General features: G+C 36.8%; 1 protein-coding gene across 1 annotated transcript; it reads left to right on the forward strand.

Moving 5' to 3' along the window:
* Positions 1 to 6,627: 6,627 nt before the first annotated feature.
* LOC131435195 (tyrosine-protein kinase-like otk) lies at positions 6,628 to 54,952 on the forward strand (the record flags this gene model as incomplete). Its single annotated transcript, XM_058602832.1, has 10 exons — positions 6,628 to 6,766; positions 29,166 to 29,414; positions 42,786 to 42,984; positions 43,046 to 43,187; positions 43,252 to 43,417; positions 43,536 to 43,601; positions 43,814 to 44,061; positions 44,134 to 44,295; positions 51,645 to 51,712; positions 51,776 to 54,952. Coding segments are annotated over 10 exons (1,665 nt in total), but the record flags the coding sequence as incomplete, so codon positions are not given.
* Between the last annotated feature and the right edge of the window lie 17,137 nt (positions 54,953 to 72,089).

A 72,089-nucleotide genomic window follows, 5' to 3' on the forward strand; every position in this document is an offset into this window, starting at 1 on the left:
CTGTGAAATGCCATAATCGTATAGTGAATGAAAACTATAAAAGAAATTATTTAACGGATCTTTCTCATTCGAGAGGAATGCCATCCGTTGTGAACCATCAAGAAGATCTAACAATTCGTGTCATTTCAAAGCTAGCAAATTAATCCCAAAGAACTGACTGTGACATTGATTTCCATTGAAAAATAAATATCGCACTAAATAAAACCAACAAGTGATTTTTTTTTATTTGTTTGTGCGCAGTTTGCCATACTCGCGAGGCAATTTTTTCAACGTTACTCTACGATCCATACAAATCATCATTGATAAACATGACTCGAATTAATGAAAAGGATTGAAAACTATAGGAATAAAAATTTAGATTTTAAAATATTATATGGCTATACGCCACTTTCATATGTTACTCCTCCTAATATCAACGGTATACGCCACATTCAAATTTTACTCCTGAAAAATTGACGTTTCTTGACAGGTGATAAATGGAGTGAAGTTAGCTCAATCACCGGTGATGGTGATAGTCAAAGTGATCACCTTCGGTGATTTCAAACATTCTGGTGATCACCTTCGGTGATTTCAAACATTCTGGTGATCACCTCTTTATCACCAGGAGGTGATAGTCACTTATCACCTTACATAATTCCACCCCAGGTTTTGAAAGTTCGTGTCCATCGTCATTCAAAAACTACTGAACCATTTTTTTCAAATTTTGCACACACTTTCTACATATAAAAAAAACAGACCCCAACGTTTTCCTTTTCGTTGTTTGTTACTTTGCGGAGGTTTTACAGCTACAAAATGGCAGATTTTTTTCGTGACAAATCGTACTTTTGAATTTAAACAACCACCAAAATTTAAAAAATTAAAAAAAAATCAAACAGAAACGTTGGGGTCTAGAAAAACTTCTGCTCTAACTATGCTGCTTTGATTTGTTCACTTTTGATTAATCTGCGCTAAGATACAGTGGACACCGCAAATCATGATTTTTAAGAAGCGTCCTCAAAAATGCCTCTTCACTAACTTATTTCTCAATATTTTTCCACGGAAAAATTACAAAATGTTGTTCGAATGATGCTTTTTATGACCTTTTTTGGTCAATTTTGAAGCACCTTCGCGTAAAGTTAATGTCGGATTCTTCAAAAACAGGTCACAATTCATTTTTCCGACAATACACCGACAGAACCGCGATTTGGAAAGTCGTCGACATTTTTCACCTCTTTGAAACGATTCACCCACTTACCCACAAACTGTTTCGATATTTGCATGTATTTCGCTGCGGCAGCTTGGGTCATTTTGGGAATCGTACGCGGTTTCTAAACAATTGTCCACTTACTGCCCTCTGTGGTCAAAAAATAATCACACCATTCCACTTTACCGATCGCGAGTAATCGTGACCACGCGCTTAACAGATTATAAATGATCTGCATTCAAATATAATATAAAATACGATGTACGGTCACTTCGCCGACGGTCATTAGGCATACGATCATCAGGCGTACGGTCAATAGTCATAAAGATCATTTGGCATAAAGGTTATTGTGGCATAAAACATAAAAATAATTCAGACGAATTACAATTATTCATTTAACTAATATTTTCCGAACATTCATATGAATTAACATGAATTTGCGTATGAGTCGTGCTCTTCTAGTAAAAACCAAGAGCATTGAACCAGAATCAGTAAGCCAATGTAATGAAAAAACTACAAGGATCAGCCCCATGTGGTTGTTCGAGCCATTGATGTGGAACAAGGCAACCAAAATTTCTAATGATCTACAATCAAACAGTTCAATCAATCGTCACACTTTTGAATCCGCTATTGCACGAGAGTCTGCCTAGATTTATCTTGATTAGGAACCAGCACCGAACATTGTTTGTTTTATAGCCGACGAAATTACACCAATATCCCAAATGTATGCAATTATATCTTTGTACATACTGGCGATACGGATTTTGATATTAAAGTTTCTCTTTGTCAAGCTTGTGTTCAAGTTTTGTATGCCAGCAGTGATTTTTATAGTGTTAGATTTCCTTACCATTTTGCGATTTCGGTTGAAGCGATAAGCTATTTCTACCGCGTTTGACATAAAGTCGTTTGGCATAATACCGTTTGTCATAACGCCGTTTGGCATAATGGTTATTTGTTATAATGGTTATTTGGCATAATGGTCATTTGGTATAACATATGAACACTGAGATCGTGAGATCGTTATGTGTAGAAACGTATTGACAATGATTTATTATATTTCTTTTCATTAACAATTTCCTTATTAATAATCAATTGATCTATTGCTTTTTGCCTTTCTCATATAGAAAGGCTATGCAATCACTGTGAAAATCAACTTTTCAACCGAGGCCCGGAGGGCCGAATGTCATATACCATTCGACTCAGCTCGACGAACTGAGCAAATGTCTGTGTGTGTGTGTGTGTGTGTGTGTGTGTATGTAACAAAAATATGCACTCACTTTTCTCAGAGATGGCTAAACGGATTTTCACAAACAAAGATTCAAATTCAAATTCCCATAGCCTGCTATTGAATTTCATTTGAATGTGACTTCCGGTTCCACAGTTATATGGTAATATGTGAAAATTTGAGAAATAGTTTACACTCAATTATCTCTGGAACAACTCAACCGATTTTCGCAAACTAATATTCAAATGAAAGGTCTTATAATATCCTAAAAATTTGTTGAACATTTTATGTGGATCCGACTTCCGGTTCCGGAGCTAAAGCGTGATAAGTGGAAAATTTCCAATTTTATTAGTATTTTTCCACGAACGATGGCTAAAAACAGGTACAAATCCCATAAAACAGCCTGATAAATTCTTCAAGTTTGCAGAGCTTGTTAGTTTGTGGGCATGAAAACTTAATTCGGCACTACTGGTCCCCTCTTTTCCTGTTCCGAGAGCACCGACAGTGGAGAATAAAAACTCCTAAAACTAAATACTGTCCGATTTCTCTGCGATGCTTGAACCGATTTTCACAAATCTTGATTTGAATTAAAGTTCATACTGTCTTTTAAGCTACTGTGAAATTTCATCCGGATTCGACTTCCGATTCCGCAGGTACAGGGCGATGAGTGTCAAAGTTTTCAAATCGCCATATAGAGTAACAATATGTAAAACACGTTGTGTAGTGATATCAATAATAATAATAATAATAATAATAATAATAATAATAATAATAATAATAATAATAATAATAATAATAATAATAATAATAATAATAATAATAATAATAATAATAATAATAATAATAATAATAATAATAATAATAATAATAATAATAAAAATAATAATAATAATAATAATAATAATAATAATAATAATAATAATAATAATAATAATAATAATAATAATAACAATAATAATAATAATAATAATAATAATAATAATAATAATAAAAATAATAATAATAATAATAATAATAATAATAATAATAATAATAATAATAATAATAATAATAATAATAATAATAATAATAATAATAATAATAATAATAATAATAATAATAATAATAATAATAATAATAATAATAATAATAATAATAATAATAATAATAATAATAATAATAATAATAATAATAATAATAATAATAATAATAATAATAATAATAATAATAATTATAATAATAATAATAATAATAATAATAATAATAATAATAATAATAATAATAATAATAATAATAATAATAATAATAATAATAATAATAATAATAATAATAATAATAATAATAATAATTATAATAATTATAATAATAATAATAATAATAATAATAATAATAATAATAATAATAATAATAATAATAATAATAATAATAATAATAATAATAATAATAATAATAATAATAATAATAATAATAATAATAATAATAATAATAATAATAATAATAATAATAATAATAATAATAATAATAATAATAATAATAATAATAATAATAATAATAATAATAATAATAATAATAATAATAATAATAATAATAATAATAATAATAATAATAATAATAATAATAATAATAATAATAATAATAATAATAATAATAATAATAATAATGATAATAATAATAATAATAATAATAATAATAATAATAATAATAATAATAACAATAATAATAATCCTACTACATGTTTTATGTTGCTGATTCATGCTGTTTAGCTTGACTTACATATGCAGAAGTAACAGAAACGCAGGTTCGTTCCGTTTGTTAGATTTCGTTTATTTGGTTTAATCGAAATAGAGAATGAGATAGTAAGTATAGGTTTAACTACGTTCAAAACTGTTCCAATTTGTAGGTCATATTTGTTGGAAGCAAACGAACCAAATTCGGCTATTCCGTTCTTCTGAATCCGGTTTCGGAAGAATTGGAAATAGTGATTAAATACTGCAAAGAGGATCTCACTCACTTTTCTTGGAGATGGCCAAATCGATTTTCACAAACTTATAGGTTCAAAAGAAAAGTCTTACAGTTTCATACGGAATTCCTCAATTTGTTGTGGATACTACTTTCGGTTCCGGAACTACAGGGTAAACAGGATTCATATAGTTTGTGAGATTAGGTCCGAACAAATGTAAAACAAATGATGTAATGAGTAATATGAGAAAGGCATCATTACACCACTAGGTGTATTAAAATAGTTTTTTTACAATTATTAGGAATTGTTCTATTTCTTGTTGAACGCAAAGTAGGCGAAGTTCATAACCGTTCAGGTATTGTTTAGCCACGACGTATGTAGATATAGTTTAGACTGCGAGGATGCCTAATTGGTTCCGAGTGCCTTACAATTGCATAAAAAGTCAAGATCTTGTGTCATCAAGAAATTTGTTTGAAAAAAGAATCGACTCTGGGACTTAGAAAGACTTTGAGATTTCGATTGTAGGGTGCCGGAGAAACCGAGACCTGCATTCTAGTTGGCAATATCGGATCTAAAACCTTTAAATGAAATATTGGACAAAATGACATCTGCTTCGTTAGATTTAGAATTCAGAATAGTCAAAACTTAATCGAATGCTGCAATCAATTTAAAGTGAAGGTTAATCGCTGATGTACGACTAATTATCTAAGCAATCCATACTGACTGAATATTAGCTCAATCAGTTCCATTAGTTTTTTCAAAATCTCTCGCTCAGAAAATCTGTTGGTTTTAAGTCTGATACAGCAATAAACGACCTGCGACGGCAAGGGTAGGGCAGCGATGCCAATTATAATTTGATTGAAGTTCGAAAATGAGCACGCCTTTAAGGGACGCCATTTGGTGAGAGAAGAATATTCTGAACAAGGCACGCGATTGTACTCAGGCCGTACAACGTCAACGAATCTGTTACGCACTTTGAATAGGGACTTTGTTCGCGCATTAACTGCTTTATTTGGATGAAAACGATAATGACATAATTTGTGTGAGATTCATGCGGTATTGTGATGGACACTGACTGATTGATCGAATTGAGCGATTTAGTTACGCACTGTAGAGCAATGGGGCATTGATTTGAATCGAATGGTATCAGCATTTTTTGTTATTGTATAATGAAGGTTACGCACATTATCTTGCTCAATTTGTCAAAATATTTACTGTGACAATGATAATCCTAAAGAATAAATGTAGAAAATATATGTTTTATGCGTAAATAGTGGAAAGAGCATTTTTGACATCTTTCTCTATTTTTCTGAGAAATGAAAAGTTTTTTTTCTAAATAGGTGTAGTTTATTCTTATGATAAAATACATATGCATATCGATAATGAATTATTCGATAACATACTGAAATTTGTGAACCTTACCGTTTAGGGCACAGTTGATCCAGAATGCTTGATTCTGTTGGCCTCAAATACATATGGCCTGCCAAATCAAGTTAATCGAGGCTAATTTCAATAGCTTTGTTTGAATTGGGCATCCACAGTAAATTTGTAAATTGTAAATTTATCTGTTAATATAACTTATTCAGGTAAAATTGAGAAAATTGTTCTTACCAGTGAATCATTACTGTTCCGGCAAATGATTAAGATATGCTTCATCGCATCCATCGGTGGCACCAATTGATGGTACCAACTCGAAAATGGTGGCACCCAATTTTGGCAAGTTCCGTACCGAAATGTTATATTATAAGACTGAGACAGCCGTTTCCCAGTTTTCCACGATTATCACCCCATTCGAAATCAAGTATAACCTAAAAAGAAAAAAATTACTACAAGATCTAGCAAAAAAAAAATTTTTGTTGTGAAACGGCCGCGTTAAGCTTAAATTCGACTTGCGCGAGAAAACTATATTCCAGGTTTTCCATTGTATGTTCTAGTTCTCTGGTATGTTGCTGATCAATATTGATGATTTTGGTATTGTAACTCTAGATGTTCTTTGATTCTTTGTTCTTCCCAACAATTTTCCTTTAAATTCTTAGATATGTTCTCAATTTTCTTGTAAATATTGCAATTTATTTCATACCCAATATATTTGTGCAATGGAAAAATTGTTTAAAGATTCGTTTGAATAAAATGTTCATTATTCACAACGTGTCACAACGAATTCGAGTGTGACGATGGTCAATGCGTTCCGAAGCATCTTGTCTGTAACAGACATCCAGATTGTCGAGATCAGTCAGATGAACGAAACTGTGAATAGTATTATTCAGTTGCTGTTGACACTATTGTGATATTTCATCTTATTATGTAGGTGACTGCTCCAGGGATGAATTTAGGTGCAGCTCTGGCGAATGCATTCCGGAGTTCCGACGATGTGACCTACGAGTAGATTGCGCTGATGGATCCGATGAACATAGTTGTAGTAAGAACAATTAACATTGTGAAACATTTTTTGAAGAATAGGAACTCTTTTTCGAACGATGTTTGAAAAATACAATTTTTTTAACATTATTCACTATATTCGGTTTATTGTTCACACCATTCTTTCTCACTTTACATCTTCGTTTTTTTTTATTGATTTCATATGTCGTTTCAATTCATTATCATGTTTTCGAAATCATTTTTGTATCAAATACTGCATTTCAATGGTCTAGAGCAAAAATGTAGAGAAAATGAATGGACCTGCACCGATAGAAAATGTATCAACATACGACAACGATGTGACCGACATTATGATTGTACTGATGAAAGCGACGAAAAAAACTGCCGTAAGTGTCTGCTGTTCGGTTCGCTCCGGTTTTATTTTCTACGCATTCATTAGTTCCTACAACGAATATTCGGTTCAGTATAGTAGAATAGGTTTTTGGAATGACGTGACGACTACTATAATCAGTAATGTTTATTATCGCGTTCTTAAATCATTTCCTATTATTAGTACAAATATTATTTTAATACAAAAATAATTTTAATCTGATTTCTTATTGGTCCGCCTTCGGCTCATCAGTGCAGTTCAAATTGAAATAGAAATTAAAACGCTAAGTAGACGCAAAGTTTACGCTGTATATGTAACACTTTAAGCATATTGCACCGAAGAGCATTATTCTTTCTTCCGTCTTAGGCATAATCGAGTGAATAATTTGGGTGTATCAAAACTAGTCGTGTAATCTTTTTCAGTCATACTTTTGAACGATAATAACGCAGTAACTTGTTGATGGATTTATATAATTTAACAACCAATCGATTCGGAAACATTTAACTTAAACATGCATGGTAACATCATTTCAATATTTCAATTGCATATTTTCACGAACCAATCACAGCCATACCATCATGATGTCATCCGTTTGATTTTTGTCGCTCGTCCGACGGTTTAGATCGTTGCTTACATGTCGAGTTTCATTTGAGTAGCAGTTCTGCTTCGGTTGAGGAGGTTTCGAGTCATGCACAAAAAACATCATTCTACGTAGTATGAACTTTCGCACAAAGAGGAATCTATAAATATATGCTGTATATCATTTCTTTGCTTAGTAGGTGCTAGGAATGTCGAAATCTTCGAATTACTCGATTATTCAATACCGGAGTATAATTTTCAAACGATTCAATTGAATGTTATTCGATTAACTGGGTCATTATTCGATTACTCAAATAGTTATAGAATTTTCCAATCATTTTTAAAGAATTTTGCGAAGTATTCAATAGGCTTAATAATCGAATATTGTGCACATACATACACACATACATACACACATACACACACCGACCTTTTCCGATCTCGTCAAGCTGATTCGAATGGTGTATAACACTATGGGTCTTCGGGGCACCGTTCGAAATTCGGATTTTCCAGTAAGTCTAATACCTTGCTATAAAGAAAGGCAACAACTAAATGTCATCATACTTTCGAAAGACCTGACCTTGCGATAATCTAAAATACAAAAAAATTGAAAATGCTCACCCAGACAAACTCAGGGTCTTGTTAACCAGTGCAAAACAGGCTAATGAGATTGTTCAATGTGAGCTTTTCACGAGGATATATCGCGTGTACGTATTATTTCGCGAAATGGAGATAAACGGCGTGATAACCGATTCGAGTCTGACTATCGAGGACGCTCTTGTGTATGGAGTAAACGGTTTTTAGAGTCCCCTGCTCAAGGATGTCAAGATACTGGATTGTGAGCAATTAAGTCCAGTATCGATCGCTGGGGATGGGACTAGGTCATATACTCCATCAGACTCGTATCGAGTGACTTTCGATGGTTTAGCTTTGTCTAACTACGCCATCTTTGACCGAGTTCGTTTACCCATTCGCTTTTTTTCTGCCGCGAATCATGCACTGCACCAGCTGTTAACAATTGGGACATATAGTTTCCCATTGTTGCAATAAATTCCGTTGTAATAAGTATGGAGACATTGAAAAGTTTCTCTACTTTAAGGAGAAGTCGCATGATCTCTTTGCCTACCCGCGTACAAATTACACATGAATGAAATGACGCATTTCCTCAAGCAACATTCCAAGCGCTCTTTCGCGAAAATATTGAAGAGTGCTACGCAACCAGAAAATCCATGCGTTTTCTTGTCAACTGACGAGAGCGATGCTTATGACTCCATCGAAGCACCATCTTCGGCAGTTCCTCATAGCTTCAGAAAGAGAAGAAATAAATCCTCACATAGGCTTCTTGGTAAGGGTTCGTAAATGTCTTCAGGTGGGACCCTTCAAGTTACAGCAACATGAAGAAGAGCGAAATATTGCTGATCTCAGAAAATTAAATTCTAAGCATTAATTTCCATCACTTCGTGGGACACAGAAAACCCAAATATCCCTTGAAAAGATCAATCAGAGAATTTACCAAATACTGGATTTGTTAAAATCTCTGATCATGAAGACTGGGTCATGTCTACCTGCAATATATTTGACCATCTTAAAAGCCTGCTAATGGCTTTCATTCCTACAGTTAAAACATTTGTGAAGCAGCTGACTGTAAAATGGCCCCTTCTTTCAGCGATTGTATCCTTCGATGGCTAAGTTATCTAAGGTCACTGATACGATTACTGTTCTAAAGAGCAATTGTAGAAGTATGATACCGAAAATAGATCCTTTCAAATTTCTAGTAAATAATCCGAAATGTGACGCATTCGCATTGTGCAAAACTTCTGAAATATCTTTAAACTTCCACAATTTTAACATTATTCGCCTAGCTCGAGATGATCTCTACGGAAGAGTATTGTTGCAGTACCAAATGAACGTACGGAATGTTACGCTGCACTATAAATTATTTCATTCGACTATTTCAGAAATCCCCTCACTCACAAGTGCGAAAGCCACTTGCACTATCACAAATGCGCAATGTAGGTAGATTATACTTTAGCAACTTATCAGATTATCCGTTATCGCCAGTTCAGCTTAGACCTCCAAGCTTTCAGGACGGTTAGAATATATAGTGCATGTTGTTATAAACCTTGGTCGTAATATGAGTTAAGCATTGTGAATTTATGAAATCAAAATTTCCTGAATCGGAACCTGCATGAGATTCCAATTGGTCGCAACAGGTACTTTTGAAGATCCAAAAGTGCTGCAATTCTTTTTATCGAAATAACCTCCCCTCGATACCAGCTATTGAATCTGTCGCATGTCATGTTACAATCAAAGAATTGCTTCCATCTCTCTCAAGAGCCTTGGTTGGGCATCGGCAGCTTTGTGATATCATAGAGCTCCTTCCGATGGTTTAGGAGACTTTAACTAACACGGTACCATACAAATTTGTCAAGAAGTGCTCGGTGTGGCAGGCGATCTGTAGGTGCGTAATATGCAAAAAAAAACTGTACATAACAACCGGCATCATCAACGGCCGAGAATACAAAATAAACCAGAAGCGCCTGATGCTCTTACACTGGTCCCACGCAGGTGTCACTTTGTTTTGATCAGATCTGGTGTTCTCTGAGAGTTGAAAAATATTGGATTCAGAAATTAATTGACGGTGATAATTTTGACTGCTTTTTGTTCTAGCACAGGTCTGTAAATTCTTCAATCGTATCTGACCGTCGCACAGGGGCTGAAATCCGGGTAGATATTAGCTTACTTATACATCAAACCAGGGCCGCCGAGAGAAAAAACTCGGGCCCGAGGGGATTTCAATACGGGCCCTCTTCGTTCAGTGAGCAAAACAAACGGCTTCACTTCTGAAAAAGTCCACGCCAGGGAAGACCCATTCCCTTCTCGACGGCCCTGCATTAAACAACATATTCCTAAAATTTCAAGGTAATCGGACGATTTTTTACATCTTTTGCCATAAACCTTCAATCACTAGACTTACTTTAAGTGCCTGTAACTTTTCTAACTTTTCACCAATTTGAGTAAAACTGGTTTCATTCTCATTTGGCAATATTATTTCACAAAATGAGATTCTCCAAAATACATGGCCAGTTGCATAAGAAAAAAATGCAACATGCTCATTGTACACAATAGATAGTCATTCTACTGTACTTCTCGACTATTGAGGCCTTGTTTTACTCTGAACTGCCAGGAAGAAAAAAATAGGTTCAAATACACAATTTTAATGGTGACGCATGGTGCTTATTCAATCAAATGCTTTCCACAGATAAAGTCACTGAATTCTATAGAAAAGTGAATAATAGATATAAAAGCGACTGGTTTTTAAGGGATAGAAGCAGCGATTTTTGTGAAAATGATTGTTGGTATTGCAGTACATTGAAGTATTCTTTATTGAATCACAAACTTTCATCATTCACGTTGAATTCAAACTTTCATCATTCACGCAATAAGTTCTGTACTTTAATTGGAAAACTGATTTTCGGCGTCGATTTGTTGTGTCTGGAACTAGATATATCAGGATCGGATGCCACTAAGAAGCAACGGAATAACGCATCACTGACTGACACATAGATGGCGCTACAATTGTCTAATCCATATGACATTTATGAAGTTCCAACTTTCAAAAGACGATGTGTGAAATTTCATGAGCCATTTAAGTGAAACTACATTAGTTATTTTCAAAACAATCGATTCAAAGAAATTTCCTGTGTTAATTTATCCATGAGTTTTGATAAAACGGAGGGATGGGTAATGTCATAGACATAACAGTACAACGTGATTACGAACGAAACTGACTTGCTTTTTCGCAATTTGGGGTACATGCATTTGGGGCTTAGAATTGCATGAAAGGTCGAGATTTAGTGTCTTCTCGAAAATTTTTTTTTGAAAAAATAGGCTTTTTGTGACTTAGAAAAAATAGTCCCAGAAAGTTGATTTTTAATTTTTTTTAAATGACACTAAATCTCGACGTTTCATGCAGTTTTGAGACTTTTGGCATCAAAAAAATTTTTCGATTTAAAAATTTCATGTACTCCCCCCTATGGTGCTTTTTCAAGATCGAAAATTTTCAAACCTTTACCGCCGGGCAGCACCCCTTACGTATGTCCGATTTAGCTCAAATTTTACATGAGGACTTTTTTCAAGGTGTTTAAACTTTTGAGCACTGAACCTTTACGAAAATAGAGGTGATTCCAAAATTTTGGCACAGAAGTCACAGCCATTTGATCTTCGAACTTGATCAATGGTCTAACAATAGCTTTGAAACGGGCCTAGCCTTGTTAAAATCGGTCAAACCATCTCCGAGAAACATGCGTGGTAAAAAAACACATTTTGTCGGTTACGTCACTTATTCCAATTATTTCAATGGCCCGACAGTAGCTTTCAAACGAGCCTAAGTTTGTTAAAATCGGTTCAGCCATCTCTGAGAAAATTGAGCGGTAAAAAAACAGACATTCTCCGATCTCGTCGAACTGAGTCGAATGGTATATAACACTATGGGTCTTCGAGGCTCCGTTCGAATGTCGGGTTTTCTAGCAATTCTAATACCTTTCTATAGAGAAAGGCAAAAAGTCGGGGGAAGGTGTTTGAAAGGGGTAGTCCCCTGGGCCCGAACTTTTTTAGGTTCTCCGAAAGTATCGAAAAATGGTTTTTGAAACCATTCAAAAGCCATGATGGAAATTTTCAGTCAATGCTTGATCTTCGAAATTCTTCAAAATATTAGAATTATTGAGAAAACATATACACATCAATACAGTGACACTTCAAACTGACATGTTATGACATTGATCTATTTTTTTTTATTTAAAAGATATGTTTATTCAGGCCTATTTGCGTACAAGTTTTACGTGGCCGATTGAGCCGATTTTTCAAATAATTTTTTTTTAGTTGGATCTCGTTGTCACCCTTTTTCTAGGGGGAGAGGAGCTTCTATTTCCCTCCTGCGAGGATTGAGGGGCACTTCGTTCGTGGTTCGTCTCGTCATCTATTGCCGCATCGATGGTATTGTTGTCGATTTCCGTCTTCTTTTCGTTGCTAGTTGCTGTAGATGTACCTTGTTGTACATTGGTTGCAATTGCTGGTTGGTTGGAGGGTTAACTGCAGCTGGTGTACTTTGTTCTATAGGGGATGATGATGAATTCGTTGAAGGGGATGCTTCATTGTTGTTGGTGGCTGTCACAGGTGTACTGGGGTTGCTTGGGGTTGATGTGAAGGAAGCACCGTTGTCATTTGGTGTAGTTGTCTCCTTGTCCAGTTTATCACATGGCTTACCGTAGTGAACAGCTTTTTGGCAATATTGACATGTGGCCATCTGATTGTCATAGGTAAGAAGTGATTTGCACGGGATTCTTGTATCCTGACCGAATGTCACATAAGAAGGTATAGGCTTCGTCAAGCGCATGCGTAACAAACGTACGCCATTTAGAATACCGGGGAAAAATTCTTCCACTTTTCTTTTTCGATAGAGAGAACCTCTCCGTATTGGGACATAGTTTTGCGAATGTAAGGATCGATGACGCTTAAGGGAAGATCATGCACACGCACTTCCATAGTACTATCTTCCATATATACTGGAATGTTGTATTTATTGTTCTCGTGCTCCACATAATGCACATTATTATTGTCTTTTGCGAATTAAATTGCATCCAACTCTTTAACATTATTTGTCTTATTGCATTGCACACGTTTAATGTCAAGATGCATTAAGCAAACCTTCAAGTTCTCGTATCGAAGGTCGAATTTTGCACTGCCTGAAGTCAACAACAATTGTATTCTTTCGTGTCGGCGGTAGCTTTTGTTCGTTTGGTTCACTCATTTCGAGGTCGTTCTATTGTTCACTACACAATACTGTACTTGGTTTCTTCTGTCCCGAACGTAAGCGGATTTGTTTTATCGACTGACTTGGATGAGATGTGAAAGCGAACTGGCATTGATCTATATCATAAAGCTACACACTTTAGTCCTATGTTCGAAGCATTAGATAACAACATGTCCACACTTAAGATTAAAATGTGCTGAGATATGATGGAGCTATTTGACGACACTTGTAACATTTATGTGTTAAACTTTCGAAGCACACTTGAAGCGTTCTTGATATTCAGAAGTGAGTCCAGAACTTGAAATGTATTTAGAAAAACACATTTATAAAATTGAACATTAAAAAAGTGTCGATTTTTAGCATTGTAGTTACGGCATCTCTCTTGCATGCTAAGAACTCTATGGATCAACTCTGAAATAAAGTAACTGACGTTTACGTATATTATTCGAAAATTTATAATATAGTCATCATACTCTGAGCAACTATCGTCTAGTTGTGCAAAAGGAATCATACCTATCCTCATCTTATTTTGTCGCTGTTTAAGAAAAATCATCAGTGGCAATTCACCGCAACAAAGTTCGAAACCACTCTGCACAACATTCCAGAACGAAATCCCACCGAACGTCTCAATGACATCGAACGGAACACACGTGATATCTACTTCAATTGACATTTTTATTAGACCACCACACATCGCTAGATCTGGCAAGTTCGAGCTGGATTAGCTCAAGCTAAAATCATCCACTCGACCAATTCCTGACTCACGAACACGGACACTTGATCGGTGCATTACACAGACGTTGAATAAATATTAAACCACGAATGTTGAATCGGTAAAGCAATTCATGTATTTAGCTCGTAATCAACTTGGGAAAATGTGGACTTATACACTTACCCGAAAACCGATTGCTTATACCTCCTTTTCGCCGGTGAAGTTATGCCACCCGGCTCTTTCAGCTTTTTTAATGACTGACATATGACTGACTAGCGGGTCGAGTCAACTGTACAAAATGTCAAATTAACATACTTTACAGCTTGTAATTTGCATCATAACAGCGATTGGTTACGGTTGGGCGTGGTGTTCTTCGAACATTTTTTACAATAGCCCAACCAATTTTTTTTCCTACTTACCTTTTCATATTTGACAAAAGTTACGACCAAGTTCCAGTTAGGTATCCAATAAAAACAAGAATGGATTTCAAGACAAAAGAAAAACGAAAGTGTCACCTCAAATATGATCGGCAATCCTTTGCTGCACCTTGTGCACGATCAACAAACAAACAGAAAAAACTGCGAGGTGCCACCGACTAGCTGTTCATGTTCGTCGTGACTAGATAGGAGTTCCGTATGACCAAAGCAGGACGGCGCATTGCTAGAAGTCGGATCGTTAGAAGAATGATTTATTCCTCCTCATCTACCGTTTGGCCAGGCGTTCATCGCCACTTACTGCAGTGTCACATATTCATAATAACAAGACAGGCTTCCCGTCGATGCGGAGCGAGGGACCGAAAGAATTTTGATGAAGTTGTTTTCGGAAGCACGGGACATTTTCTTCATCCGTGCTCCAGAAATTGACAGACAAACCTACAGATACGGAACTTGATTGAGTGGGGCAATTTATCACCGTACCGAAACGGAAACGGCTTTTGTTTTCGGCTGCTCATAAACAATTCGATGCGAACATCGACAGGTGTCCTTGCTATTGCCGGTATTTGAAAGATAAATATATAAGTTCGTTGTAAATCTGATTGGCGAACAAAGAAACCGGTAAGCGATAAAACGATTTTGCATCAATGTGAGACATATGAGATTCTTTAATTTCATCCACCAAGCGTTTGATAAGAGTTGGATTCAATTTACATTTCACGCAATCTGAAAAATTTTGTGTTTAGCTAGATTACTCCGAGAGCGTTGATAATTCCCGCTGGTGACCAGGAGCTAATTGCAATTAAATCGGAAACAATTCGGTAACTGAGATTCAACCGATTGAACCGATTAAGAGATGTATTTGTCAGGTGGTTTAAAATTTAACTGGCAAGTTTGCGGTGTACGATTCACAGATGGGAGAGTTGGCATCACTGGGAGTACGATACGGTGCCTAAGTGTTGCTTCCAGTCTAATTTTGATGTATTTATAGAAAAGTAATTGGTCGAAACAGTTATTTTGAGTGATAGTGCAGCTGTGGCAATTGTGTGTTGATTAGTGAAAAGTGTTAAAAGTGTTATGTTTTAAATAATGAAGATTAACGAAACTAAAAAATGTTTACGTGACGGAAGCTACGAATTTATCGTGAAAATTAAACGATTCTAACCGATCGAAGCGCCATCTGCATACTGTTGTCGGTGTTATCAACTTTGTATCGAATGTGTGAAAATTTTCAATTCAATCGTGTTATTCAAGCTGGAAGTCAAAAATTGGTCTGGTCTATCCGCGAGTGTTTATTGTCGTTTTTCAGTAGTGGTGTGTCCTCTTACGTTGTTTACAGCAATGCGAATAGGTGAAACAGAATACTAGTGAGATCGTTCCCTAAAGATATTTCACATTTTTCGTATTTACAATGTCTTGTTATATTTCTCCCTACTAAAAATCGGGCTAGACTAAATTCCGATTATTAGGGGAACGTTTGATCAATGGATCTAGTTTTCTTGAGGTTAAAGCTCAAGACGCGCGTAGATATTTCTTGTGACCGTCATTAACTAGAATGTATATCAATATAGTTTTAACTGCGAGGAGGATCCATTTGGTATTTAATTATTTTGATTTGGGAGTAGATATCGACATTAGTTCGTGTCACGTAAGGCGTTGTTGTTCGATTGACGGTAATCGAGCGATACCTTACCAGTATTACGGCTGTTTATTAAACAAATGATAATTAAATGCAAGGATGGCTTTTATCGTATCAAAGAACGCTCATCAGCAACTCTTCACACGATTGAATCACTGCCATCAAAAAGATACGGATATCATCGCAACAACAAAAACCCGGCATGGCTCATTTAACATAGAATAGACACCAGTGCGAGAGCGAATTTCTATCGATGACATTTCTGAGAATCAAAGGTTAGCACGCTGATGTGGGGATCCTCTCTGAAGCAACAAACGGTCGCTTATTCTTGTTTCGCGATCCGATTCTATACAGGCAGTTGATAATTGCGATAGAATCATTTTACTATTGCCGCTTATTCTAACTATGTGCATATAACCTTTGTATAAGTTGAGTCTATGAAAATGTCTGTACGTGGTTTTGAAATATTGCAACCTAGTATGAGAATCATCAAGTTGAATCATCGATTCGATTTTCTGCGGTAATTGTCAACTTGCGATTCTCTCTTGGGAAATTCCACACAGCCACGATCATTATCAGACTGTAAAAGCAATGTATTTTTGGTAACCGGCTACCCAGAGCAATAAACACATGATCATATTATTCGAAAACTTACTAACGAACAACTCCCTCCTGTGATGCATGTGGAAATGCAGAAGATTCCAAGTTGAAACAAGCATTGATCTCAAGTAGATCTGCATTCAGATGTGGCCGGTGTCGGTATTGATCAGCATGCAAGGATCATTGCAGTTTACACAATGTGAAACTACGTGCTATTGCCAAGCAAAGATGTCCATCTCCTCTGTGTGACGAAGAGCAAGCAAAATTTCTCCCTGCGCAGTGACAACTTCAACGAGAGCTCTTCTCTTTCACATATACACACAACTGTTGTATAAAGTGTGCACGCATCATGAGTGCGTTTGTTTATTTCCTTTTACCTCCTCCACTGAATCGCACCAAAGTGCTAGAGAAGCTAATAAATTCTCTGAGGTGGATGCAGATACTTTCACAGAGGTGTACACGCCGGTGAGCACTCTGGTGTATGGTTTGCGTGGGAGAAGCGTGAGACACGCAAAATCAGCAAAATAAAAGAATTTATTATTAAATTTTCGGTTTTCATTGCAAATTTTTCATAGCAAGGCCAGATCTACTCACTTTTAATTGAATTTCACAGATGTGTTCGCTCGCCATCACGCGCCAGTGGTCACTTGGGTGTATTTAGGCGAGAGTACGTGAGAGCGATTCGTGCGAAGAGAATGTTATTCTCTCGCACCAGCTTCTTTCAACACAAGCACGCACTCAAAGTCTGTCTGTCTGGACACTGAGAAGGAGTGCGCTTTCCTCTTTGTGTGGAGCGTAGCAAATGTATCCGCAGTGTTTAATTGAAACCTACGCCCTGGTGTATCACTCTAGTGAAATGCCATCTCTGTTGCCAAGTAAGTTATTTCGGAAAAACGATTTGCAAGCTTAATTGATTCCGATCAATGACGAAGTAGCAACACACGGGCGGTCTCCCAAGCAGCAATCCGCAACTAGTTCTGATACGACAAAGTCCAAACTATGTTGCAACAAGAGCACGAATATGTGTTTTATGTTATACTGGTTAAAACATGGTGACAGCAATGTTTCATCATAACATAACTAGTTACGAAATAGTTATTTAGGTTTCCAATCATAACACGTTTGTGACATATTGAATTAAATATAATTTATAAGCTATCGTTACTTAAACCAAACATATTTTTAATCACAACAATGCTTCTAGCCACTAGTTGAAAATAAGTTTATTTGACTTCAATAGTAGCAACCCATAACTAGTTTTGATACCGCTTAACCCAACTGTGTTGCAACAAGAGCACGAACATGTTTTTATGTTATACTGGTTAAATCAAGGTGACAGCAGTGTTTCTTTATAACGTAAACATTAAACTAATTATCATTTGTAAGTTATCGTTACTTGATTCTAACATATCTTTAATCACAGCTATGTTTTAAGCTACTAGTTGAAAAAAGGTTTATTTTCCGTTGCGAAACCAGTAATAATACGTTAACGTATATGTGAATCGTTACTGTGAATTGATATAGCAATAACTTAGATATTATAAGATTATAACATATAATTTCTTCATTAATTCAGATAGTTATCGGTAAGTTTTCCCAACGTTATGACAACTAAAATGCAAACAAAACAACCTTTGTTGGCTTGAATATGGCGAACACAATATGGAGTCTCAAGAAGTGTATGAAACGTAAATAAAACCAGGATATTACTTTTTGCCGAAAATAGTGAAAGGCAGAATAGTCATTTTTGTTCTATGCACTGTCATAAACACGAAGAAAATAATATAGGGATTGAACATCGATTGTGATAATATTATAGTTCTCATGATATATGAATTTAAAATGATGAGAAATCACTCTACTCGGAATAATTTAGAGCATTCCGAACATAGGGTTATTTTGTTGTTTATTTTTTATATCTTTATAAACAGATTTTGATTGAAGGCGCATAAAAAACAGTTAAGTAAAATTGAATTCCGCTCGACAGTTTTTGGATCGTTGTGAAATTTGTACCTTGTGTCAAGTTTGTGACTTAAAGTACTCTTCTGCTTTTTTATTGATGATAGAAAAGTATTCTGGATTCATTCAATGTTTATAATGTCGATGGTGACTAAGTTTCAACTAGTTTACTTGGAAACAAGTTATTTTCAAGTTATGAATAGATAAGTTATTTCAGTATGGCATTACAACGTAACGACAACATAGTTTTAGCCGACTCAACAACTAGTAGAAACTGCGCTTTTGGAGTCATGCAAGTGGTTAGATGTTAGTAACAATCACTCAAATATCTGGTTGCAAACTAGTCACAAACAAGCTAGCGTAACAAAAATTGTTACTTGGGCTCCAATGCTGAACTCTAATACTAATGCAAATAGTTTGCAGTGTACGATTTACATGCTTTCTCAGTGTACGATTTACATGCTTATATCAACAACAAAAGTGTATCCATAACCAATCATGGGCGATATAATGCGAAAAAACTGTTTTAGAGTAAAAAGGATCTTACTCTGAGAACAGTTTTTTCTCAGAGTAAAAAGAATCTTATGCATCACTATGAACGCGAGGAGAGTTTCTGGTTAGTCGTATAAAAAGTATAAAGAGTTTTTCAACTTTTTTGCTCGAATATTTTTGTAATCCCATTAAATTCTACTTTGTTACGTCAATAAGTATATTCATTATGTATCTCACAACACTTTAAATATGTATATTAAACGTCACAATAGAGATACGTATTTCGGAATATTATTTTCATCCTGTATCAGTGCATCAGTTTTGTGAGTTTTTTTTTTGATAAAGCGTACAAAATTCAAATTTCAGTACACTTCGGTTTTATTTGAAAATTCAATTCATGACAATTAGTTTTGAATATGAATTCGCAATATATGGCCATTTCGGCTCTTCTAAACGAACGGCCGCACAGTCGGTCAATTTTTTGATCACTTTCTCGCACGAATAGGACTGTATTTCACTGATAACATACCAAAGACATAACGCAATTAGCTGTGCGTTCCATGACTTAATCTATCGTTCTTGAAATAGATTATAACAACTTCGACGCGTTGTAACCCTATCCATGACGATCTTTTGAAGATTACAAAACATCAGAAGTGACTTTGAGAGTTGGATGACCAGATTGAGTGTTATACCTGTCGGAAGATGTGGCACACAAAAAAACAGCATTTATAAAGCATCGATACATTTTTTACTGCAAAGCTATGTGGGAATGAAATTAATATAATATAATGTAAATGAGTAAATGAAAAAAAATTAAAAGCACTACGCACATTAGCCTTCCGGAACGAATCACCATATTAAAAAAAACATATTGTGAGGGCCGCGGAGGAGTTGAGCTCACCATCGCTTATAAGCTATATCTACACGAAATCAGTTGAATGTGTGTGAGTGAAAGTAGTTTTTGCTGTAAAGAAATTTTCAGTTGAATAAAAACATACCATCTTGTTTCACATATTATTATTAGCCGATTAAATCTAAGCTTTTATGTTGGGTACGCTCTGCGTTTTTATTAAATAAACATATTTTCTTTTCTAAACAAAGTGTGTTATTCGAATTAAAGGGTGATTTTTTACTAGTATCTTTTTGGCAACACTGTTTTTAACAGGCATTGTCAACCTTGTTCAGTTTGGTCTATAATTTATTCATGAATGGGCGTTGGTAAATTTTGAGGAAGATCTACTTTTCAGTTCAGTTGTGATCAGCGACGAAGCTTATTTCTTGTTGATTGGATACGTCAACAGGCATAATTGTCGCATCTGGAGTGAAGACCAGCCAGAAGCATTGCAAGAGCTACCGGTGGCATTATTTGTGAAATACCGGCCGATTTGTTGGAGTGAGTGTGCTGAGATTGGACTTTGCGCATGGGCCATCGGAGGCGGACCCATGGCCAACATTTCCATGAAATAATCTTCAAACATTAAATTATATTGATTGTTCTATCGAAGATCTCATCAATTTTCTCAATTTTTTTGTGTTTCTTTTTAGAAAATCAAATCCTATACCTCTTAAAAGAATCACCCTTTATTTCGTGTATTTGACCAAAATATATACATACAAAGTTGCGTGTTCAATAGACGTTCCATTTTATAAGTAAACAACAGTTTCAGACACGACATCTACAATTTCAAAGTGGTTACACCACCCATCTGACACCGGTATGTGAGCACCAGCTATTTGAAAGTATACCGATTACGTTGAGCTCCTCGCGTTTCGAGCCCCAAACACTGCGATGTTTTGATACTCATCGCGACTCACAAATTTTGAAAATTATATTCACTTGATGTCCCAAAACACTGTCAGCTGTATTTTAGGTAAACCGACAAGTTATTGTGAGAGAGTCGACCCAAAATTCACTCAATTTTGTGCACTAAACAAGGTAAACGCGTAAAACAAATGTATTACTGTTAGTTTGTTTACGTTGCAATCAACTGATTTTGAAGTTGCGATTTTGATCTCATCAAGATGGCGTCGTGACAAGGAGGCGGGTTACAAGAAACTCAGCTAATGCGTCAAGTTGTTCCCCGACTGGGAGACACTAACAGCGCTTCTAGTGAGAAATGGGTGTATTATTTTCCATCAGCTACTGTGGTTGTGTTATACCATTTTCGTTTTTGAACCTACACGCGGGCGACTGTGACTCCGAGTAAAATGAACACGTGGTACGCGCCCTACACAACAACTCATAAAAAAAGAAAACATGAACATCGCATGGATGCGTGGTGCGACGACCCGAGATCATTTTCAGAGCGAAACTACGCGATTGGAGTCCGATTTAGAGCGACCCCAGTATAAAATGCGCAGGCAACTTTATACATACATGTTAGGAGCATTTACGCATCCATTTTTCACCAGACGGTGCATTTGGTGAACACCTCAGCATCAGCATCGGATTTGTGTTCAGAGGGAAATTTCACTTGAAACACTACCCCTGATATTTTTTAATACAATGAAAATGGCTTCTTTTGAGCAATTAAAGAACAATAACTGCCACTTTGGATACCCGATTTTAAACACAAACGCAATAACTATGAAGAGTAGAACATCACCACATATGCATTTACCTACATTATGCTTTTTATAATTTTTTTTAATAAATATTTATTGGAATATGAGTTAAAATTAAATTATAAAGATTTAAATTGGGTGTTCTGTCACAGTTGGTGACTTTTCAGCCCTATTATATACATGATTCGGTTATTATCATTAAGACATCATTTGCTTCCGCAATTCTGTGATTTTTGTGTAGGGAAAATTCTAAACCTACTTGTATTGTGTAATGAGGAAAAGGAACTTATATACTAACTTACTAACTAATACAGAGAGCGAATCGATTCAATTGAAGATTGCATCGATTTTTGTCGGAATTTGCTTATAATATTATGTGATATTACATCTAATGGTTCTATATTTGTGAGTCTGTGTAACTCATTTGTACTAAACCAGGGAGGACGCTTCAAAATCATTTTCAGAATTTTATTCTGAATCCTTTGAGGCGTTTTCTTCCTGGTGGAACAACAACTTGACCAAATTGATACTGCATAAAGCATAGCTGGTCTGAAAATTTGTTTATAAATTAACAAATTGTTCTTTAAACAGAGCTTAAAATTTCTGTTTACAAAAGTATATAAACATTTAATATACTTATTACACTGACGGTTGCAATTCGATCAAATATATTATATATCAATATGGATCACTTTAACGAATTCAATACAAATCGATAAAGACATCACAGTAACACCATCTCGTGACGGAAAAGGCTATTAGTTCAGCCAGGTTTAATAGTTTGTGTTTAGCGTGCACCCAGAAGTGAAATGTCAAAAATAATTGAGCATTATATCCACGTAGAGGTGTGAACATTTTCATAACTAAATGTAGAATTACGCTCTTTTAGACCTATCGTCTTCACTTTCAAGAGTTATGAAGTAGTATTTAACTTTGCTCATTAATGTTATGAATAGTGCTGAAAAGACGAAACCTATAGGCTGAAAAGGCAATGTTTGGCAGATCATTTCTGATATATAGAACAAAATTAAAATGAAATGAACGGTGTATTACAAGTTACTTTGATTGCGATTTTTTTTCATTGCGTTCATCACATTGAATTTAAATTAGCGGCACATTATCTTTTCTCTCAGGGAAAGTTAGAATGTTAAAGAAAATTGTCATTTTTATACATTGTCTATGAGTTAAAAGTGCATATACCAAGCGATCTGCCCCTTGCTGTGAACTGTTTTGAGAATAGTTTAAAATTTTAGTCGAAATTTGAAATTTCGATATTTATTTTTGAAATTTCGATATTTTATTTTATATATTTGGAGTACTTTGGTTCAGTGTACTGATTGAGAAAACTGTCATATGTGCATTAAAAAATTTGTAGTGTATTAGTAACCTTTTGTGCCACCGCACTTTACTGTGAATCGCAAGAGTGATCCATGTGGTGTATATATGATGTATATGATATAAAGTGTATTTGATTCGATAAAGGACAATCAATTTGATCCACATTCGTCTAAATAGTCATGCACTTGATACCGGCGGTGTCTGTGGTTTTTTAGTTGTATTTTTTTTATCATTCCTCACACTGGAGAAATGGAGAAGCATGCAATCCATGCAAGTTGACCTTTGGCCACACCGAGATTGGTCACTATTTAATTTGCATAAAATTCATTCGAATAGGGTTCCTGATGCAAAGTAAAATGTTTGCAGAGAAAAGCTAATGGTGGAGCTCGTAAGCGCACTCAGTCGCAGAAGGTCGCTCTTGCTTTCAAGGTTTCCCACAAAATCTATGCACTTGCACTCGGTATGTGCAGGATCGGATTTCCGGAATGATTTGATAAATGAAAGTCGTTCCGGAAGTTATTTTTCTTCAAAAAAAAATCAAATTTGTTCAATATTTACACGCTTTTGTCACTTCGTTCATTTGCTAACGTGGAAAATTATGTTGAGTCAAAAATAAGGTTCATCCGGCCCTGGCCACGTTCAGAAAACGTGATATTTACTAACCGTGGCGTCTGTCATTTGCGAGGATGACTAATTCAATATTCGCTAGACTGCAAGTCTACCGTTCCAGGCGAATACTGAGCTTCGGTGCGATAAACAAGATAAATTTTTGGCTGACGTGGAGAAAACTTGAAGCGTGCCAAGGTCTGCATAAAAAAAACAACAGGAACGACAACATTCGAATTGAACATGACGCGAACAATAGCATGTTGTATTATATATAAAAGAAAGTAAAGTGTGTTTTTTTAAGAGCTTGCTTGTTGAAATTTAAATAATACACATGCCAAATTATGAAATAATCAATTTATTTCATTAGGTCGATAATTTCTTGGTATTTAATATTTAAATATGATTTCGTGCATATGGCCGCAACGATTATTTTTCACAAAAGCCATTCTGGAGATCCAATATTTTACCAGGTTTTCAACCATTTGAGGGCGTATTTCAGCAATGACACGTTGAATATTGGTTTCCAAAGCATCAATCGATGCTGGTTTGTCCACATAAACCAAATATGACTTCACGTATCCCCACGAAAAGTAATCAAGTGGTGTCAAATCACACGAACGCAGAGGCCAATTCACCGGTCCATTTCATCGAAATAATTTCAATTGTTTCGGCCGTCAATAAGTCAATTGTTTCGGCCGTAGTATAACGAGTGGCACTATTCTGCTGAAACCACATTTTATCCACATCCATATCTTGAAGATTTGGCAACAAAACTTCATCGATCATGGTTCTGTATCGATTTCCATTCACGGTAACATAGGGCAATTTTGCTCGTTGACGTATCCTTTCAACCAAAAATTGTAAACAATTTTTCGCTATAAATAGTTTAAATTTCTACGATTTGGAAGCGTTTTTCTGGAGTTAACCTATTCACGATAATTTGCCAAAAAAATACTGAGTGGAGACGTCACTTTACACTGTCAAAACAACTTTCTGATAATAAAGCAATCCTTATTGAAAAAACTAACCTCCTAAGGCAACTAAATTAACTACACTGAAAGAATTTACCGGCCACAAGCTGAATGGTTTTTGCTTCATCTGATCCTCATAACGATTTTCAGATGGTTTTAATAAGTCGGCCATTCAGTTTCCCCTCTGTCAAAAACAAATTGATTTGTATGAATATCATTGAAAATTTGTTTGAAGCACATACACTTATAAATTGAATGAATCCAAAATGTAGATGATTTTCGTTTCAAAATTAATAATCACAGCAGCCATATAGGAAATACTATTCATTTTGTAGTGCGTATGATGTTCGTACATATAATCGCATACCATAAACCGAATGAATTTAATCTACACCAATCGTCGAATGATATTAAGGAGATTTTCATGTAGTTTTATGTAATACGGAGTCTTTATAATGCGGATGATATTAAGATAGATTAATATTGAATTATACACCTGGAAATGAAAATAAATTAAAATGCAAATGACCTACAATTAAAAAAAGTTTTAATTATGCTCCACTTCCATTTTTAAACATTTCTATGACAGTTGAATTTTTTTACAATTGCATTGGAGTTCAATGAGTATGAATAAGAACTGGTCAAAGTGTCAAAAAGGTATCACAGTATATGGATATTTTTTTCAAAATCGATGAACTGATATGTAAGTGCTCCTAACAAAGGTGTAAATGATCAGATTTGATAAGAAAAATTTGACGAAGAATGTCCCACACACTTTCGTCAACCAAGATGTTGGAACGGATTTTAGCGTATACTATTGTTTACAAAAATTGATAAGATTATTCGCAAGAGTGTTTTGGGCTGGAACCGCAGGATGCCTAATAAAACTATGTAATATTGTACGAATAATTAAGTTTGGGCTATTTCAATTTATTTTATTGAAATAGTAACAAAGTCATAAAAAAGTAAATTTAATGAATAGAATTGGTTGAAGCTGCAATTTGTTTTCCTATAATGGATTTAGATTTTTTAAAAAACAATTTCACTGAATAAATAAAAACAATAACATTGAAAGAAGAAAATACAAATAACACTGAAGTTAAAAATCATTTATTTAACAAAAATAAAAATACATTTGTTCAAATTTAAATTTTGTTTATTTTCGCATACTTGTTATTATAATTATAATAATTATATTTTAAACCGATCAGCACCATCACCCGATTCATCTGGAAGGCTTTGCTTCTAACCATTACGACGACAGTTTTTTCAAGTTTTGATCTGCTTTTCGAAGTTGGTCGTATTTTTGTTGTTGATAAAACGGTTCATAATAATCGAATGATTTATTACTTAAGTTTACGTTTCGTTTTCGACTCATCAGTGCGTCAGCAGATTATGTTGAACTGCTGACGCAAACCCCCGGATCAACATAATCCGCTGAGCAGACGTAAAGTTAATGCTATTTGCAAGACACTTTTTTTGTACACATGAAGTGTAACGTCTAACCTGACGTCTCGAACGAAAGAATGATTTATTGCCGAATTTATGTAAATCCACTTACACTGATTACACCAGAAATTACCGAGCGTGCTATTTTTCTTTGGAATAAATTCGCAACAGTGGTCGTATGTATGCGGATCAAAAATAGTTTATTCGGCTTCTTACCCTTGACTAAAATAACTGAAAGACAATTAGTTGAATAGTTGATAATGTCTCAAGAAACTTATCTTCCCACTCCATGGTAGTAAAAATAATATATTTAATGAGGTACTTTGCTTTAGTTTTAAGATGCCGAGTGCAAGGTTTTCACATATACCACTTAGACACCTGAGACAATGTTGCAGAGAAACCATAAGATTTATTGTTACATATTCATTGAAACTTTTCCATTGAACATAAGTTGACATTTCAATATTTTGTATAAACTATGCTGGAGTCGGTTGAGTTATCGTACTAATATTCGTTAGGGTATTCAATGGATTGTACACAAACTTTTTACAATGAAATGTGTAGGTTGTTAAGTATCGTAACAATTAAAAGCTTAATTTTTCCCCTCAACAATTTTTCGGAAAAGAATCAAGTGTACAGTTTGAATATATTCACCATTAAGCAGCAGAAACCAACATAAGAAAAATATATAGCACAGTGAAAAATATATTTTGTCATCAAAATACAATAAATTATATTTAACCGAATAGTTCCGATTGAGAATCACTTATTTACAATGGTTTATTAATATAAGAAAATGTAAGAAAACTTTAAAGTTGAAAGTATCCATTCCATATAAAACATCGTTTGCTGTGAGATACACGACATTTCCGTTTCCATTTCAATGCAAATTATATTACTGTTGAAAACCATTATAACCTTTCCAATCGATTTCACAATAAATTCATTTATGCAGCCAGAAAAGTTAAATTTAAATAAAGTAAAAACGTCCAGCGCTTCGATTTAATTTTGTTATTTATTGTCTGTAAAAGTAATGATTTTAAAATAAATTTCCACGATTATTTAAAATAATATTTTACTTTACAATAAAATTGATCGATAGTAAGAACATGATTGACTTGTACACTAAAAAAATTAGTTTCCATCTCCATAGCAATCCTGGAAAAAGACGCTTGTAAAAAGAAAAAAAAATTCAGGTTTGATCCATTCCAAGAGTATGCAGTAGCTCCATGGTAGAATGAAAACTTTCTTGTCAAATTTGGATCATTTTTCATTCTACTCATTAAGGCTGAGATTTTTTTCTTTAAATAGTGTCGTCATTCATTTCAATTCAGTTCTTTGGCTCGATTTTCTATTAAACATAAGGGTCTCCTCTTATCAATCTGATTGTTTAAGATAGTAGATACAAATAAAATATAATTGATCCGATATACGGATTCAAAAAGGTTTTGAATTTATTAAATCAGGGGTGGGGGGGGCAATATACAATCCTAGAAAAATAGAATTGGCCACAATGATTGTTTGCCTAAAGTAGAAATTGTCCTTACATTACGTGAATTCTAAGTCTACTACAGACTCTTACTTCACTGAATACTCACCAAAGTACTCTGACACCAGGTTTTCCAATATTTCCATCGAGCACCATTCTTAATCATTGATTTCGTATCACCACCACAATACGTATTAAATAGAAACCTTAAACGTATAACGCGTCATCAAAGTTTCATTTAAATTTCGAAAGAAGAAATTCTTCTGTATTCGATTGTATGAAACACTGCAAAATGAAAATAATACATGCACGGAAAGATTTTTTTTGCGGGAATATCATATAACAAATTCATTTCGATTTTATCAATTTTAAATACAATTGTAATACAATTCCATATATTTATGCCAATCATATAAATGATGGGAAAAATCAGAAGAAATGAGCATGAAACTCATTTTTCGCTCATCATAAAATTATTCGAACTGTTCTATAATTCATTATTACGAATAAACTCTTCTCAGGGATTAAATAACAATGGGTAACATACATTCAGTCTGATTCATGATGATTAACATACAGTTCACTAACATTTCAAACGAAACTGACAGTCATATAATATATGAATGATAATCACACATATAAGTAGTAAAACTCACTAAATATTAATCATATGATCATGCAGATTGTTCTATTATTCAATAGTCGGAATTCTCAGTTATTTATCGCATTGAATGAAATTTCATTCAAAATGCGGCTGGCGTTTTCTTTCAGTGAATATGAGAAAGGCATCATTATACCACTAGGTGAATTAAAACAGGTTTTTAATTGATACATTCACGATAAAAACTGAAGTGGTTTATTTTTTTTGCATCGAAATATGGCTTAAAAATAGTATATAAAATTACCTTAAATCACATTTTCAAACCAAGTGACCGCACACCACAAAACTCCTTGTTGTCATTTAGGACTCCTAGTCATATATTTTCATGGGTATATCTGTCAAAGATTTATGTCATTCTTGTAAAATCCAATTGTCAAAACATTTCAAACATCTCATCAATTGAAGGCTACATCAGTCCGTCACCCTTACTTGGGAGCAATTCTTCGCGAGAGGTCAGTACCCGGGTTTGAGCCATCTGCTGAGCGAAAAGCGGCAAAAAAATCCATGTGTAAGATTAATTGGCTGCGATTTGAAGTTTTTAGCATGTTGCAGGCGCGCTCTATGTTGGCATTAGGCACCGATCGCACTCGAGTTGTTCCGCTTAGCAAGAGATTAGACTACGGTTAAAAACGACGTCTGTTACCGATGCGAATTGAGCAAAACAAAAAAAAACACTTGATCTAGACGTGCTTCAGAACATTAATTCAAATTTTTAACATTAGTTTTTTTCCGGTTTTTCTGCCATTTATTTTTACAGCCTCTCCCCAACCCGCCAGTAGTAGTTTATCGAAGGAACGAAGAGGTGGTGGTGGCGGCGTTGGTGCAGCCCCGGATGAAGATGACTACGACTACGATGACGAGGATGAGCCTTCCCGGGAGAACGTTGACAACGAGATCAGCTTCCAGGGATCATCGTCGGCGAGTCAGCTACTGACGAAGAACCACACCATCGAGGCGGAGTTGAACGATACGGTTACGCTGCCATGTCGGGTGCAGAATCCGGAAGGTGAGTTTTCAACATTAGGCAAAATTGATATTCTAGCATAGTCATGGAGGATGGCTTCTGTTATCCAGTCTATCCTTCAAATAATTGAAACTTCATTGCATTGCATGTGCTCCCATTATTGGATCTAGCCTTTTTTTGATTTACCCAAACAGGTTCAAAATTTGTATGCTTTACAAGTTGTTTATGATCAGCAAGTAACAACAAGTTTATAACGGAAAGCAATTTTCGTAACAAATTCTAATATGTGTAGTCAGTAGTTGAAATAACAAAAAATTCTAATAAGTAACATAAAGGTACATTTTTGCTATAGATTTGCTATCATCTGCTGATCGGGTTCTGACTGATTTTCCAAAATGATTTAAATGTATTCGAAATTGATTTATGATCACAATGCAACACAAATATTAGTTATTTTTCCGAACTTTACTGGTTATAATTTGATACAACTAATTTAGGTCAATTGCAGAAAAAAACAGTATTTTCGGACCGAACATTGAATATTATCCGCATTGAAGTTCTGGTACCTGAATAACAGCATGTTGAACGTGGTCATCTAGCAAATTCCCAAAAAACTTCTGGCACAAGTAGAGCCAAACTCCAAAATATTCCATATCAAAATGATTCCATTCGCAGACCTTGACAATTGGTTATCAATCAAAATATGATTTCGTTTCTGATATACAGTCCAAATAGCACTGAAAATGGCACTCAAAAGCTTTACAAATGGTATCTATAATCGATTTATCAGAGTTTTGTGGATTGATTTTGAACATCTTAAATTCACATGAAGGAGTCATACTTTATAGTGTTGGAATGTCATTTGGATCTGTTCTTCAAGTTCTTCTTTTGAAGAAGAAAGCGATGGGATCTAAAGTGCCCTACTATTTTAAAGACTGTACTCGATAAAAATGCAACAGATAAAAACGAACACAGAAAATTTATATTAAATCTGATCTTCTTGAGACTCTCCGGGATTTGCCGAAAATCGCTTCGCCGAAACTTCGAATATATCACATTATTAATCGAAAAAAAAAATTTCATAGAAAAATATAACGTAAAACATCGCAAACATTTGCCTGGTAGATACATCAAGCGAATGCTTTGATGCTTAGTTACCAATAAAGTCAACAAGTTTTCTTTGAAATTCTGTTTCGAGGATTAGAAATCAGTCCAAAAAATTTAATCAAGAGAGTAATCTTTCTGGATTGAACGCGGATAAATGAATTTATCTGGTAATTTGAATATGAGATACATCATAAGTACGGTTGTAGATCAATAAAGCTAGCGTAAACATAATCATCTTTCACTTGTCATTACTTTAAATCAATTTCTATTACGATATTAGGACAGATGTACGATTCTGTGAAATGGCATTCGGTGAAATGGCGTTTGGTGAAATAACCCTTTCGGTGAAATGGCTTTCGGCGAACTAGATTTCGGTAAAACGGCTTTGGGTGGAATGGCTTCCGGTGAAATGATATTAGGACAGATGTACGATTCGGCGAAATGGCATTCGGTGAAATGGCGTTTGATGAAATAACCCTTTCGGTGAAATGGCTTTCGGAGAACTAGATTTCAGCGAAACGGCTTTCGGTGGAATGGCTTCCGGTGAAATGACCCTGACACGTTTGTGGTAATCGGTGAAGCTATGGCACAGAATTCAATGTAAATTTCGGAGTCTTTTGATTATGATTTCCGAAAATAGATTACGGAAATCGCCGAGATAACCTTTTTCGGCCATTAACTATCAGGAATCAGAACAAATAGGCTCAAGTGAAACGTTCCCTAGTTACTTGGGTCGAGTCATCTTTTCATTTTTCTACTAAGAAGGGTAAGCATTAAAAAAAGAAATTCTGTAGTGGATAAGGTGGAATGCAGCGCAAAACAAAAAGAATCAAAGAAAGAATGCAGAACGATTCGCAATATAAATGAGTAGAAGTAAATTCAACATACTATAAAGGATGCAAAACCATTAGCTAAAATCTTCTAGGGTTAATACAGTATAGATTCATTCACTCCAGGAAGAATGGAGAATCAAAAAACTTGAATACGTCAATGCGGGACGTCAATGTTGCGGGATGATAATTGAAGAATCGTAATCCCACGAATAATACTCAGCATGTTGAGTAGTTGTAATGTCCAGTCAGATTCCAGTCAGATATTTCAATGTTTTCTAATTCAAATTTGATAAAAATGTTTCAATCTGAGCGCAACTTTGCACGCTTTGCCAATAGTTGGCATGTTTGAATACAGCTCCGGAACGAATTTTTGTGCTTTATCTAACTAGTTATCAGTGGTAAAACTGTTTCTTACCCAACGGAAACTCTAACCGACTCATCGGTCTACTCATTTGAGTGGAGTCCGACATGCGATCACCAGATTTGACCACGCGAACAGATTGCTGAAGCAACCATCAACATATAAACCATGAAGCGCTATAAAAAGAATAAATAGAAATTACAAAGAAGTATTTTTTACTAAAGCTCAGAAAGAGAAATTGTTCAGCAAGATATCTTTCGGTGTCAGAAAATAATTATCAAGCTGTCAAAAATAACCATGATCTCGAGCGGAGTTATTTTTGACAGCGACAAAATAACTGCTCGACTGTCAAATTTTAACTAAAGACTGTCCCAGGAAGTATGGACGCACTTTGATTTCGCTGTAAATAATTCACAAGTGTTAGATATTTTGAATTTTATTCGATATACTGATAATATTAGACTACAACAACAGAATATTATTCTCAACATTTGCTACTTAGCCATTGTAGACTAGCTGGCGCACCTTCTTGCGAACGTTCCTCATTCAATTCCGTACAGACTTCTTGGCGACAAGTTTTGACACTTTTTTCCAATCTTTTTCGAACTGTTGAATGGTTTCGGCTGCCAAGACATGTTTCCTAAGATGTGCCTTCGGTAATGCCCGAAATTCCTCAATTGGTCGAAATTGTGGGCAATTTGGTGGATTCGTGTCTTTTGGGACGAAAGTGACATTTTTGGTAGTATACCATTCTACCGTTGATTTCGAGTAATGGCAAGAAGCAAGATCTGTCCAGAAGACAACAGGATCCTTGTGGCTTCGAATCATTGGTAGAAGTCGTTTTTGTGAACATTCCTTGATGTACATTTCGCTGTTCATTGAAGCAGTGGTGATGAAGGGTCTCGAAATCTTACCGCAGCTACAAATTGCTTGCCAGACCATAGCTTTCTTACCAAATTTTTGGACTTTAAACGATGTCTCGGACTGGTTTAACACTTGCCCTTCTCGCTTCGTATACTATTGTGGTCCCGACAAGGATTTGTAATCGAGTTTCACGTAGGTTTCGTCGTCCATGATTATGCAGTTCAAATTTCCAGCAAGAATCGTATTGTACAGCTTTAAAACCCTCGGCATGATCGATGCTTCTTGTTTCGGACTACGTTTTAATTGTTTCTGCTTCTTATAGATTCGAGGATTCAAACGTTCTTTAGCACGAAGAACATTTGACTTCGAAGTGCCCACTTTTTGGGCCACATCCCGAACTGAAACCTCCTTCTTTTGCTCGAACGCCTTCAGTACACGTTTATCCAACTGAGGGTTAGCAGGACCTATTTTTCGACCCGTTTTCGGTTTATCCTCAAAGGTGTTATCCTAACCGAACTTTCTCATTGCATTTCGCACGGCTTTTTCACTTACTCATACCATTTTTGCTATCTTTCTCAGTGACAGTCCGCGTTCTGTTCACCATTTGTACACAATTTTTCGACGTTGTTCTGTCCACGCATTTCGAAACAAACTAATGAAAACGAATACACAACTGCACAAATGGTTTGAGAAGAGTGTAAACAACAGGACGCAGCCATAAAAATTGACAGATTCTGAACCATTGCGAAATGGCAACGGTTTTTAGTTGCGTCCATACTTTCTGGGACAGTTTTTAAATGTTAAAATAATTCGCGAAATGGTTCACAGCCGCAGTATTATAGATTTTCATAAACAGTTTTATGATTATGGTACAACTACCCAGCTAACCATACTATGGCCCCTATGTTTGCGGTTGTATGGCAATACACGCTTTCTCGGGCAATCTTTGAGATAAACAAGGTTTCAGATCACAACTGCAAAACGCTTGCCAAATCATAGCACTATTCTCGAAATTCGTCGGTAAACACGAACTGAAATCTTTCGGGCTCATCCCCACGTTCAGTCGCGATGGAAAACTTTTTACCAATGTTTCGTAATCGACCAAAGTGCAGCACTTGTGATTCGTTAAAACACGGTCATATAAGAGCCATGGACACCTTTTGGCAACGGAATTCTGCTTCATGGGTCGGATCGTGTTCTGCCTTGACAAGGATGTTCCGCACCGTTTGCAAGTTGGTGTTGTACCTTTTGGTCATATCTCGGATCGAAAGACCGGGGGAGGCTTTAATCCACCTCAACACCTTGATGCACAGCTGACGATTCCTGGTTTCAGTTCTTCGTAGGCTCGCTGATTCCGTTCCACACTCAGGGTTTCCTTGTAGATTTTGACAAACTGATATTTTCTGTATTTTTAGCACATTAGTCAGTTTGGAACCAATCCTTTACCGGATTTTCCAGATATTTCGAGTTCCACTTGACTCAAACTTGCACCAGTTGTTCTCTATAGAATTGTATACAAACCACTGTCAAAGATGCTCGATTCCCTACACTAGATGCGTGCTAGTGGCGGGTGAGGGGAGCGTCAATTAACTTTTTGTCAGACTATATCACACAAAAACTAGAGGATACTAAACATTCAGATCCCACGAGGAGTCGAAACGTCTACTGTGCCAGAGCTTCACAACTTACTTACCTTACATAACAGCTTTAGTCCTGGGGTGTCCTTTGCTGTATCGAGCATAGGTATCCACATAACTCGGTCCATGACTGCTTGTAGCCAGCCGCTCCTCTTCTTCTTGTCCCAGTCGGATTAGATTCAAGAACCAACTGGGCTGTCGTCCGACATTCTTATGACATGTCCAGCTCATCGTAGACGTCCGATCGTCACCGTCTATCAATATTCGTGGTAGGAGGCGTAGTGTTTCTTCTCTAGAGCCTCTTCCTCTCATGTATTTTGTTTATGACGCATTTATGGAAAAGTCCGATACGCTTCAGCTTTGAGTCCGATGTAGGTTTCCGTCATCTTCTCAAGATTACGTGTCACAATATCAAAATCGACAGCGAAGCCAAAAAGTTGTACGGACTTTCGGAAGATCGTACCACTCGTGTTGATCCTCGCTCTTCGAATCATACTTTCCAAAGCAATATAGAACAAGATACAAGAGAGTCCATCACCTTGCGTAGCCTTTCCGAGATTCGAAGGGACTCGAGAGCTTCCCAGATACTCGGACGGTGCACATCACTCTATCCATTGTTGCTTTGACCAATCGCGTTAGTTTATCTGGAAAACCGTATTCGTGCTTGATCTGCCATAGCTGTTCTCGATCGATTGTGTCGTATGCCGCTTTGAAGTCAATGAATAGGTGATGCGTGGGTACGTTGTATTCACGACAGTTCTGGAGTTCTTGTCTTATTGTGAACATTTGATCCGTAGTCGAGCGAGCTCCAGTAAATTCCGCTTGGTATGGCCCTACGAATTTCTTCGCTATTGGTGATATGGCAAAGTAGCTTTTAGGTGGTGTTCAGCAATGTGATTGCGCGGTAATTGCAACAATCTAGCTTATCGCCCTTTTTGTAGATGGGGCATACCACTCCATCCATCCATTTCTGCGGTAGAATTTCCTCCTCCCAAATCTTAGAAATCATCCAGTGCAGCGCTCTAGCCAATGCCTCTCCTCCATGTTTGAACAGCTCACCTGGTAACTGGTCATTGCTCGCGGCTCGTCGGCTGAGCGTGCACCCAGATTGATTCCTGTGTCGTTCTCTGTATCCTGTGCTTCGCCATTCAGATGCTCGTCATAGTACTGCTTCCACCTGTCGATCATCTCACGTTTGTTCTGAGAAGGTTACCACTGGTATCTCTGCACATTTCGGCCTGTGGCGTGTAGCCTCTATCTGAGCATTCATGTCGCCGATGACGAGTTTTACATCCCACCGTGGACAGCAGTCGTAGATTCGTTCCAGTTGCGCGTAAAATGCTTCCTTCTAGTCATCGTCTTATGTGGGCAGTGCACGTTGATGATGCTGTAATTGAAGAAACGGCCCTTGATATTCAATACGCACATCCTATCACTGATTGACTGCCACCCAATCACGCGCTGGCGCATCTTGCCCAGCACTACAAATCCAGTTCCTAGAATGCTGGTTGTGCCACAGCTCTGGTAGAAGGTAGCCGCTCGATGCCCATTTTCCACACCTTCTGTCCCGTCCAACAAAGTTCCTGCAGTGCTACGACATCGAAAACATGGATTTGATTGTCATCATGCAGCGTTCGGTCGTATTTTGGGAAGCCAAGCGACTTTCAGTTCCATGTGCTAAGCTTCCAAAGCCCTTTGTTCGTTGCCTAGGTCTTTGCCGATTATTCCGAGTCGTATTTATACCCTCAATGCTTGTTTGACCAGCACCAACCTCCTGTCTCGCTGGAGGGCCATCGTGTCAGCACTGTTTGACAAGCCCTGTCCTGTCTGCATACGACCGAGGGTAAAGGGTTGGTTACCCGATCTTTCCTATGGTTACTCGTACCCCAGCCGGCACCGCAGGGAGGTAGGGATAGGAATTAGTGAACAAGAGGCTAAGATCCACATTGGGGCCTGAATTACGCATTGTCCAGTCGTTACCAACCAGAGCTTCACAAGAGAGAAGCCTAATATATTCGGCATGGGGCTTTAGCGACATGGAAACAGGGAACCAGTGGATCAATTGTTGATTGAAATAAACATATTGTATAACTCAAAATATATCTAGTACCTCTCGTAATACTCATAAATTTCAAGCAAACTGTTGTTGTTTTGTACTGGATTGGATTAAAATTCCTCTTCCCTACAACCCTACAGTAACTATCTATACGACCTATGGTTCTGCTATTCGATGATAGGTAAATTGGAATAAACTGCAAACTAGCAAGCAAACGGCTCGTGTTGCTTTGAACGTAACTGCACTTGAAAATTTATATTTATGTTTTATTGAAATAATGTCCACCGCCTTTGACAGCCGGCTCACCTTGGCGTGGAATAGCGCTGCTGGCCGGTTGCAAATTCCTTCGAATGAGTGTTCACAGTTTTCCTATAGGGAGTTTGAGTGCAGTAGAAAAGAAGCACGACATAAGAAAGGATCCAGTATTTCGCTCTATTAATTCAAGTAACTGCACGTCAGATGCTTATCGTGGATATGTCCTTGTATTAAACTAAAATGGGACGTAACAAAGGATCCAACCCGTTGCGAATGTGATTGTACATTCCCATGCTTGACCTAGTTTAGCTAAATTTATTGACTGTGGAAAACTGACTCATGTGCAGCAGTTCGGTTTAAAAGCTAGGTTAGTATCGATATTGAACATTCGATTGGTGGGTGGTCTTTCGATGAGTGATGCAATGGCAGCTTTTTCACCCTCCCATGAGAGTACAACTTCATTTGGATCTGTTGACATTAACATCATTGCTATACTTTCTACATCGAGACAATGACTCACGTTTTTTTTCTTCTTCTTCTAATGGCCAGTCAATGTTTGCACAGTCGGCAGCCTGTCAGTGCGGATAGAGTCATACAGAAACAATCTTCTTTCCGTCTGCGCACCTGTGTTCGGTATGAGGAAACGAAGCGCCTCATTTTTATTCTACTGCTGGTCAGCGGACCGGTTGTCATTTACATATGATCACGAAACGATAATCAATCAAAACGAGCTTCAGCTTCAGGATGAGTAAATGATTTCGTCACCCCGAGTTCCTTAACGGTCAAACGACGATGAGTTGATGATTCATGGTATTTTTAGTTTTATTAGACGTTAACAATCCATAGCGAAGGTCGTCGAAAAACTAGCAAACAAGGTGTGATAATGAGCTGCGAATATGTTAATATATTTTTTATGTTGTTTACTTTGTCAAGGAGTATTTAGTATTACTAACTACTCATCTGCTTATCTACATCGTGTTCAGCTTTTGGCATCATGTAAACAGCAATGTAAGGAAACTGTTCTGCTAAATCAATCTGAGTCGCTCGGTGATGTTCTGTCATCAGCATGACCGCCGAAAGAGGGAAGGATGGGGGGAGGTGGGAACACCCCCAAATCCGGACATTTTCAGGGAGGCCGGAAATTCGAAGTTTTAAAAGTATTTCTTATCCTTCATAACATAACAATATTCAATAACCCGAATTTGTGTACCGTTGCGACAGATATAAAGACTGTCCCAGAAAGTATGGACGCACTTCAATTTCGCTGTAAATAATTCACAAGTGTTAGATATTCAAACTTTATTCGATATACTGATAATATTAGACTACAACAACATAATATTATTCTCAACATTTGCTACTTAGACATTGTAGACTAGCTGGCGTACCTTCTTGCGAACGTTCCTCATTAAATCCGTACAGACTTCTTGGCGACAAGTTTTGACACTTTTTTCCAATCTTTTTCGAACTGTTGAATGGTTTCGGCTGCCGAAACATGTTTCCTAAGATGTGCCTTCGTTAATGCTCAAAATTTTTCAATTGATCGAAGTTGTGGGCAATTTGGTGGATTCATGTCTTTTGGGACAAAAGTTACATTTTTGGTAGTATACCATTCTACCGTTGAGTTCGAGTAGTGGCAAGAAGCTAGATCTGGCCAGAAGACAACAGGATCCTTGTGGCTTCGAATCATGGATAGAAGTCGTTTTTGTAAACATTCCTTGATGTATATTTCGCTGTTCATTGAAGCAGTGGTGATGAAGGGCCTCGAAATCTTACCGCAGCTACAAATTGCTTGCCAGACCATAGCTTTCTGACCAAATTTGCTCGAATGCCTTCAGTATACGTTTATCCAACTGAGGGTTAGCAGGACCTTTTTTTCGACCCATTTTCGGTTTATTCTCAAAGGTGTTATCCTTACCGAATTTCCTGATTGCATTTGCACGACTTTTTCACTTACTCCTTCAATTTTTGCTATCTTTCTCAGTGACAGTCCGCGTTCTGTGCTTCATTTGTACACAATTTTTCGACGTTGTTCTGCTGAAAGTCCACGCATTTCGAAACAAACTAATGAAAACGAATAAACAACTGCACAAGTGGTTAGAGAAGAGTGTAAACAACAAGACGCAGCCTTAAAAATTGACAGATTCTGAACCATTGCGAAATGCAGCGGTTTTTGGTTGCGTTCATACTTTCTGGGACAGTCCTTAAAGGGTGATTTTTTTACTGGTATCATTTTTGGCAACACTGTTTTTGACAGATCACGCGTGAATCGTGTCATTGTCAGACTTGTTCAGTTTGGTCTATAATTTAATTATAAAAGGGCACTTGCCAAATTAGGGAGATTCACTTTTTCATCGAAAATTTTCTATCTTCAGCGATGAAGCTCATTTCTGGTTGAATGGATATGTCAAACAAGCAAAATTGCCGCATCCGGAGTAAAGACCAGCCAGAAGCTTTACAAGAACTACCCAAATTGCAACCGAAAAAAAGCCACTGTTTGGTGTGGATTATAGGACGGTAGCATTATTCGTGAAATATTGTCCGATATGTTGGAAATACGAGGTCTGTTCAAAAAGTACCCGGAATTCTCATTTTTCTAAAAAAATATTTATTTATTCGTCTACATCTATATGGTCCTCTTCAAAGTAATCCCCCCTAGATATAATACACTTATGCCAGCGTTTTTCCAGTCTTCGAAACACCCCTGATAGTCACTTTTTGTAATGCTCTGTAGCACTCTCAGCGATTCTGCCTTTATCTCTTCAATCGATGAAAAACGCTGTCCTTTCATGGGTCTCTTCAACTTTGGGAACAGGAAAAAATCACACGGAGCGATATCTGGTGAATAAGGAGGTTTAACAGCTCCTGAGCTATGGTAATGCGTTTGTTTTTTTGATCAAAATTCAGCAGTTTTGGAACGAATTTTGCTGCCACTCGTTTCATGCCCAAAACATTTGAAAAAATATGATGGCATGAGCCAACTAATATGCCAACTTCATCAGCAACTTCTGTAATAGTGATTCGGCGATCATCCATAATCATTTTTTCCACTTTTCCCACATTTTCATCGATTATTGACGTGCTGGGTCGACCGGAGCGTTCGTCGTCTTCAACGTCTTCGCGGCCATCTTGGAAACGCTTATACCACTCGTAAACACTTGTTTTTTTCATAGCAGACTCACCGTAGGCTCTCTGTAACATTTCGCACACTTGGTTACACTATATTTCATTTTTCACGCAAAATTTAATTCAAATTCTTTGACTCTTCAATTCTTCCATTGTTTAAACTAACAAAAATCGCCGAGCTCAAAAAAACACGTCTACACCAGCCGCTACAAGACAGAATGTAAACAATGAATACAGCTGAAAATTTCACCATACATTAGGGACATATGTACCAACACAATAAAAAAAAATTTGACCACCGGACCCTCCAGACGCGCGCAATTAAAAAATTCCGGGAACTTTTTGAACAGACCTCGTAGTGTGCCTTGCGCATGGACCATCTAAAGCGGAGCCGTGGCCAACATTTTCATGAAATCATATTCAAATTATATTGACCGATCTATCGATTCCAATAACGATCTTATCAATTATCTTAATTTTTTGTATCATCATCCTTTACAAATTTTGTAAAGGGTGATTTTTTAGTGCGGATAGGCCTTAAGGTGCATGTATGGGGCCCGTAATATTGCAATTCCCCCGAGCCAGTATTTTCTCCTGGCGGCTCTGGCCATCAGCCTTGCTTTATACCAGAATTCTATTTCGAAGGCACTTCCGCAGCTCTACCTACGATGAAATTTTCGGTAGCTACGAAATATCCAGATTATCATTTGTGTTCCTCTTTGTTCTTCTGTTAGACTGCACCCCCTTTAATAATCCATGCAACATCAATTTATGCACAGAATCATCAATTAGAAATGAGCTGCACGGATTTACTCAATTCTTCTTATTTTGTTATCCTCCTCGACTTTCTTTATAATATAGCATAATAGCTGAATTATCCGGCGTTGCTCGGGAGTGTTTCGGAAAGGTGAGGGCGCAAAAAAAATCTCGAAAAACTCCTGTCCATTCCATCTCAAATGTCACAATAATCATAATTTTTACGGTTTTCACGTAAAATCGGGTCAGTTTTATGTGTCATGTTGTTATGTCCGATCAATTTTACCTCACACTTCCCATGTCTGATGGCACCTGCTACACTCTCTCTCCCTTAAAAGACAAATAAAACAGATCTTTTCAAATTATTTTAAAAATCTCCTGAAGAAAAATTTAAGAATAGCCTTATGATCACCTTTAAATCGCAAAAAGTACATGGGCCAAGTTTGTAATAATTTTCTGAGTTTTTATGGAACAACGCAGATATATACAAACAATTCCAGTGTCTTCATAGTAAAGACTGTTCCAGAAAGTATGGACGCAACCAAAAACCGCTGCCATTCCGCAATGGTTCAGAATCTGTCATTTTTTATGGCTGCATCCTGTTGTTTACACTCTCCTCTAACCACTTGTGCAGTTGTTTATTAGTTTTCATTAGTTTGTTTCGAAATGCGTGGACTTTAAGCAGAACAACGTCGAAAAATTGTGTACAAATGGTGCACAGAACGCGGACTGTCACTGAGAAAGATAGCAAAAACGGAAGGAGTAAGTGAAAAAGCCGTGCGAAATGCACTCAGGAAGTTCGGTGAGGATAACACCATTGAGGAAAAACCGAAATCGTGTTGAAAAAAAAAAATTTTTGCTAACCCTCAGTTGGATAAACGTATACTGAAGACATTCGAGCAAAAGAAGGAGGTTTCAGTTCGGAATGGCACTTCGAAGTCAAATGTTCTTCGTGCTAAAGAACATTTGAATCTTCGAACCTATAAGAAGCAGAAACAATCAAAACGTAGTCCGAAACAAGAAGCTTCGATCAGGCCGAGGATTCGAAAGCTGTACAATACGATTCATACTGGAAATTTAAACTGCATAATCATGGACGACGAAACCTACGTGAAACTCGATTACAAATCCTTGCCGGGATCACAATATTATACGGTGCGAGAAGGGCAAGTGTTAAACCAGTCCGAGACATCAATTGAAGACGAAAAATTTGGTAAGAAAGCTATGGTCTGGCAATCAATTTGTAGCTGCGGTAAGATTTCGAGGCCCTTCATCACCACTGCTTCAATGAACAGCGAAATGTACATCACGGAATGTTTACAAAAACGACTTCTACTCTTGATTCGAAGCCACAAGGATCCTGTTGTTTTATGGCTAGATCTTGCTTCTTGCCACTACTCGAAATCAACGGTAGAATGGTATACTACCAAAAATGTCACTTTCGTCCCAAAAGACATGAATCCACCAAATTGCCCACAACTTCGACCAATTGAGGAATTTTGGGGATTATCGAAGGCACATCTTAGGAAACATGTCTCGGCAGCCGAAACCATTCAACAGTTCGAAAAAGATTGAAAAAAGTGTCAAAACTTGTCGCCAAGAAGTCTGTACGGAATTTAATGAGGAACGTTCGCAAGAAGGTACGCCAGCTAGTCTACAATGTCTAAGTAGCAAATGTTGAGAATAATATTATGTTGTTGTAGTCTAATATTATCAGTATATTAAATAAAATTTGAATATCTAACACTTGTGAATTATTTACAGCGAAATCAAAGTGCGTTCATATATTTTGGGACAGTCTTTAAAGGGAAAAAAATGTATAAAAATTGTGTTCAATGCTATCAAGTCCAGTTAAATTTCGTCAAAAGAACAATTTCGTTGAATGGACCACTTCACCGAATGCCATTTCGCCGTAAGGGTCATTTCGCTGAATCCCGCAATTGTCTAAATATCGCAATTGGAATTGATTTAAAATAAAGACAAATTAGAGATGATTGCGTTAACGTCCGTTTTGTTAACCTATAATTGTATTTCTTGAATAAGGAAATAGTGGCCGAAAACTGGTCAAAAAGGATTGACCTTACTTTTCTTCAAGATGGCCAAATCAATTTTCAAAAACTTATAGATTCAAAGGAATGGAATCCCTGAATTCGTTGTGATAATACTTCCAGTTCCGGAGCTATAGGGTGTTTTGGTATGTAGATTTTCTAGATAACGTTCGAACAAACTTTCCTGTTTCTATTCAATGAACAATGAATGTTTTTAGAACTCCACAGTAATATTTATGATGGTATGAGTAATATGAGAAAGGCATCATTGCACCACTAGGTGGAATAAAACAGATTTGTTTTTTGCTGGGAGCTTAATTTGTGATTTTGGACAGCCATTTAACCAATTTCAAATATATTTACCTTCCAGATAACACAATTGTAATGTGGTACAATACCTCTCATCTGCTATATGTGAGAACCAGCAATCACACCAATGATCCTCGGCTTTCTTTGGGAAAGGATTCCTCGTTGACGATTAATCATGTTAGTGCCAGTGATGACTCCATTTATAAGTGTATGGTACTACCAATCCAGAAGTCAGCTTTCATCACATTGAAAGTCCGAGGGTGAGTTTTAAATGATTTCTATCAATTGTCATGAATATAAATTCGATCCCACACAAAACAGTCCACCCCACAACGTTCGAATTACGCACGGAAACACCGATTATACTGGCCGCGAGTTGGAGATCCAACAGCGTGATCGTAAGTTCATCATTCACTGCCGTGCTTTAGGCTATCCGACGCCTTCGATCACGTGGTCCTTCCGGGTTCGTACAGAGCTAACATCTGACCGTGCAGAGAACGGTTTATAATACAGAACCTCTATTTTAGGGTAAACATTTGGACGAAACCTACGCCAAGCACACCGGAATTATGATCCGCAAGGAATTCCTCGAGATCCATGATGTGAAAGCCCACCACGCCGGAGATTACGAGTGCTTGGCTCAGAACGGCATTGGAGAGCCAGTGAGTGCCGTCGTCAATGTGCAGATTAAATGTAAGTATTACTAACGAGCCAAATACAATCGGTATCTTTTCAACTTTCTGAACGAAATTCATCATCACCATCAAATTCATACTAAAATCATCAAATCAACTAACATGTACACATGCAGCCAATGCCACTAAACCCGGATCAAATGAAGATGGTGGCACCACAATGCTTCCGGAAGATAAAGAAGGTTACGGTTTATTCTGTTCGATAGCTTTCCTCACGTCATAATTTTTTTTCCTCACGTCATTATTTTTTGCGTTTCTGTAGCTGTGCACACATGAAAATGAATACTCCAGTAATGCTAGAATAGCACCATAAATCTTCCGCACTTAACCTGAGTAAAACGGGTTTCCAATTGACATTTTACTAACTGATTAAAATATCCCGTCCTGTGTTTAGCGAGCCCATCGATAGTGAAACACGTTGACTACCTGAACACGGCCATCGGAGAAAACGCAGAGCTGGTATGTCTGTACCACAGCAATCCAGAGGCTCGCAAGGTTCAATGGTTCCGAGGGGATGAACTGCTGCACAACGGTGCCAAACACGGCATCAACGAAGATCGTCACAATCACCACCAGCGTACGCGACTTACGGTGCGCAACGTCGAGCAAAAGGATTTGGTTGCTTATTTGTGTAAGATTGAGGTAAGTCGGTAGTGTTTTTAGTTCCAGCTTGTGACAATCAGGCACTCATGTGGGCACCTATTTCGGTTTCAGAATGCGATGGGAGAAGCATCGGCCAAGACGATTCTTGGTTTGCTCCCCGGAGCTGCACATCTGATTCACTCCAACTACTCCAACGGACTGCTGCATACGGTGTGGAGGGTGCGAAGTGCTCAACCGCTTTCTGATCTGCAAATCCTATACAAGGGAGAAAATGTAAGTGCATTACTTTAGAGTGTTCTATTCTTCTATTCAGATGGTGTCACTTCACTCGGGATGACACCGAGTCCAATAGACTAGACCTCGCTGTGTCGCAACAATGATTTTTCGCATTGATCACGGAAATAAATTTACACATAAACGCAGAACTCCATCAGAAGCACATGAAGCACGATGGCCGTTTTCGACGAGGCCGGGTGTCGTTCTTTGAACGCGCATACTTCTGAACGGAGTCGCTTCACTGTTTTTGCCATCACGGTTAGAGTGCGACTGATAGCGCTGTCAAATTTTGTCTGCTGACATATGGGTCACTATGATTGATGCTGCATAGGTATTTCCGTCAAGAAAAATTAGAAATCTGAAGATTTCCGTCCATTTTATTAAATGCAAACGTTATATGAAATTTCAACAACCGGCTGTGTACACACTAAGCTTCATTGGGTAATTTTTTCATCTTTGGATGAGTTTAGAACAGCCGATAAACCGAACATTTTCATTCTACTGATATATCAGTACAAATAAACATTTGTTGACAGCAGTACTTTACGGTACCACTGTAATGAAACGTTACTTTTACTGAAAACGTAAACGCTACCGAGGTTTGAACAGTTTTGAGATCGGTAATCCAATTTAAGTCTGTACTCGGTACCCTCAGGTACTGCTTTATTTAGAAAATTTTCAGTAGTTCGATTGTTGAAAACTCGTTAACAGATGCAAGATTTATCGTTGAGTAATATTTCCAATAAAAATAGTAAATAATATGTGCACAGTTGTGATTACAAATTGTCATATTGATAATAATTACTTAAAATAAAAATTTAATCGCAAAGCTTGTTTTACTATGCTAATTGAAAAGCATTACTACCCATTTAACGTGAATTTTATATACATCAGTAACAGGAGCACAGATTTTCCTTTTGTTTTTAATTTCGTTTAATTGAACTTGTAGGCCTGGTTATTTGATGGCTCTAGAAGCCTCTTTCGACTATGACATTCTGGCTTCCGGGTTCCGCTTCTGGAAAAGGATTGTCAAACACTCCAATATGAAGCTTTCATTAATTTCTAATGAAAAACGTGCTTAATCCACCTAGCAGTGAGATGATATCTTTTTTTTATCAATGCGCATGAGTTTTCTTCGGTGTTGTAATTCTCATGACATTATTTTAATGACCATCGTTTTAAGCGGCAATTTGAGATTTTAATCACTCATTACCCTGTAATGTCGAAGCTGCAAATAGGATCGAATTTGAATCTAAACGTGTGATTGATCGATTGAACATTCCATGAGATGTCGAAGTAAGTTCCACTTTAGAGTTTACGATTATTTACGGTACATCCAGAGCCAGTATTCAGGAACCAGCATAACCCAAAACGATTCGTATGGCCAAAAAATAAATATGACGAATAAATTGCAATAGTTTTGAGTGCAACATTGAAGCTTTTTGGAATTGTCTATATCGGTATGAATTTTAAAACTCATCACCCTGTAATACCAGAATCGGAAGTCAAAATCGGATAAAATTCACTAAGTTCTTGAATTTGAGTTTTTGTTTTTGAAATTCGAATTGACCTTTTTTAAGATAACGATTGTGATTTGAGAAACGATTCGATACTAGACCCGAAATTCCTAAATCGGTGTAGCCGAAGTCAGTTAAATTCATCTGAGGAGCAGTATAGTTTCGAAAATCAGTGTAGATAAAAATTTTCTAAAGTTTGAGCGACTTCTATACCTATTTTTTATATTAATAAAAAAAATCCTGCTCCACGTTAATATTCCATATGATTTGACAAAAAATGTTGACTGGATAAAATACCAAAGTAGTATCTCAAGTACTTTGAACTCAATGGAGGAGTTCCCCCCACTTGAAGAATATGACTAACTCGTTTGTTCGATTCTGGAGGCCGTAGAACAAGCCCAAACCAAACGATTTCTTGGTCCAACGACTAACAGAAGGCCTCCAAACCCTTGGTGCGACAAAGAATGCTCAGGTAAGACGTTTTTAAAACTTTTCAGAATTTTGAAAAATTGATGGTTTTAGAAACCAAGTACAAGAGCATACTTCGGCCCAAGAAATGTAGCTATTGGAGACATTTTGTCGAAGATTTGTCAAGAGAAACCTCAATGAGCACTCTTTGGAATACGGCCAGACGAATGAGGAATCGTAACGCAGGAAATGAGAGTGAGGAATACTCGAGCCGATGGATATTTGATTTTGCGAGGAAAGTTTGTCGAGATTCTGTTCCAATGCATAGCATTATTAGGGAGTCTTCTCCAAATAATGATTCCATTGATAGGCCCTTTTCAGTGATGGGATTTTCCATAGCACTCATGTCTTGTAACAATAACGCTCCTGGGTTGGACAGAATTAAATTCAACTTGGTGAAGAATCTACACGACCTTGCAAAAAGAGGTTTGTTGGAATTGTTCAACAAGTTTCTTGAGTAAAAAATTGTTCCACCTGACTCTAGGCAAGTGAAAGTTATCGCCATTCAAAAGCCGGGGAAACCAGCTTCCAATCACAACTCATATAGACCCATTGCAATGTTGTCCTGCATCAGAAAATTGTTCGAAAAAAATATTCTTCGACGTCTCGACACTTGGGTCGAGACGAACAGTTTGTTGTCAGATACTCAGCTTGGCTTCCAAAATGGTGAGTTGACATTTGGGAAGGGGCGTCCAATATAGCTCTGGTCCTCACAAGTTCCAATTTTCACGCTTCCACGGGTCTTCCGATGACAATTGACCGCCAGTTAAGGCTTTCGTACTTAACTGGTGGTGTAGCCTGGGCACTGTGGTCCTTCTGACATCAGCTAGAGTGAGAGGGTGCGACCTACGGGGCCTGCCTAGGATGTGGTGGGGTTTGGCAGTGGGCTCTGTTAATCCTCTATAAAAAGCTGCATGTGTCCGCAAGCAGGCCTCAAGAATGCGACCGTGTGCTGCTCGAACCGCATTAGTCAGTCCTGATGTGGTGTGGGACTCTAAACAAAGCTGTGGGACTCTAAGTCACTGACCGAGCGTCTGTTCATCAAGGAGGTGCGGCTCAAACAGCGTCTGTCCTGACATCCAGCGGCTGAATAAGAAGTGCTTTTCCCCGGAAGCTATACCTAAGACGGCAGCCCCGTCCCGGAGGATAGGGAACCTTGGGCCAACAACCTACTGTTCCCGAAACTTAAATTTTGTTCGAGAAACCGATAATGAAATATTACGGATTGATTTAACGGCAACGACATTTAGCATGAAACAACGGATACGAATAGGAACATGGAACGTTTTAACCCTAGCCCAGCAGGGTAAACTGGCACAACTTGCCAACGAGGCGTGTCCAATGAAACTTGAGACTCAGTGAAGTCCGTTGGCCGAACTTTGGAGAACACAGAATACCATCGGGACAAATTCTGCTATACTCTGGCCTACGAGGTGAACACGCTCCCCGGCACCGTGGAGTTGGCTTTCTACTGAGCGCCCAGGCACATTCTGCGCTTATGAAGTGGGAGCCTATAAGTGAAAGGATAATCGTTGCCAAGTTCAGAACAAGGGTTCGAAACCTCACAATAATCCAAACTTACGCGCCAGCCGATGCTGCCAACCTGCAAGACAAAGAGAACTTCTACAGTCAACTCAATGCCACCGTAGATAGAATTCCGAACGGCGACATCATGATCTGTATGGGCGACTTCAACGCGAAGATCGGATCCGATAACTCGAACTATGAGCGCATTATGGGGCGCCATGGTCTCGGAGAAATGAGCGAAAACGGAGAGCTGTTTGCAGAATTCTGTGGCAATAACGACATGGTGATCGAGGAATCGCTCTTCCTCCATCGACCGGTTCACAAAGTCACGTGGGTTTCCCGTGACGGCTTTACCGAAAATCAAATTGACCACATCTGCATCAGCCGGAAGTGGAAACGGAGCCTTCTTGATGTGCGGAATAAACGTAGTGCCGATATCGTGTTGCGCGTATTCGTCGACAAGAGGAGAGAGTTGAACGGCGGTTTAACACACGCCGACTGGATGATACCACAGTGAAAAGGTCCTTCACTGTGGAACTGCAGACATTCCGGAAGGTGGCAGCGTGGAAGACCAATGGACTGCCATCAAGAATGCCTTCATCGTCACCAGCGAGAATAATCTGGGTGAATTGCACACCCAGAGAAAGCAATGGATCACTGATGAGACCTGGACGAAAATAAAGGAGCGAAGAGGAGCCAAAGCCGCAATACAGCGATCCAAAACCCGAGGAGCCATATATTCGTCCCGTCAACGATACTCGGCTCTGGAGAAAGAAGTAAAACGCTCATGTAGACGGGACAAGCGAGCGTGGGCGGACTCCTTCCCCGACGAAGGAGAGAAGGCCGCGGCAACCGGGGACATTCATCTCCTCTACGATATCTCACGACGTGTGGGGCGAAGATGAATGCGACAATGCCTGTGAAAGACGCGATTGGTCAACTGCTAATCGACCCAACTGATCAACTTAAACGCTGGTTCGAGCACTTCGAACAACTTTTCCAAGTGCCAGCCAGGCCACCATCACCTCGGCAGTCCGTGAACCAAACCGTGGGCTGCTATGGCATCCCATAACTATGGAGCACCTGAACGACCTCGAATTGGCTGATGACGTTGCACTCCTAGCTCAACAGCGCTCTGACATGCAGAGTAAGCTTGACGACCTTGCCGAACGCTCCTCATCGATAGGCTTAGCAATCAATGTCAACAAAACCAAATCGTTGGATGTGAACACGGTGACTTCCCTTCCACCTTTACAATAGCAGGGCAATCAGTGGAGAATGTTGAAAGCTTCCAATATCCAATAATAAAATTGTATCAGATAATATTTCAGTGATGGAATGTGGATGCGTTTGCTTTCGTTCTGCTGCAAACTCTCATATTATCAAACTGGAGTGAATTCAGTATCGTTGTTTGTGAATAGCTTTAGGCTGCATGCTTTCGACACATACAATGGGTCGTGAGGTTCTGGCGGGAGTTTTTCCATTGAAAGATCATTTTTGGGAGCTTTCATCGCGACTGCTAATAAGATGTGAAGTACTGAATCCCCTGGTTATTGATAACTTCGAAAGGCTAGTTGAGCTTCAATCTCAAACAAGATTCATGACAGTTTATTTTAACCAGGTTATCGCGATATTGATAATGTCGTTTGGACATGCGTGGAGTATCGTGATGTCAGATCTCAACTAATAAATTCCTTGCGTACTCAAGGTAGACTATCCAATGTCCCAGTTCGCGACATTCTTGCTTTATCATCCAATTTGGTCCAAGTCACCCTCCATGGGCTTGAGTCACAACCAGTGTTGGGAAAATCATGATCAGACAAAAAATTATTTCACTATCACTCGTGAAAAAATCAGATCAATAGATATTCTAAAAATAACTCACTGACTGAAAAAATCACTTCCGATATTTTAATTCATGAAATAAGCATTCACAAGGCCACCCGCCGGGCCTTCGTAGCCTGGGGGTGTTTCCCGCGGACCCACATGAACCGAAAGGAAGCGGCCATAGATAACGCCATCTGAAAGTCATGCAATATTCAATTCACCGACTACTGCCGAACGCCAGCTGAAAGCTGGCTTTTCGAGAATTCGAGACTGCATAATGTAATGATACTATTCTAGTTTTAAGTTAGTCGTTAATTAAGATTAGAAAATACCCTTGGCATCTTAGAGCTTAAGCAGTGTGCCTAAAAATATATCATACCATTGAATAAAAAAAAACTGTTTTAATCCACCTAGTGGTGTAATGATGCCTTTCTCATATCAATCATACCATCATATATAATACTGTGGTAATCTTCAAAACAATTTTCTTCGATTCCTAAAAAGAATAACCGAAATCGGTTTGTTTGACCGTCTACTGATAAAAACTATTATTTGGAGAAGATTTGAGGTTGATTTAGAAAACTTTTTACGGTTTTCGCCCTTTTCAGTGATGGTATACAATTTTTAACACACTTACCTCATATTTTCGGATCCGGAAGTCGGATCCAGTTAAAATTCAGGAATTACGTATGGGACCACAGGACCTTTCATTTGAATCTAAGTTTATGAAAATCGGTTCAGCCATCTATGAAAAAAGTTAGGACACATATTTTCATTTTTTTTTTTGCGCATTTTACCCCATAACTCCGGAACCGGAAGTCGGATCCAAACAATATTCAGGATTTTTTTATGGGACCACAAGACCTTTCATTTGAATCTAAGTTTGTGAAAACCGGTTCAGTCATCTCCGAGAAAAGTTAGTGCAAAAAAAACGTTACATACACACATACACACAGACATTTTGCGTATTCGACGAACTGAGTCGAATGGTATATGACACTCGGCCCTCCGGGCTTCGGTTCAAAAGTCGGTTTTCACAGTGATTGCATAACCTTTCTATTTGAGAAAGGCAAACAGTGTCAAAACTTGTCACTAAGAAGTCTGTACGGAATTTAATGAAGAACGTTCCCAAGAAGGTGAGCCAGCTAGTCTACAATGGCTAAGTAGCAAATGTTGAGAATAATATTCTGTTGTTATAGTCTAATATTATCAGTATATCGAATAAAATTTGAATATCTAACACTTGTGAATTATTTACAGCGAAATCAAAGTGCGTCCATACTTTCAGGGAGAGTCTTTAGAGTTATGTCATTCAGCTTACATTCAATTCTTCTTTCTACACTGAAAGGATTTCCATTCGCGTTTACGATCGCTTCACCCAAGCTGGAATTCTCTCTCATATATTCAAAAGAAAAAGATACCGCTTTTGCTCTCATTCTCCCTATTCACCTAAGCAGGAAGTTCCCTCTTGTACACTAAATTTAAAATAATCTTGGAGCTCGAAATTCGGAAGTTTCGATTCTGTCAATACAAATTGTTTTATTTTTCTTACTCATGAAAACTTTTAATATTGAAATCTAGAAAATCATATTTTCTGATACTCAACTTCATTAATTTCTACAAAATTGAAAGAAAAAGCTTACATTCTGCTAATGGAATGGTAAAAAATCTTGGAACCAAAAATTTACATTGCCGTCGCTAAAATGAGATTTTTTTTTCTTTTGAAGTAATCAAATATTTTGTATGAATTATGATGGAGGTCAATGAAATCACTCACTTTGCTTACAATAAACAAGTTCACTTTTCTATACAACACGATTGACCCAAAACTGCCGATTCTCCCCTAAACCATGGAAGACGGAAAAAATACTTAAAAATTAAAAAAAACCCTCAGCCACAAAACTAGAAATTTGTATTACAATAGCATAAGGAACAAAATACTAAATTTTGTAGAATCATTATTCTGGTCAGTCGTAAGATACATGTAATTGTCTCTATCCTTTCTAGACGAAATACACGACGATCGATGCCACAATTTCGGAGCAGAATAAAGAAGAATCCGGTGATGTTTGGAAGTGAGCAGTTTGGATGTTCATTTTTTTCTGTGCAACATAACTAATTACTCTTTTTTTTTTTAGCATCAAACGATCGATCCGGCTACCGGAAGGTGAATGGTTTATCACTGCCCGAGCCAAAAACACCGAAGGTTGGTCCTACACGGAAATCACCCCGATGCAGTTCCAAATCCCCAGTGAAGTCTCACTGGAAACGCAAGGCCACCGCGAAAGTGGTTCCAGTTCGGTGCAATCGATCAGCTTAGGACTCTGTTTGCTACTATTCTCCCTGCTCTGTAGGTTGGTTTAGGTCCGAATCGTGCGTTGTAGAGTAACTATTTAAATAGTTTTATGTGAGAAACAAAATCTGGTCGCTTTACCATCCCATCCATTAATTGATTGGATCGATATATAATACGTGTTTGGAATGATTGTGCCCCCTCCGCCTCCGGGTATCAGTTGTTGACCAAAGAAGAAAAAAAAAACAAATAAAAAAAGAAAAGGATAGATCTGCTAAATCTGCGATGAGCGTTTCATCGCCAATGAAATCAGTTTAGAATCATTTGTCACAAAGAAGGGGGCAGATAATTGCTCTCAGATTTTTTCCTGTTATTTTGACGTCGTATCCAATATGCTCCGCCATCGTTCAGTACAGGTTCAAATTCTTTATTTTTAAGTCCTATTCTCGTTCGACTGTTCGACTATGACATTCGCATCGTTCAAAATTAGTTCATATTTTCAAACTAATTGATGGATCAGAATTCGAAACAGAAACAGAAAACATTACTTAGCAGAACAATACACAGATTAAAGGATAATTAGGATTTATTCCTAGGCGTTCCATTCTAAAATTCTGGTATATTTACGGAAGTTGCGAATGACATAGTCAATTGGAGCAGTTTCTTTATATAAAGTCTATCTTGGTGCTGTAAATGGATATTAGAGTAAAAAAAAACATCGTGCGTGAAAACGCAATTTCAAACAGGTTTACATGCTAAATTATTCATACAGATGTGACCAGAAATTAGCAAACAAATTCAACAATAAACAATCCGTTGTAAATTAGCATATATGCAAAGCATCGAACGAGAAGATAAACACATGTAAAAAAAAATGCCTAGCTGAATCCGTTTGTCAACAGGATTATGCCTTGAAAACTATCAACCGAAGCCGAAAAACCATTTGTAGAAACGTGATTTGTTGTGTTAGTATAAATGCTATCCTAGAATCAGATTTAAATAACTTGCACTCTTCAACAAGTAACCTTCTTATGAATTCAGAACAAATTGGCTCAAATGGCACGTTCCCCTTGATATTTGGAGATTTGGTATCGGTCGGGTGACGGCCAGGATGTAGACCATGTTCGATGTACGTTCGACCATGTCTGACTGGCGTTTTAGAGTGTCTATAACAAGATTCAGAGTGGCGAAATGGTAGCTCGTAAGCATCATCTTTTCTGTTAGTTTTTCCTTCATTTGGCTTCACCAATATATGTTTCCGCTTAGTCATTGCCTAAAAATTGATTATAGAGGTTTTAACCTTGTGGTCATTCGCATCTCAGGTTAGAAAAACTTCCTGGCCCTATGTATCGGGTTGGGAATAAATATGTCGTAGTGTATCATTGTCAAAATCCATCTTATTTTCCCACAGCTCACTGGCAATATTGATTCGATTTTACACAAGTTTGACATAACATTGCAGCGTAACGAAATTAGTTGGATGATTGTTGCTTGGCAGCTGTTGGCAATTTGTTTTAAAGTTCATTTCATAACCTCACAGAATCATTTAACAACTATCCTTGCTTTGTTTACATGTTTTCATGAATTCTAGGAAGAACTTGTCATTTACTAGTTCTATATATCGGAAGAACTTAAAGCTTCAATTTTATATATTCTATAATATAAAATTTTTATTTCGAATTCAACTAAAATTCAGTGAGAAAACTTGCAAAATCGGAAAAAAATAAGAAGAGTGTGCTTTTTCTCACTCAATTCCGACAGATTTCCAAACCAATCAATTAGAGGTGAACTTCATTCGGATTCAGATTTCCTACTGAAATCCATATGAATTTCTGAATAAAATATTTTTGCCCACTCGTATTTGATTCGGATTTAATTCCGAACAGACAATGTGGATGAACTTTATTCATAACAAGTTTTTAAGCTTTACACAATGACAGCAACCAAGAACGGCCGTTGAATCAAGTTCATCTTTGACAGCTATCGATAGTTTGTTCACTCTGGAATGACAGGTAACCCAATGGAATAATATGCAAATAACACGGAACAGAACGGAATGAATGTGAACAAAGCATTGATAGCTGTTAAACGATAATTAGGTTTTAAAAGGTGTCACCACGAATGAACTTGAAATGAATTTCAGAAAAAAATCGAACTATATCTTACGATCTACTGCTACTATTCACAATCACGAAGGGCAAATTAAATAATTAAGTCCTTAGAAATAGTACTGAAAAACTGTCCAGAATAAACTCAAGTTCATTTCAGACGTCACGGCAACAAAACTCAATTAGGTTTTGCAAAATGACATTACCAATGAACTCGTGATGAATAAAGTTCACTTTTTGACAATTAGCGGTGGTTGGTTTACTTATCTATTAGATTTTTTATCGTGACGTCACAAATGAACAAGAATTCATCCTTGACAGCTCAGTGGTACTGTTTACAAACAAGTTTAAACAAAATCGAGGAACACATCTCAAACAATCATCTTTACACTTCACAACTAGCCACTTTTATATAATAAATCTCTGAAACGAATCGTTAACAAATGTCTTGAAACTCTATTTAGGCGATATGGATCTTGAACGTTCTCATCCGTTTGTCAACAGGCAAACAAACAAAGAAGTCCGTTTACAAACAGTACCGCTGAGTTGTCAAAATGTGTTCATCCGATTGAGGTTAGCAGTGACGGTGAGAAACCTAATTAACACATATTCAAATTAGAATGAACACATAAACAAACCACTGATAGCTGTCAAACGATGTTCATCCAGCCCATTTTGTTTTACAAGATGACATCATAAATGAATGTTCACTCAGTGAATTTTGTGAGGTTATGTCATGTTTGTTTAAAACGTCATCCATGAATAGACTCGTCAAAAGAATCCTTCAAACACTATCATTAGACTGTCAAATGAACTAATATGAACTACGGCAATAAAATAAAAAATGTCAGTTACTAATTCATACAGTAATTGGTTCGTAGGTTTGAGTTTAACACGTGGAAAATTAGATTTTCCATGAAGCAGACATTAATGTCGATGAATCAAATTCAGCTTTGTGGAATGACAAACAGCATCATGTCACATTAGGGATGTCGGAATGATCGACTGGATTTAATCGGTTAATTTGAAACTAATATTCGATTATTAGTCTAAACGAATAATTCGAAAAATCTAATGTTAACTGAGCAATCGAGTATGACCAGGTATATCGATTAGTTAAAAAAATATATTCAATTATTGAATAATTAAGTAATTCGAAAAATCAGGCATCCCTAAATGTGGTGATAAGAGAATAACACATAACAGATTGGAATGATATGGAGTGAACATGTAAACCAAACAAATAATAACAGTCAAACAATGATCATTTTCGTGAACAAAAAACACATTCACCAATAACGCAACATTCAAATCTGTTTTCTTTGTTTTATCCCTTCAATTATACGTCATTCGCTCGATACAACCCCGTACAATGATAGGAAAATATAATTAAATGTTAAAAACACAGGCAGAACCAAATAGAAACGCTTAAAAAGTTTAATTTTACATCGTTCTTCGTACTACCTTTTAACATGACCTGTAGAGTAACAAGACAAATTGGCAAACATATTCCATTTCTGCATTATATTCTTTTAGGTCTAGTTGTTTTTATTATTTTCTTATGTCTTCATCGTCAACTTTTAAACTAGGCAATCAAAGGCAACAGTAAAATTCTTTACTCAACATTTTCTTTGTACATTTCACAGAACGCTAAGTTGTATTCATATAGTTTTTAAAAGAAATTTCCAATTTTGTGTATAGTAATTAAACAAACAATCTAGAATATTACATTATACTACAAAACTCGTACTAAATATGAGTGTTATAAACCAATCAATAGAAACTACTTAAAATTGTAAGATCTTAAAGAAACTGGTGGAAAAAACAACCACAAATGGAGCGTTACGCAAACAATTCAATATTATTTTATGTTAGAGTAGCTAGCAGAAAATTGTATAGAAATCCGCAACACACCCACAATACAGCAGCAGTAATAAAAATAATAAAAGCGAATGCCATATTTATATAAGTACACAGATATAAAACGTCTATGGTTCAATATTTCAGTCACACTGTCAATCTAAATTTGTAAAATGGATGTTTTGATCACAGAAGAGAGCAGTTAGAATTCTACGAAACCCTTTAGAAATTCTGATTCGGTAACGCAAACATTTTCCATCTTGATAGTTTAATCCGTTAAAATCAAAGAATCAGAAAAAATTAGGAGTGAAGTTACAAATAAAGGTACAAGAAATGTGAAAAATACACAAATCAAACAAATCCTTTCATCAAATACCGAAATCCATGTACACCCAAACCTTCATTTGCGAAGTCGTTTTTTATGCAGCATTCGATCTACGTACCTCATTTTACGAACCAAATCCCAAATTACGTACTCTTGTTTTACGAACCAACTTCATAAAAAGAGGTTTGTGCATGATAAGACTATGACAATATGCGTATTTTATAACTCTAAAACTGATTTGACGAATAGTTGCCGGAACACGGTGTTGGAGGTCGTTCAAAAATCCAAAAGAGCGACTTCCAGTTTATTGATATTTGGTGAAAACTCTTTCATTTTGGGAAGAATATAATGGATTCATGCTGGAAAATAATGTTTGACGTAGTTCCAAAACCCAAGATGGCAACTATTTGATATTCCCTGAAAACCCTTTCATTTGATGAGAAGATGTCATTAAACCATGATTCGGGAAGTATTTTAAGTGGCGACTTCGGGTTAATTGATATTCCTTGAAACCCTGCAGTATGCGTCTATCCGAAAGGAGGTTTTCGAGTAGACGCAAAAAACGAGGTATGAAGTCGTCTCAAAATCCAGTTTGGCAATGAGCTATTCCAGAAATGATTGCATTCGTTTTGCAAGGGTGCAGAGATTAATTCCACGTGAGACTAAATTTAAGAAGGGCGAATGTACTTTGGCAAGCTCTTTCTAGAAATCGTGGTAGCTCGGAAACCGTAAATTATACAAAAAGAAGTTTTATGAAATCGAATGAGCGCTCTAAGAATATATATACACTAACAAATAAGTTGAATACTTTGTAAGGAATAAGAAAACGAACCGAAAAACGTTTGGTACAAATTTGTTCATTGTGATTTGAAAAATCAGCAATCTTTGCTGAACTTCAAAGTCAATAATAGTCATTTTAACACTAGAATATAATTTTACTTAGCTTTGCTAAAAATTTGCTCATGACTATCTTTCTCAGTGATCTCCATTCTCTCGGCACATCAGTAAAGACATGGAATTTCGGTGCAATAGGTGTACACAAGTCTTTTTTTATTCAGGGAAAATTCTCTTGGCTCCTGGATTTTTTTTCTTTTTCAAGGATACCTGAATCACTAACAGTCTTTCTAAAGACTAACAATTAGTCAGCCTTTCTCAAGGCTATACAAAGAGTGATATTCAAATAAAATCAGTATTTTTAAGACTAATAAATTAATCAGCCTTTTTTAAGGCTAGTCATTCAAAGAATTATTATTCGAACTAATCAGTCTTTATTAAGACTACCACAAAATCAGTTTTTATCAAGACTTATCCAAACTAGGAGTCTAATATAAACTAATTTAGCGTAGTTAATTTATATTTTTAAAAAATGCCTTCGTCCAACGCGAAAGGCAATAAGCCTAAGGTTGATGTCAGAGTGAGCGCAGAACGCGGACCAAAGCGAAGCGATTCAATGCGATGTACTGTTTTCGCATCGCCTTCACTCTGGCAGGTTTGCTTTGATCAAATGTAACTAGCTCACACGCGCGTCCAGACGCTTCGTGTGACGCGTTCAGTCTGACTGCAACCTAAGGCTAAAAATAATTCAATACAGAAGAAATCTCAACCCGTTGTTCTAAATTTTTCTAATAACTTAGACGATCTTATTGAATCGGAATGTAAAAATAAAGGACAGCGGACGGACTTCCCTTCCGTTGATTCTATGCCGTCTAACAATATTTACGATATTCTTCCTTAATCGGATTGTAGGGACATAGAAGAAATTTTTTCGAAAATTCCCAAAATGGACACTTGTCGTTCTGGGAAGAAACAACAATCTATGCCTCCAGTGACGGTGATGATTTCCGACTTCAAAGCATTCCGTACCGAGCTTTCTACTGTTCTTCTGGAAGTAAATGCTTGGTTTTGCCCCTTACCAAGTAATGCTTATGAAAAAAAAGCGTATGGTACTTCTAAACCACGCTCTGGAATTTCCCATGAACTTTACCTAATACACTTCGATCGAAGTGATGTAAACAATTTGAAAAGTTCAGAAAATGTTCGTTTCATTTCCCACATTCAAATTCATTGGGAACATTATAAACGACATAATCGTATTGCAAACTTAACGCAATGTCGTCGTCAAAATGGTCAAATGGTCATGGAACCAAAAATTGTCTACCAACAATTTATTGATCATCTTCTTCTAATGGCAGTTACACTAGCGTAACAGGTAGACATCTAGCTACCAATATTCCTTCAATGCCATTCGCTTCTTTAAAAGAAGTCGATTTAGGCGATATAACGGAAAATAAAATGATCTACCTACAAGATCAACTTTTTCAAATGATCATCCAAATGAATTCGACTTCATCACTTTTTGAAGCATTTCAAATCGGATGGCAATTTGCAAATAATATTATAATGAATTTAAAATTTAACAGTGATGTTAAATAATTGTTTGAATATTTTAAATTGGAATGCTCGATCTTTAAAATCGAGTGAAGATGAATTTTATAATTTTCTCAAAGTTCACAAAATTCATATTGCCATTGTGACAGAAACATTTCTTAAACCAAATGTCAAATAGAAAAGGATGTGGTTCATCGATTTGACAGGTTCATTGGAATGGGTGGTGGAGTTGCCATTTTTGTCCAACGGCAAATTAAACATCAAATTTGACCTTCTTTCAATACTAAAGTAATTGAAAGCTTTGGGAATCGAAGTTGAAACCATTCATGGAATTTATTTCATCGCTGGAGCATATTCGCCATTCCAATGCGCCGGCGAACAATTAAATTTCTTTAAAGGCGATTTGCAAAAACTCACAAGATATCGACCAAAATTTTTCGTAATAGGGGACTTAAATGCAAAGCATGCCCAGGTCAAATAACAGTAATAATAAAATACTTCATAATCAACTATCTGCTGGTTACTTTACAGTTCTTCATCCCAGTAATCCGACTTGTTTCTCTTCCGTGAAAAATCCCTCGCAGTGAACCGATTACACATGCTGACTTTGACTCAGATCATCTTCCTGTAACATTCAGACTTTCCAACGATAATTAATCCAATTAGCTCTATATTCAACTATCATAGAGCTAATTGGTTGGATAACAGATCTCACATCGAAGATCATGTGGATCATGAAACTATTTTAGAAAATTCTGCGGACATCGACACAGCAATTGATAATTTGAATCAGTATGTTATCGAAGCTAGAAATCTACAAAGAAGTTTAAATACACGCCTATAAAGAAGTTTAAATATTTTCAGTGATTATCTGTCAAAATGTAAAATTAAACCAAATGCAGCAAAAACGCAATTAATTACCTTTCCAAAAGCTTCTTTTCTTAAACCAAACAATAATCACATTCTCAAATTGAATGGCTTGGAATTGACATGGTCTGATCAAGCAAAATACTTAGGTTTAATGTATGACAAAAAACTCACTTTCAAGAATCACATTGAACAAACACAAAAATCACAGAATTGCGGAAGCAAATGATATCTTCATGGTAATAACCAAATCATATATAAAATAGGGCTGAAAAGTCACTGCTTGTGGCTGAATACCCAATTTAAATCTTAATAACTTAATTTTAACTCATATTCCAATAAATAGTTATTAAAAATAATTCACATGTATGATACCTAACATTAGGGCTACCACCTCGGATGCATTCATCGCCCGGCAGCATTTTTATTTGGGGAAAAAAGATCTTCTCAAATCATTCAATATTTTGCTGTAATATCTGATGCTGGAGATGTAACTGATTGCTATAATTATACCTTATGATTCTTACTTTGCTTGGACTTACTATAGATCCATTTAAAATTGTAGTTCGAGCCAAACAGACATTATTAAGAATAAATATTGTTTTCGATTCATCCAGTATGAATCATCATAAAAGCTTCACTAAATCTCAGTGAACCATCGTCCTTTTTGTGGAGAGAAGTAGTGAAATGAAAGTTTTGATTTGACCATGTTACTCACGAAGTGAATCCGACATATTATCGTTTTCATCAGATCAAATTTAAATCCGCCATCTTATAGCTTTTTTCATCAGATCAAATTTTAATGTTTCTAAGCAACAACAATAGAAAATGACTTGCGCCCACAAACTCAATCAATTATAGGCAAAAAAGAAACTACTCGGCAAGACCATGGACACCAATTTATTCCCTACTTAAAACAGTGTAAAAAGGCTCCGGCGTAACAATATTCTTATTACTTATTTTTAAAACACAGCGGTTTATTTGCTAGGTCTAACTTTCTGTAAACAGGCTTACAAACTTCGACGATTTGTTAAAATCAGTTGGTTTGATTGCGTGTAAAAAATTATAAATGTTGTTTGTCATAAAAAACAGCACACAAAATAGGATACTGAAAACAACAATAATTCAGCAAGCAAATAATTGGAGCAAATAAATGAGGATAATTTTTTCACTCTTTTCTATCCCAACTAATCAGCTAATGTTTTCCTTTAGTTAAGCGTCTCTCGTTGCAACGATATGAATCATTAAAAGTCGTCTGTCGTACTGTGGTCCGACAGATTTTTTGTATGCCCCGTATGTAGCTACTTCTAGGCCCGACACTACCGGGCGAGACCCGTGCAGGTGGTACCCCTACCTAATGTTCATTTGGCTAGACATAAACATTAGAAGTGTCAGACAAATACATATAAACCGAGGAAAATACTTAGATTTAGACAGGTTTCATTATTATCGTATTATCGGTATTATCGAGTAAAATACATTTTAATTTTGACAGATGACATTAAAATGCAATATGTAAGCTATTAAGTTTAAAATAACTTAATTTATATGATTTGTTTCAAGAATTTTTTTTTAATTAGCTTCGTTTTCGTTGACTGACAAACAAAAACTTTTATCATACATGAACAGAATGATGTTGTGTGACAATTTACAATTCCCATCGTAGAAGTCATACAAATAAAATTATAACAGTTCTTGGCGAATTTCACGAAATTAATTGAAGATTGTTCATTTTATAACCACATTCCGGGTAGTTGTCAGGCACAGTAGTATATCAGAAAGACCACAAGGGTAAAAGACGGAAAAAATGTTTTCACTAAAACCCAATAAATGCATCTCTGATTTCAATACCCCAGTATTGAAAATCAAGGACTCTCACTGCAAAACCACGGTATCCGGTTAAGAAGAGTGAAAAAGGAAAATCGAAGGAACACTGAACGATTGATGTAGTTGGGAACAGGCGATTAGGTATTCGTAGCAAACGGATTAGAAGGACAGCGTGAAGAAAGAGGTTATAGAAGAATGTATGTGTGGAAAGAAAGTTTCCATTTCCCTGGTAGACTAGGTAAAAGGGCGATAAACGTTGTGGTAAATAATCCACCATCACTCATTTATGACTCGTTCTAGCATTCGGTAGAGTTAGTTGAACCGAACTCCTGTGGTGCAAAACTCACAGAAATGCCAATCTGGTAGTCAGAATGAAAGAAAGAAACCCTTTCTCTCAAAATAATAAAATTTTATTACACACCACAAAATTCACACCCGCATTGTCTTGAACCATCCTGAATGCAATCCGCGTTGTCTTGGAGTGAATTTTCAATGCAAAAATAGTTTATAAACATCTTCTTGCAAGAACCGGGAAAAAAACTTCAAATGCAAAAACCGGACAAAAACAAATGTTTTTAATCGGTTTTTGGCATTGTTACGGGCAACCTGATCTATGCTGCTTTCTTGCGAACAAGATTTGTTCAAGCGATTCTTGCATTGCAAAATCCGTGTCCGCCATACTCTTAGCCCTTTCCGACTATCATTTGTTTCCATCAATGTCTCACGCACTTGTTGAGCAGCACAAAAGATGAACTTCTTTCAACGTGGTATTCGTTAGATGTTGTAAAGGTGTAAAAAACATAGTTTTCGAAGGAAACAAATTGGAATAACAATCCATTACTTACAATCAACATGTATTTCCGTTCTAGAAATCCCGCATTATAAACTGGCACACCTAGTATATGCGAGACAAAACGCCCGATCGTGTAAAAAAACAGGAATATATACATTTTAAATAGTATTAATTATTAATTAATAAAAAACTGCTTGTTCCATGGAAGGAATACTTTGTCGATATCCATTATTTGCATTATCTCTCGATCGATATCAGTTACCGAGGTGAAATTTCTATTGTAGGTAGCTGTAGGACCACATTTTGTCAATGGATTTCACAAACAGTAAGTAAGGTTTCAACCTCAAGAAGCAAGATCTGACCAGACAACAGGATCCTTGTGGCTTCGAATCATGGGTAGAAGTCGTTTTTGTAAACATTCCTTGATGTATATTTCGCTGTTCATTGAAGCAGTGGTAATGAAGGGTTTCGAAATCTTACCGCAGCTACAAATTGCTTGCCAGACCATAGCTTTCTGACCAAATTTTTCGACTTCAATCGATGTCTCGGACTGATTTAACACTTGCCCTCCTCGCACCGTATAATATTGTGGTCCAGGCAAGGATTTGTAATCGAGTTTCACGTAGATTTCGTCGTCCATGATTTTGCAGTTCAAATTTCCAGCAAGAATTGTATTGTACAGCTTTCGAACCCTCGGCCTGATCGATGCTTCTTGTTTCGGACTACGTTTTGGTTGTTTCTGCTTCTTATAGGTTTGAAGATTCAAACGTTCTTTAGCACGAAGAACATTTGACTTCGAAATGCCCACTTTTTTGGCCACATCCCGAACTGAAACCTCCTTCTTTTGCTCGAACGCCTTTAGTATACGTTTATCCAACTGAGGGTTAGCAGGGCCTTTTTTTCGACCCGTTTTCGGTTTATCCTCAAAGATGTTATCCTCACCAAACTTCCTGATTGCATTTCACACGGCTTTTTCACTTACTCCTTTAATTTTTGCTACTTTTCTCAGTGACAGTTCGCGTTCTGTGCACCATTTGTACACTATTTTTCGACGTTGTTCTGCTGAAAGTCCACGCATTTCGAAACAAACTAATGAAAACGAATAAACAACTGCACAAGTGGTTAGAGAAAAGTGTAAACAACTGAACGCAGCCATAGAAATTGACAGATTCTGAACCATTGCGAAATGGCAGCGGTTTTTGGTTGCGTCCATACTTTCTGGGACATTCTTTAAATTGTTCCACTAAAGCGTAATTGTATTGATCTAGCACACACACACAATATACTGTTTAAATATATATGACGAATATACTGTTTAAATTTTTTGTTTAGTTTTTCTATGACCAACCAGGAATCTATTCGAGAGAAGTATGAATTATATAGTTTGAGTAGGTTTCGATATTTTTAGTTGTAAAAAAAGTTGAACTGTCAAGGTATCTACTGTGATAGCCAGATATGAGATAGGAGATTAGGAAAAGTTCGAAATTTGCTTTGGAACTGCTTAGATGAGAGTAGTAGTATAAATTCAAGTAAGCTAACTATCTTCTTATTTTATCATTATCATAGTACCTCAATTTAGGACTAATTAACCCTCAATTGAAAAGCAAAGCCTTGGTATTACATTCCTGTAGTGGAATTTGACCTTCTGTTTCAACAGACTTCGCAGCCAATTCAGAGTGCACAGAACCATTGCATGGCTGGTGCTACGATTCTACTGACACTACGAATCCTTCCAGGTTGGAGCTCGAACATACGACAACTGGTTTGTAAGACCGGTGCCTTATGCATTGAACCTTCAACCCGGGACAAAAAACCCTCAATTAAAATAACTGTATATTTCCCTCTCGGAGAACGGTTGCCTAGAATTTGAGGAACAAAAATTACGAGTATAAAAACTAACATTTTGTTATAAATTTACGAATGTATTTTGACTGTTTCAAAACAGACGTCTATAATGAAACCGTTGTCTTTTTAATTTTTCCAAATTTTTCTTATAATATAATTGTCCTTGACATCGCGGGATTCGATTGGTTTCAAATCGATTGACCACCGTCCCGAGAAATTGAACTGTACCTGACGTATGTCATTAATAAATAGAAATATTTCTGCATACAATTATCGCGGAGTTAGTAGTCGTCGTGAAGAATATTGTAATAAATAATATTGTCAGTTATCATATCAACATGCAATTTCAACTGGTTTTTATCAATTGCCGGAAACTCATGGGCGGTTAACTAAGCTATGCTAAACTAAGGAAGTAAGGAAATCAATAAATTATTCACATCCTACTCGTCACATCTTATGATACATGTTGCACCAGTTTATTGAAAATTTGTTGATAAAGTTTATTTGTTTCGGTGTTTTCTCTCTCTTCGTTGGAACAAAAATAACAAAAATCAAACAGCTGGTTCGAAATATTTTTCGGTTTATGTTTGTGATCTCTCAAGTGATGATTTGTTTTACAAGCACACATACATCTTTAAAACCCAAACATCCGTTTCACGTTTTCAAAGGTGTCATAAAATTCTTCTATGCAGTAAAAACATTGTAGACTTCCGGTGAAGCTCTCAAAGTGTTAGCATATCGTTTCGCACTAGTGCGATAAAATTTTGTGTATTTCTGTTCGCGGAAGAAAAATTTTTTCTCGCCCTAGAGTGAATCCGTGTGGCGACGCCGCGAAACATCATCGGGAGTCAATGTAAAAGAAATTACAATCGAAAAATATAAAATAATCGAAAATAATAATACAACCAAACATAACCTACAAAAAAATAAATGAACAATACATGTGCAAAAACACAATCGAATTAAAACACAAAATTAAATTATAATCTAACAATACAAGGGCAAGATGGGCCATCACTGGCCTTAGCCTGTCACTTTAGTGACACAGCAAATAAAAAAAAAAAAAAACAACATTGTAGTTGTATACTTCTATGACCCAGAAAAAGTTGTTAATAAAATACAACCTTTAAGTTAAAACTTGTTTTTTTTTACACAGGTACATTGCAAACCGGTGGATCCATGAAATGGGAAGTGATCACTGATGCTTGCCGTTAGCGATATAACAAGTGCCACGCCTTAAGCCAGAACAAAGGTATGGGGATTAGCTCACCGAGCACCATTCATCAAATAAAAAGATAGCAACAAGTGCATGGCGAAACAATTGACATAACGAAGATTTATCAAACTGTTTTGCTAGAGGTAGCCAGTACCTGTTCCGCCTGATCCCTCCTCTGTTGCGAGCATAAAATCAAATCTTCGGTACAACAATAGAGCAAACCATTCGGAACATTTATTCGACGAACAAGTGCTCATTGAAGCTAGCAAAATGAATCGTTGCCTGTCATTGGTGCAACTTCAACATACCCGAAGTAGGCTTGTAACGTTCAAAGGGACTGCAAAGGAACAAAGTGAAGTAACGCAATCGGAGACTTCATCGTTGGAAGGTTCAGAGCAACGAGAACAAAGGATATTCGAGGTTTCTTCGAAGAAGGAAAAGAATCGCTGCATGTTCAGAAGATTACGGTGTCTGGTGAAATTATATAAAATTATTCGACGGGCTGGTCACTAGACAGGATTAGTCTGTATGGTAGATTTAGTTAACATTGAAAGCATTCGCATTAGACATTGGAAAATAAGAAGCAAACATGGGACATGTTGTTTAGGCAACCGATGATCAAGCTACTTAATGAAATGTAGGTGTAAATTAAATTATTATTTTCAAATGAAATAAAATCTGTTACAGCGTTACAACATGAATACATAAAATGTGAAACTCCAATCGCAACTCTGAGTGAAAAGAGAATGTCATTTCAAATATTTACAAAGCATAGGCACTCCACATTGAACCCAACATATTATTTTGGAAAAAAAATTGCCTCAATAACCAGCCACGTATCAAGGTTGGGGGCCCAAGGAGCTCAGACCCCTCCCGGAATTGGACAGTTTCCTCAATTGTTTTATTAGATACTGGCCCTTATTACCGTTCTCGCTTCCACGTTCACGTTTTTCTTATATCACTTCACTAAATTTTACCTATTACCAGTATCACGCATATTAGAATAGAATAGATATCGTTTATTTTTTATTTTTTGCAGTTTATTTTAGCAACACTGTTTTTGACAGATCACGTCTGAATCGTGTCTTGTGCCATTGCGGCCCCCTGTCACGACGCCATCTTGAAGAGATCAAAATCGAAACTTCAAAATCAGCTGATTGCAACGTAAACAATCAAACAGTAATACATTTGTTATACGCGTTTACCATGTTTAGTGCACGAAAATTAGTGAATTTTTTGTCGACTCTCTCCCAATAACTTGTCGGTTTACCTAAAATACAGCAGACAGTGTTTTGGGACATCAAGTGGAGATAATTTTTACAATTTGAGAGTCGCGATGAGTATCAAAACATCGCAGTGTTTGGGGCTCGAAACGCGAGGGGCTCAACGTAATCGGTATACTTTCAAATGGCTGGTGCTCACATGCCGGTGTCAGATGGGTGTGCCATTGTCAAACTTATTTATGTCGTTTTCGTTTTTAAATTGCACTACACTGGTGTAGCGAAAGCTGCACTGAAACCGTTCGTTTTTACCAATTACACTACACCAGTGCTACACTTTTTCTGCACCGATGCCACTGGTGTAGCACTCATCAAAAGTTTGGTGTAGCTCTGTGCAATGGAATCATCTATTGTAGTCAATGGTTACTGTTTATGTTTTCGTCATTTTTGTTCGTTTATTAATACCTCAGTGTAGCACTGCACCGGTGTAGTGCAAATTAAAAACGAAAACGCCATTAGTTTGCTCCTAGACCTGAACCTGACAACTGGGGGGCTGCTTTTGTTCCAATTTTATGTCAGAATGGATCAGTTTCTGATTGGGTGATTTTTATGTTGCTGCCCGCACGCTGTGAAAAGAAAAAAACTTTTGCAGTGCACGCGAACAATTATGTCAAGTATAGAGAACATCAGAAAACAAGTTAATAAAATTTATAATTTTAGCTCAACAAGGAAAATGAAAATTTTAAGAGAATGTTTCACTCTTTTTTCAACCTCATATGTAATAAATTTTTATAGAGACAGCACAGTATAATTTAAATCAGCACCAAACCATTTTTCTTTTAAGTGAATCAAAATGTAACCAAAAAATATTTGTTAAATAAGTGTTAAATAAAAAGTGTGTTTACTTTTACGAGGAGAATGAAGTGTTGTGTTGTACACTGTGGTCGCACGAAACATTTCTATCCAAACTTGACCTATTCTGGTTTCCAAAAGATCCGATAATACGCCAACAATGGGTTCGATTTTGCGTTTAACATGAAAGGGATTTTTCGTGTTCTGTCATCTAAGCAGGAATGAGAATTTGTGGAGTAGGTCAAACTGTAGGAACGTTCATGAAATATAGTAAGTAGATTTTTTTTTGTTAAAATTACAGTTACTACTAAATGGTTAAAAATCAGATGATTTTACTAATGTTCCATCGATAATAGTGCCATATGGCGATGAATACGTTGAGGTGGAACAATTTATTACTATCTCCTATGCCTGAGACTTGAGCGAACCATGAATCTTCCTTTGAAAACTAAATTTACAATTTGAACATTTTTTAATAAAGCAATTTGAAGCTTTGTTTTAAGATAGGAGAGGAAAAAAACTGATAAGTCGAAGACGAAGCGAAGCGTAAACATGTGAAAATGGTTTTGTGCGCCTAGCATAAATTTGGGGGTAAAAATAAACGCAAATTTATGCGCCGAAACTTGTTTCGTTCGAGACGTCCGAATTTCGACTGATAATTCGATCTTCGAAGACTGTGCGGAGATCGATCGTAGCGTTGGCTGTGTGGCACGGAGCGCCGTCTTGTTGGAACCAAATGGTGTCCAAGTCTTCCTCTTCAAGGAACGGGAAGAACCAATCGCTAATCATGGCGCGGTAGCGCTCGCCATTGACCGTGGCGGCGGCTCCTGCCTCATTTTCGAAGAAAATTGGACCAATGATGCCGCCAGACCAAAATCCGCACCAAACCGTCACTCTCTGATCGGCTTCTTCGTGATAACGTGTGGGTTTTCCGTCCCCCAGATGCGACAATTTTGCTTATTAACTTACCCGCCGAGATGAAAATGTGCCTCATCCGAGAAGATGATTTTTTGGCAAAAATCGGCATCTTCTTCAAGCTGATTTTCAAAGTAAAACTGCACTACTTTCACGCGTTCCTCAAGCGTATACACAACCATTTTCATTCAGCGGTAGGATAAAACTAAGTTTCTGTCGAATCAGAAGTGACATTAAGGTTACCAATGTCGAAATAACCGCTAGTTCAAAAAAAAGTTAGATGGGGGACCCTGCATATTATATGAATAAAAGTAATGAACTGATACAAACAAACCTGAAATAGTTATAAGATCATGTACAAAATAAATGTGTTTTATTTAATGTAATTTAAAATAGCAACTGACTTGATAAAAACAGTGTTTAGATTAAATAATGAATACCAATATAATAATATGATATTCGAAATGTATTAGGTTTAAAGTACTATGTATTGTGGATGCCACGGCGTAGAAAAACTTATGTATATTGCCTATGAAATAAACGTATTTATGGAAAAAAATTCAATCATTAAATTATATATATTCCAATAAATATTTTATCAATTTCCTCATTTTTTTCATGTTTTTACCTTTTTTTATAAATATCAAAAATAGGTATAGAATTCGATGGTTTTGAGATCGAATGTTTACTTTTTGAGTTATACGAAGTTTTATGTCAAAATTTGAGAGTATTTGTCACACTTGACCTTGAAAACAGAATTTGTTTTCAGACTTAGATTCCGCACGGTAATACCTATCCAACAAGCCATAGATTGTCAAAATCCGTCCATTTTAACGGAGACATCGTTGTTTTTGTGTAAGCGTCTTTTCCCCCTATTCCAGCAGTAGGAGTTTTGAGCATTGTATGAGAAAGCAATGCACAGTGGGGAAAAAAACCCAGGGAACCCGTAAAGAAATCGGAAACTATGGAAAAAGGCAGCAAACAAGAGTGTTTCTTATGTAAAAAAAATCCAAGAAATTCAATGGAATGGTTTTTAATGGCCGCACGAATCGCTATCCTGCTTGTTTTACCTCAAATGCCTAGCAGTTTTAGGGTTTTCTGTAGTATTTGTTGTGTAACTTGGAAAGAAATCGAGTGCGGTCTACTAAAATAGCTTGATTTTATGTAAAAATGTCTGGAGACTCGAATGGAAGAGTGTACATTAGCCGCACGAAACGTTTTGGTGGCTCTTTTACCCCATTTCTTCCATTTTATGATATCTTATTGTAAACCGTCCTTCAATCTCGGTAAAACTTATTGGAAGTTTACTAAATCTAGCTTATCTTATGTAGAAAAGTCTGTAGAATCGAATGCCAAAACTTATACTGGCCGCATGAAACGTTTTGGTAGCTTTTTTACCCCAATTCCTCCATTTCGTGAGATCTCGATATAAAACACCCTCAAATCTTGAAGCAACCTACACACTTTAAAAAATCCCTGTGATTTCACATCTTATTAGATGCACATAAATGGAGCGCCGTAGTTCACGCATATTTACGTGGAAGAACATTTAATATTGTGTCCAAAACTCCATGACATAAATTCGTTGAAATAAAAAAAGAATACTGATAGCAACCGCCGCGACTTGAACCGAGAATCATTGGATCGCAAGTACGTCTGTTAATCGACTGAGCCACAGAAGCATACATGCGCTTGGTTGGTAAAAGATGCACTCTTAGAAAAAATGAAATTTACGCCTGACGTGAATTCAGGTATGTCGTAATTTCTTCGGCGATGACACAATATTACATCTACTAACATGTAAACATAAATTTTGCGTCTGTATCGATGTGAGTTTCAGCTAAAACGACTGTAAAGTTAATGATATGACTTATCTTTAAATGCTTTGTATTGTGAATGTAAGTAAATCGCGACGCTCCTTTTATGTGCATCTATAAAGATGTAACATTTTTTAAGTGTGTGCATTTAAATTCATACAGTCGCGCCTGCTAGCAGAATGCAAGTTACAGTCGAAACCAGTAAAATTCAAGCTAATTTAACATTAAGTCATTATAAATGAAATTTTCCGTCATTTGACAAATAAGGTCTTTATGAATTACATCGTATGAGGAATTAAGTCACCTGTATTATTCAAAAATTTTTGGAGTGGAGAACTTTGCGAACAAGCTGAACCTTGCGTCCGAGGGGCACGAAGATCTAATTTATTACATGTTCGATTTTAGAACTAATTACGTTATTCACATTTTTATTGCATTTATCATATTTTCATTACATTCTTTATCTAGAATTTCTTACTACTGTCACACTAAATTCTTATTATTAATTTTATTACATTCTATTACATTTCATTACTTTTAATTTTTTGTTACGTTATTCCAAACTGAACTTTTCGTGTCCTTCGCTTGCATCACACGTTTATTCTTTCTGTCATTCTTACTTTGGATTTGGATTGATTCAAAATGTTTTCCAATCGAGAGCTCGGTGAAATTTATGTAAAAAATCGGGACAGCGAGAATGTGCTAGCCTTTTTAAACCAAAACCTAACAGCTAGTGAAGATGTGAGGAGTACCGGCAGCAAAGAAAGGTTTTTTGATCGAAAAACTCGCTGGCTGGATGCACTGTTCATTCACTTGATCTGCTTCTTAGATCCTGATGTTTTTATGGTGGATTTTTTGAATAAATATACTTACAAAACGCTTTAAAATCTCTATGTCATTCATGCACGAAGATATCGCAACATACTCCGTCAAAGTGCAACAAAACCCGTGGACGTAAGTCTATGGATTATGTCAGCTTGAAAGAACGAAGTAGAGAAACTTATGCTCGTAAGTTGTCACAGGAACATTCATTAGAAGAATTGTTGCGAGCAACAGAATCAGCTGCATATAAAAATGGCGATTCGGCCACTAAACGGGTATTGAAAATGTTGAGAAGTGGTGGCAAAGCATGGGCAAAAGCCAGGGCTTGCATATTGAAGCAACGAATATGAACGAAAGGGTTTCACTATCTGTGCTATTCACACACATTCGTATGTCAGGTAGAATTCACAGCGCAACCCAAGCCAGGAGAGCTGCTTCGTTCGTTCATTAGTTCATGAATATGCGCGCTTGCTGAGACCTATGCTTCATGAGGTTAGCATTTGATGAATGGTTCTCATATTGTAGATGCCTATGAGGAAACTAGTTTCATAACTTTTAGTTCCGATGAATATTAATTTAAAGAACATTGCTTTTAGTGTTTCTAGGATATGTACACAGTGTAAACTGCCAAGAAACAAATGGATCGTTTTGAAATGGGCTCAAATGCAAAATTTCTGCTATAAAATGTTTAAAGTTTGTTTGAAATGTGATCAAATTTGGTCTTGGAATGCGAACATTATGTTAAAAATGATTTCTGTAAACCTACTTTTTAAAAATAAACCGTAAACATTGCCTATATGACGTTGCTTCGCGTCTTGTAGCACACCGTGAGGCATGGTCTTCTTTCTCGTACAATACTAACGAGAGTGAACCCTTCATTTCATTACATTGTCATGGATTGCTTAGTTCATGTGTTAACTGAGAATGAGAGCACAGACAATTTACTTGGCAAGGGGAATTGGTCTGCTCAGTAGCATATACTCTCACGCATCCAGTTTCTCTCTAATATAGGTCTCTCATTCAGCTATGTCAAGCAAAGTGTTCACAGCAGATATTTTTTGTTGCTTCGTTCGTTTGAGGATTCACAATACAAGCCCTGGCAAAAGCAGCTTTAGAAAAACTGTCAGATCCCTAAGTTAGACAACCTTCAATTGAAGATTGTCTGATGATGAAGACACGATGGGGTCTGACAAGGAACAAGTACACAGGAATCACTAGCTTCGAATGGGGAGGAATGGGGCAAAATTTGGCTCCCTGGAAAGACGTTATGACCTTTCGTAATGATATAATTCCTCGATTTGCCG

The sequence above is a fragment of the Malaya genurostris genome, chromosome 3 (genome assembly GCF_030247185.1).
Source record: "Malaya genurostris strain Urasoe2022 chromosome 3, Malgen_1.1, whole genome shotgun sequence".
Lineage (NCBI taxonomy): Eukaryota > Metazoa > Arthropoda > Insecta > Diptera > Culicidae > Malaya > Malaya genurostris.